The sequence below is a fragment of the Scaptodrosophila lebanonensis genome, unplaced genomic scaffold, assembly GCF_003285725.1.
Source record: "Scaptodrosophila lebanonensis strain 11010-0011.00,11010-0021.00 unplaced genomic scaffold, SlebRS2 tig00000131-arrow-arrow-pilon, whole genome shotgun sequence".
Taxonomy (NCBI): Eukaryota; Metazoa; Arthropoda; class Insecta; order Diptera; family Drosophilidae; genus Scaptodrosophila; species Scaptodrosophila lebanonensis.
Genome location: NW_022060584.1, coordinates 1,157,589 through 1,218,536, shown reverse-complemented (window position 1 = coordinate 1,218,536; position 60,948 = coordinate 1,157,589). Strand labels below are relative to the sequence as shown.

General features: G+C 38.7%; 7 protein-coding genes and 1 non-coding gene across 9 annotated transcripts; 3 read left to right on the top strand and 5 right to left on the bottom strand.

Moving 5' to 3' along the window:
• Positions 1-3,299: 3,299 nt before the first annotated feature.
• LOC115629044 (essential MCU regulator, mitochondrial-like) lies at positions 3,300-3,854 on the top strand. The gene has a single exon (XM_030525346.1). It carries the CDS (start codon positions 3,333-3,335, stop codon positions 3,597-3,599), a length of 267 nt encoding a protein of 88 aa, XP_030381206.1. The 5' UTR covers positions 3,300-3,332; the 3' UTR covers positions 3,600-3,854.
• A 419-nt stretch (positions 3,855-4,273) lies between these two features.
• LOC115629045 (nuclear transcription factor Y subunit beta) lies at positions 4,274-4,989 on the top strand. The gene is made up of 3 exons (XM_030525347.1): positions 4,274-4,424; positions 4,489-4,799; positions 4,866-4,989. The coding sequence occupies exons 1-3, from the start codon at positions 4,355-4,357 to the stop codon at positions 4,947-4,949; spliced, it is 465 nt and encodes a 154-aa protein (XP_030381207.1). The 5' UTR covers positions 4,274-4,354; the 3' UTR covers positions 4,950-4,989.
• An 857-nt stretch (positions 4,990-5,846) lies between these two features.
• On the bottom strand, positions 5,847-27,168 carry LOC115629073. The gene is made up of 7 exons (XM_030525389.1): positions 26,069-27,168; positions 21,167-21,324; positions 20,745-21,095; positions 20,389-20,683; positions 17,886-18,953; positions 8,463-17,639; positions 5,847-6,739 (listed from the first exon to the last, which is right to left on the bottom strand). The coding sequence occupies exons 1-7, from the start codon at positions 26,856-26,858 to the stop codon at positions 6,303-6,305; spliced, it is 12,276 nt and encodes a 4,091-aa protein (XP_030381249.1). The 5' UTR covers positions 26,859-27,168; the 3' UTR covers positions 5,847-6,302.
• Positions 27,169-27,406: 238 nt separating this feature from the next.
• Positions 27,407-28,749, bottom strand: LOC115629021 (GTP-binding protein 10 homolog). Its single transcript, XM_030525317.1, has 3 exons — positions 28,688-28,749; positions 28,115-28,637; positions 27,407-28,054 (listed from the first exon to the last, which is right to left on the bottom strand). The coding sequence occupies exons 1-3, from the start codon at positions 28,727-28,729 to the stop codon at positions 27,468-27,470; spliced, it is 1,152 nt and encodes a 383-aa protein (XP_030381177.1). The 5' UTR covers positions 28,730-28,749; the 3' UTR covers positions 27,407-27,467.
• A 57-nt stretch (positions 28,750-28,806) lies between these two features.
• Positions 28,807-30,866, top strand: LOC115628977 (tRNA-dihydrouridine(47) synthase [NAD(P)(+)]-like). Its single transcript, XM_030525256.1, has 4 exons — positions 28,807-28,902; positions 28,967-29,108; positions 29,167-29,467; positions 29,526-30,866. The coding sequence occupies exons 1-4, from the start codon at positions 28,871-28,873 to the stop codon at positions 30,752-30,754; spliced, it is 1,704 nt and encodes a 567-aa protein (XP_030381116.1). The 5' UTR covers positions 28,807-28,870; the 3' UTR covers positions 30,755-30,866.
• Positions 30,849-34,529, bottom strand: LOC115628978 (fructose-1,6-bisphosphatase 1). 2 transcript variants are annotated; one of them, XM_030525257.1, is made up of 4 exons: positions 34,455-34,529; positions 33,711-33,761; positions 31,659-31,999; positions 30,849-31,599 (listed from the first exon to the last, which is right to left on the bottom strand). In XM_030525257.1, exons 2-4 carry the CDS (start codon positions 33,730-33,732, stop codon positions 30,931-30,933), a joined length of 1,032 nt encoding a protein of 343 aa, XP_030381117.1. In that variant the 5' UTR covers positions 33,733-33,761; positions 34,455-34,529; the 3' UTR covers positions 30,849-30,930. The 2 variants fall into 2 exon arrangements, with proteins under 2 accessions (XP_030381117.1, XP_030381118.1); XM_030525258.1 differs by lacking the exon at positions 33,711-33,761 and having other exon boundaries at positions 34,455-34,514.
• Positions 34,530-35,546: 1,017 nt separating this feature from the next.
• On the bottom strand, positions 35,547-35,665 carry LOC115629080. The gene has a single exon (XR_003995865.1). It is a non-coding gene; the product is annotated as a 5S ribosomal RNA (ribosomal RNA).
• A 7,103-nt stretch (positions 35,666-42,768) lies between these two features.
• Positions 42,769-46,719, bottom strand: LOC115629072 (brain-specific homeobox protein). The gene is made up of 4 exons (XM_030525388.1): positions 46,415-46,719; positions 43,727-43,989; positions 43,314-43,616; positions 42,769-43,154 (listed from the first exon to the last, which is right to left on the bottom strand). The coding sequence occupies exons 1-4, from the start codon at positions 46,717-46,719 to the stop codon at positions 42,769-42,771; spliced, it is 1,257 nt and encodes a 418-aa protein (XP_030381248.1).
• Positions 46,720-60,948: the final 14,229 nt, after the last annotated feature.

The following is a 60,948-nucleotide window of genomic DNA, read 5'->3' as shown; positions in this document are numbered from 1 at the left end:
CGGAAGCAGCTCTCTACTTATAGTCGCCTTTTATTGTGGCACTGCCACAACGAAAGACTTAGACAACGAACTTGTTTACCCATCTATGCAAAAAAAACGCGCGCAAATAGCTTTTAGGGTCGTTCTATTGTGTAACTGAAGGCACGCGAAAAGGGTTCAAAAGGAAGTATATAAGTGATTGTTGATATGAAAAATATAAGGGTTTGGTACCTGTAAAAGGATTCGAAGTAGGGTCAGTATGTATGTTTCTGTATGTACGTGTTGTATAATTCCCTCTGCAATGAAACGAAATGAATAAATATATAGTATTATTATTTTCTTAAGGAGAGTTGATTAAAGTATGTAAGTACTTATGGAAGTTGCAAGTTTTCTGTCATTTATTATGATTACAAAAAATTGTTAGAATTACTATTACTTTTCATTAGTGATATTTAATGGCCTGCATTTGATAAGAAACCCAATATTGGAATACATTGAACTTGTTCTTATCCAGATGACATCCTGCCAGAGCTGCTCTCATTCCTTATTGATTAGATCGTCAATTGACTTAGCTTTAAGCGCGTTAATTACTTTGGTAATACTATCTACCCCTTTATACCAACATTGCAAATCGTTTTCTCAAAATTGGTATTGTAGGGACAATCAGCTAGTGTTAAAAATATCAATAATATAGCCCCAGCACAAACGTTAAATCTGCAAGCTACTAAGTGAAATCTGAAACGCAAAAATTATTATTTTGGGAATACAAGGTGTTCTATGCCTAGCATCTGGCATCTAGCTGAGAACTTTCTAAAAATCCCTTCGTAATTATTCTAGACATAATTATACACTAGCTCAAAGTAAAAAATGTTACAAAATAAAAATATAAAAGCCGATCCTTTTCGAATTGGTTAAGAAGCTGCAAACATATAACACCCAACTTAGATATCCCCATTGAGCCCAATCGAATGCTATTCTACCTTTTTTACATCAGACATTTTTACAATTGCAATTTCCTATTCAACATCCAACTATTTAAATGAATTTTTAAATTAGCCTAAAAAAGTCATATATTTGTGCTGCAGCATCTTTCCAAAAATTCTGTTTTAAAAGCTTCCACAGGGGCAGTGTGTTTTTTATTAACTCAATCAAAAAATGTTTATCATTGTCGAGTCACAGCGCTTTTATTCACTTTGTGGCAAATAGACTTAAAAACAATTTTTCTGCAAATGAACCCAACAGCTATTTGCGATTCAAATGCAATACATTTTCAATTATAAATCTTTCAAATGCTGCTGTCCTTTTTGTCTGCTCTTTATCAGTAAATATTCTGAATTATTCGTATATATGTTTGTAACTGTATTGGCTGCGTTCTCCCCACTTTCTAGTTGTTGACCAGCTGTTTTTGTTATGAAGTGGTGGACTTTAAAGCTAGTGGTGACAGTTCGATAAGTAATCGGAAACAGAATATCGAAATTTAAACTTAACTCTTCAGGAAATGCGCACAAATGCTTTAAATACTTAAAGGATGCTAATATTTGTTTTTATATATTATTAGGTGTTGTTTGATAATATAAGTTATTAAGTTTTTATAAATTTCATTAAATTTTTTATTTTTAAAAGGTCCTATGATTTTAAAATCTACATGCGATATATATTAGATTTAATCTATTATTATTAGATATCATAAAATATTATATTATGTATTATGATTGGATAATATTAGATATTTTGAAATGTTATTCGGTATTAATGGATATTATTAGACATTGTTCCAGATCTTATTAGACATTAGTAATGAGTAGGTAATTCTAGATATTATTGAATATGTATTATTAGATTTTTTTTATTTTTTGATAATATAAAATATCAGTAGGTTTATTAAATTTCTTTAAATAATATTATATGTATGCGTGTTTACTCATAAGATTTCGTTTTATTGCGTTTGCTTACATCGACCTCCTTTTTTAGTCTTAAATTAAATTAATGAAGATCTAAAATGGAACTGAAAAAAAAGTACCAAAGCATATAGTACGAGTAAATCAATATCAACTTTAAAATACAATCAAACATTGCATTGAATGAATTAAAAGAATATATGCGAAATCACAGATTAAAAGTGCAGTGTAAATAATTTTATTGTGATCATTTATGGAAAGGAATTAAATACATTTTATTGTCAGGGGTGAGGGCAAATTGTGTTAGGCCTCATGAAATTTATCTGTGGAAATATTTGAATGCAGTAAAGATCAGAGTCCTAAGAATGTTTTGTTGTTTCTTCTGGTGCTTGAAAAGAGGAGAAATTTGGCTTAATATCATACGCAGTCAGACTTATAAGAATTAATTCATAAATTTAAACGTGTTTCGTTTTCATAATTTGCAACTGCTATTGTGGTGGAAAAGTTCTAGTTTTCGAGAAGCTCTGCATTTGAAATGGTTTGGTTTGTTAATCGTATTTAAATGCTGCAGAATGGTTTGCAACACAAAGTCACTCTAGCAAGTTACTGTATTTGTGATTTGATCTTCTCCTTGTTTCCTGCTATACTAACAAATTCATAAATATATGCTAACATCCCTGACTATCTTGTAGAGTCGTGATGGGAATTACTTTGCATTACTGGAATAAATAATTTCACTTCTTTGACACTATAGATGCTCTAAAAGCTCTGATTTTCTTGAAGTTGAAAGTTATTCCAAGCTAAGATCTAGGTGCTTTGGCAGACAATAATTTCTGTACGATTCGCTTCGTTTAATATTTTTCAATTACTCCTTAATGTTTCAAAATAAAACAAACAAATGCAATGGGAAAATGTGTGAAGATGCGACGATTTAGATGGACATTAATACGGGTAATTACCCAAAGGGGGGTTGCTGCTGTCGAAAAACTGACCGTCACCTTTTACGCCTGGCCGACCACACGAAGTGTTTCCGAAAGTGCAGCGTAAATAGATAGATAAATATAATTAACAAAACAACAACTGAAAGACAGGCGGTATCAGTGAGAGGGGGACAACGAAATGGCTGTCCCTCGCACGGAATGAATAATTGAAATGCCTGTTGACGACATCTTTGTGGCCAAATGGCCCGCATAAGTCGACTTAGAACGGAAGTGGCTTGAAAAGCACGTTCCAGACCCGCTATTCGTATGCAGCCAAAAAGTTCTGACACACAATCCGTTTTGGTCGTAGAAAGTTTTGCTTTTTTAATCAAAAGCATTGGAACATCAAACGAAATATAAAAACACACACACATACATATGTACTTAGCTTGAAATAGCATTCTTTGCTTAAAGCTGTTACATGCAGCATTAAAATGCACAACCAATCAAAATTCTAAGCCTTATTCTAACTGGAATGATCAAATACATAACTAAATATATCAATTTGTATAGAAATAGGACATATCAATTGCCAAGGCATTTGAAGGGCTCCTATAAGCGCATAGGCCCGTTGAAGAAGAAACCGTCCCGAGATGAGAATAGTACGTTAGGACTTTTCGTCACAGTAGTACCGGGCATGATACTGGGTGGCTATTTGGCCAAAGCACTAGCCTATTTATTGGAACTAAGTGAAATCTTCCAGCCCGAGGATCCGGATGATTTCGATGATGATGACAATTAGTTGGAGACAAATCAGAAACAAATCTGCCGGCTGGACAACATTCTAGCCAACAACTTAGAACGCTTGCACATATCTAGGCCGCTTATATAATCGACAAACAAGTTGTAGTCAATAATGTGGGTCAGCAGGAAAGCCAATAAGCCAGCCATGAGGAAAACCAGCGGCGCACAAATGCAAGATCATGCCAATAAATGTTTAAGTAACTTTTTGCTTTAGTAGACAAAGGCATAAATTTAAAAATATTGTTTAATACTTCTACATCAGCTTCTTATTAAGAACATGACATACTTATGTGTGGGTTTTTGGCTATGGCGGCCACCATACACGCACGCGCAAAGACTACCAAAGTGAATAAGCATAATTAAGCAGCAATTGCTTATTAGTTGGTGTGTACGAGTATAGTTAGTGTGCCATGCGGTTGGTTGGTTCGCCATTCATACACGAGTTCTAACTGGGTTGGATATTAGAAAGCTATACATAGCTGGATAGATTTCAGTTACATTTTAATTGCAGTTCTACACATTGATGTTGGCGTCAAAAAAGTAAACTTATTAACTGAAACCAATAGACGCATTCAAAATTGTACTTATCGGCCAGTGCTACCCATCGCTCGACGCACAAATCTCATCGAGTTGGCAGCTCTACAACAGGGCTGCACACAAAGCCACGGCAGACACAGCCAATTTATTGAAACAATTTGTGTAAATTGTAAATAAAAAGTGGTCTGCCAGATTTTAAGCACATCAACGAAAACCATGAGCAACAGCGAGGACTCACAACAGTATATGGATTTAATTGTTAAAGAGGAGGAGGAAATGTCGGGAGGTGATTATTTAGTAGTCGCTTTGTTTTTGTTGTACGTAGCATAAACAAAAGACTCCTTTTGCAGATGAATCGGATAAACAGGATGGCCATGGCAGTATGCTGCGCGAACAGGATCGCTTTCTACCCATATGCAACATCATAAAAATTATGAAGGTGCCTGTGCCACAGAACGGCAAGATTGCCAAGGACGCGCGCGAATGCATACAGGAGTGCGTGTCGGAGTTCATATCCTTTATCAGCAGCGAGGCGATTGAACGCAGTGTGGCGGAGAACCGCAAAACAGTTAACGGAGATGATCTGCTTGTCGCCTTTTCCAACTTGGGCTTCGACAACTACGTGGAACCTTTGTCCATTTATTTGCAAAAATACCGCGAAGTGAGTGCCCGCCCTAATTGTTGTAGAAGTTTTGAGGACTTATAACTTATCGCGTATTATTTGCAGTCAAACAAATCGGATCGAAATTTATTTATGGACTCTAATTACGCACAGAACGAGGATGGCGCTACAAATGAGGCAATGAAATAGTTATTTATAGGCGGGCATTTAAGTTTAATGTGGGGAACAATTTAATTCAAGTTTCTGTTTAATCTGAGATCGGGATGGGCACGGGGCGAGAGGAGCTGTCGATAGAAGCCTAAGAAGAATTCGATTGGAAAACAGGGCTCCATTGGTGGCAAATACATACGCTTGATGACTTTCGGTTTCTTTTCACCTTCGGGTATAACAAATGATTTCGCGGAGATATCACTAGCAATTGTATTGAATACTTCCTGGGGCGATGCAAAAGTTTATAGAATATTCATATTTTTGAATAGTCAAAAAAAAAAAAACCAAGCATTCGTAATATTTTCACACTATAAATACTAGACGTTTTGCTTGATTGTGAAAAAATACGTCATCATCAGATCAGCTAACGCCAGAAATCCTTTTTTTTATTGCCAGACTTTTAATTCAACCGAAGCTCGGTCGTGAAATAGAGGCAACCCCATCATAAGTACAATTAGCCAAAAGCAGCAGCTGTTTTATAACTGCTAGGACTTAGAATTTAGCCATGAATTTTAGTTACTTGTCTAGTGTCATGTGGAATCATGTTTAAGCTTTTCAGCTTGGTTCCTCATGACCCTAGACTAGTAAAGTACAGATAGTACACCTACAAGTAATTCTGTTTTTACACGGTCTTTTTTACATGATTCCATTTAGCATGATTCAAAATAACATGGTCAATGTCTTTTTTACACGGTGTTTTTTTACACGCCTTTTTCTGGAACCAATTTACCGTGTAAAAACAGAATTAGTTGTACATTCTTTCGAAATTTGTATCTATTAGCTAAGCATTTAGCTTAGTTGCAGAATCTCTGCCCGTGCCCATCTCTAGTCAAAGTCAAGTCTTACTTGATTTTCATTAGCGTAATATATATTTAGATTCATTTATTTTCTCAGAAAACACACCAAGTATGGTGTGATCTGTATGTGATGTTTTTGGGTATTCTACATAGATCTACATATAGGTATATATATGTATGTATGTATATGCTCAATAGGTATTACATGCTTAAAACAAACGGAGAGTTTTTTTCACACTTTTTTCAATAAACAAAGTCACATAAGGAACATTTGTGTGCATGGTTTTTTGCAGTTTCATTATTTTTGCTCGATTCCATATTTATAATCATTGATCAGTAAACTAACATATTAAAATCACTGGCTGGTTATTATATATGCAAATTAGCATATTATGTTTCTAATAATTGTACACTATAACTTAAAGAAGACTTCTTGTGGCTGCCACACATTGGGTCATAACATGGCAACATGGTACAATGTGTAAAAAACTGATACTCTAGAACTAATGTTAAAATTAATTGTTGTTAATTGGTGCTACAGAAGCAGCGTCTCATCACTGTCCATGGGCTCATCCTTAATGCGCATCATATTGGTGGTGTCTGTTTTTCCTCTCCTCAACTGCTCATTGTGGAATATGTCCTGATCGCTGTGCTTCAGATGCAAGGTGGGCGTCGCTTCCGGCAGCAATCCGCCCATCGGGGAAAAGCAATAGTCCTCGAAGTGCTTCGAGCATATGTGATGTGTATTATCCCATTTGGCGACGGGTCCGATTTTCAAATTGTAGCACCACTTGGTGCGCAAATTGCGGTTCTCCGGGAAATCAAGAAGCGGCAGCTTCACATTGTCCACCCCGCAGACAACGCAGCTCTGAGCCCGGGCCGGCAAGTGACCTGCACATATAAATTTGCCCCGATATCGTGGCACATCCGACAGCTTTAGGGCTTCGCACCACTGACGCAGCATCGTGGAATCTACGGAATGTACAATAATACGATTATTATCAGAATGATTATTATCTGAAAAAATGTAAAGGTTTAAAAGTTAAATTCGCCGACCCAAAGTCAATATCGAAAGGACTTCATTTAGTTAATTATTAGAGAAATCTTATTTGGCATTGGTTCTTATTAAATTGATTGGGTTAATAATAATCTAAAGTATACTTAATATTGCGATCTTTGTTATTGACTTTCAGCTGAAAATCTATGAAAGGATATATTTTTAAGGTGCCGATATGAGATATCCCATTTCCTCTTTTTAATTCTATACGAAAAGCTATAGAAAACGGAAGATATATTGTAACAATACGACACATTTCTAAGACGCGATTCGTGATTTATGGTAATGGCAGATATTTTTTGCAAAAAACTCTAGAAAAACTATGAATTATAATAAAATATTGTGTGAGAAAAAAAAACGTAACCAGAGGGTTGTCTGAATTATTTTTCTTCAAAATGTGAATATTAGAAACAAGTAGAAAATATGTAACTGGTACGATAAGAGCTATTCTTTCCGATTTGTTAATCGCAAAGCTAGAGATTATTGTGTGTTAGGAATGCTTAAATCTATCTAGATTCCATTTGAGCAATCGTAGAGACTAGGAAATTCAAACGATAGCTATCCTGGTCCTTCCTACATAAGCCGAACCGTAAAATATTTAAACTCAGCAAACGAAAAAAACATCTGCAATTATAATAATAACCGTTCCACGATATCTTAAAAGATCAGAGTCGAATCAGTATAGGGAATGGATAAATTGAACAAGTCTTGTTTATAATAATAACTAATTGACTGTAAATTTAATGATCTGATTCAAAGAAGTGCAGGATATGAGGAGAGGGAGTTATATTATTTGTAAATTCCTAGACTAGCTGTTTCCGCTACCTTTTTTGCCAATGGTGTACTAGTTTTTAATTGATTATCAAATTCGTCATTTATAGTCCATTTTTGTATACCCTGTATACCCTGTAGGGTAAAAAGGGTATGCAGTGAAACACCTCTTTTATCCGGACACTCTCTTCCGCGGACACTTTCTAAAAACATTCGATCGGACAAAAATTGGCCGACCGTGAGCGTCCGGCCAAGAGAGTTTTCACTGTATTAGGTTTGTGCAAAGTATATAACAAGCAGAAGGAAGCATCTCCGACCCCATAAAGTATATATATTCTTAATCAGCATGTCTAGACGAATTGATCTAGACATGTCCGTCCTTCCGTCCGTCCGTCTGGATGAACGCAAGGATCTTAAAAACTATAGAAGCTGGAATAACCGAAGTTGGTATCCAGATTCTTCTAAGTCCGAGAAAGGACGAGTTTATTTTCTTCTTCTTTTTTCTTCTACTAGGGACGTATATAACTCAGTGCCGGAAGTTTGTCTGGGTACAGCATATTTCACTGTCCGAGCAAGCCAGAATGTTTAGGTCAAGAAAATATTGAATAATTGAATATCTGAAATAATCGATAAGCATTTCCATGCTTCCTCTACCTATCTGGTAGAAGAAATCAATTCTTCCCATAAAAGTATCTCCAAAGATTTTCTTTAAACACACTTCAAGCTAACCTTAACTGCGTAACTACAAGTAGACCAGCCATACCATGTGGCTACAGAGCCTTATCTGCACTGTATTGTGGCATCTATTATCTAAGTTTAAACTTGCATTTGGTAATATTGCTAATTGGTAAACAAAATGAAACTTACCCTGGGGAAATTTATACAATCTGACATGCGGGCCCTGCCTGCAGTCGGCCATGCAACATCTGGGTTTAATTTTGTTCGCCTCGGCATTTATCATTTGATGCTCACGCCGATTTTGCTCCGACTGCGTCGATGTACTTTGTTGCTTCCCCGATCCCGGTCCCAGATGTAGAGTCGGAATGGCGCCGCGCGCCAGTCGTCGCACTCCGATTAATTCCGGCTCGAAGTGCCGACTGCAGATGAGTTTCGTATTGCGCTGCGACTCCTTGAACTTCATGCCCGTTGCCTGCTCCCATTTGCGCATGGTGGCACTGTTGACTGGCAGTCGGAAGAGTTTAAGGCCGTCGCCGCGGGGTGTACGACAATAGGGGAGACAGCACATCTTGATTTTGTAGGGTGGCAGTTTGCTGATGTTCTGGCCAATGGAAGGCAGCTCCATTGGATCGCGGCTATCGTTTAGCTGCTGAGCCGACTGCTCCTCCAGTTTCTTCATCACTGATTTCTGTGTCTCCTTCACATCCTCCTGATCATCCTGATCGCTGTTATCCTCCGTGCCGCTGGAGGGCGTACTCATGTCCTGACACTGTTCATTGGTAAATAGATCGTCCGGCACGTTCGAGCCACGATTCAGAGTGGGCACAGCCCACTTCCTAAGCTTGCGCAGGCGAATGCATTGGGGCTCGAAGTGCTCACTGCATACTAAGTATTTCCAGGGACGTTGCTCGTCGAAGCGAATCCGCAAATTATGCTCCCAGCGCTGTTGCTGCTGCTTGGACTTGGGGAACTTGTAGATGTGCACACCATGTTGCGAGCGTTGCTTCTGGCAGTGGATAAGTGAGCATTTGTCGTAGCCGGATTTGATTTCGTTATAAATTATGCCTGTCCGTGGCTGATCGGACTGCGATTCATGTTTGATTTTCATACTAGAAGTCTGTGGTTTCTGTTGTCTTGACTTCCAGTGGTGGTCGTCGTTGTGGCTCTCGCTGTTCGCCGACTTGCCATTGTTAATCTCATTGTTTTCCATTACATGAAGCTGCAACTCCGGTACCAACAACTGCATATCATCGTCATCATCCTCTTCCTCAAGTTCCTCAATATCATCATCGTCCTCATCGTAGTCCATTTCCATATTATTGTGATCGAGTGTCTGCCTATTCTGCATCAGTCGTTTTTCTTTATCTGAACGCGCATTGTAGGACTGTCGGCTGTTATCGTAGAACTCCTCATTATCATCGTATTCCATTTCCTGGTCATCGAAAGATGTCTGCCTAACCCACTCGTGTGCCGGTTGCCTTTTCTGCATCAATCGTTTCTCCTTCTCTTGACGCATGTTGAGGGTTTGTAGGGTATTATCATAGAGATTGGCGGGAGCATTGGGGCCCAGATTCAGGGTCGGCACACTGCCGTGCAACACCCGTGAGTTCATCAGGCAAAACGATGGGAAGTGTGCGCTGCAAATGCGATGACGCCATGGATGCTCGGAGTCGAAAGCCACCTGTGTATTGTGCATCCAACGGTGTCGCAGTTCCCGGGAGGTGGGAAATTTGTGAAGGGTGATGTTTTCACTGGTCAAATGGTTGTAGCAACCCTCAACCTGGCAGTACTTGCTGGACTTTCGTGGTGGATACGCAGCTGCCACAGAGGAAGAGGCCTCCGGCTCACTCTCGTAGTCCAAATTAGTGTCCAACTGTTGTTCCTGCTCGAGCAGCTCCTGCTCTAACAGCACGGATGAGTTGCCCTTTACCGACCTCGTGATGCCGAAGTCATTCTGGAATATGTTTGGAGGTCTATGCGGACCCAAATGCAATGTCGGCATCGTGCCCAATCGAAAACGATAGCCATTAAAGCATTCGGGCTCGAAGTGGTAGCTACATATGCGATAGCGCCAGGAGTATTTCGTATTTACTCGCACCTGAGTGTTGTACATCCATTTACGCAACAGGTCCTGCGATTGGGGGAATTTGTGTAGCTTCACCTCGGTGTCGCGCACGGTGATGTCGCAGCCATGCACACAACAGCGACGAGCATTGTAGGTATTATTGCTACTTCTAGCATAGAGCTGCGGCTCTGGGTAGTGGTGGGGGCGATCAACGGCCAATGTGTGTTCGCTCATATGGGTGGTTGAGTGAGCTCCATTGTCCAACTGCTCATAGCTGGTACATTTCTCGACATGGCCCACCTCGAGTAGCACTTCCAACGCTTGCATTTCCATGGGCTGTGAGTTTGTGTCATCTTCCAAGCCTTGCCTACCCTGATTTGTCTCATAGCTGTTGCTGTTCAAATCCCCGCCAGAAGCGCTCATATGACTGGAATGTTCGTAATCGTGGGGCAGCAAATGCTCATTATCGCTCATTTGCGTCGAATCATTGTATTCATATGACAGCATGTTCGAGTTATCGGCATCGTGGGGCAAGACGTCTTCCCCATCGCTCATTTGACTTGAGTTTTCCGGTTCGTATGGCTGGTAGGGATCGGTGTCCTCCCACGGGAAATGGCAGTCCTCGTCCTGTCTATCCAACTTCTCCAGCTTTACTTCTAATGCATTGTCTTCTGTTTCCGATTCGTTCATGTGCTCCATTACGACAACGGGTTCCATTCTGGCATTATCTTTGGTGTCGCTGTAATGCTCTTCCGGAGAAAAGCTATTGCTTTCATCATCGTGACTTAAATGATCATCGTCCGTATTTATATCATCATCGTATTGCTCTTGAATGTTATTGGCACCGTCGAACTGGTCCCCTTCTTCAGTACTTTTCGATTGAATTTCCTTGGACTCTTGTTCTTTCTCGGGGGGATTGTCATAATTGTTTACACCTTCCGCTTGTGGGGGCAAATTTAGCGTAGGTATAGCCCAGGGGTGTAGGGAAGCAAATCTTCCTGCATTTATGAGGCAAAATGGCTCAAAATGTTTCTCGCACACGCTTACCAAGTAACGTTCATATACCGGGCAATCGATTTGTGTATTGTGAAGCCATTTATCCACCTCGCTGCCATCAGGCAATGGAAATAGATTACAACAGTCTCGCTGGCGTATTGCTTTGCAAGTGAATACTGAGCACTGAGACATTCGCAAGATCACATGATTTTGCGCCTTTTCGTAGATGGTCTTAAGTATTCCCAATTGTTCTTCATCGCACTTGCTCAGCTCTTCCTTAAATTCCAACTCGCTCTTCTCATAAAGCAGCACAAAATGCAATGGACATAACCTGAGTTTCTCCAATTGATCCTCAGCCGCATTCAATTCCAATTCCTTGCACCATGCTTCGCGCAATTCCGGCGCCGCTGGAAGTGAATAAGTTGCACAGTTTCCACATTTTTTCAAGCAACATGCACGTATTTGGATCGTCTCGGGGCCAAAAATCATATGCGAAGTCCATCGCTGTCTTAATTGGAAGAACTTTACCTTTTGCTTGCGCCCGAACTGTGGCAAGCTGGACTGATATATGTCGTGCATGGACTCATATCCCAAACTCAGCGTGGGTATGGCTCCCTTGATTAAAACTCCGTTCTTAAAACAATTCGTGTGAAAATGTTCACTGCAAACTCTGGCGGCGGACAGCTGCTCTGGTTGAAGGGCCATCTGCAAATTATGCAACCAAAATTTGCCATAAAAGGTCTGAGGAATCGGAGTTAGAATCACGTTATCCTTCGCTTCCGTTTTGCCACAGCCTGTCACACAACACGCCGGAGAATGTTCCGCGTTTAGTGAGTCGGATGCATGGATATTGTCGGGATTGAGCAATAAGTTTGATGGCTCATTGTGTTCCAGCTTTAGGGTTGGCAGTGATCCTTTAAATAGATATCGTCTGTCATCAAAGCAGCGCTTCTCAAAGTGTCGCTCACACAAATGCAGAAATTGGTCCTTAACTAGTCCAAGCGGCAAATTGAGATTACGGCACCAATCACCTAAAGTTTGCACGTCACTTGGGAATTTATAATAACGCCGCACCCCGAAGCCTCGAGTCTCCACACAGGAGCTTATAGCACACCTCACTTGCGGATTGTTTGATTGTTTGTCCTCCAATTCCAGTCTCAACGTCGGCACCGAACCCTCCACCAGTTTACCAGGCTTTATGATACAATCTTTCTCAAAATGCTTGCCACACACACCAAATCCTTGTAGAATGGCTTTCCTACTATTATGTTTACAATTTCGGGCCCACTTAATGGCTACCTCCAGTTCTGTGGGATAGCAATATCGATTCCCTCGAAAACGTTGCAGGCATGTCAACACCGAGCAATAGTTAGCACGAATGTAGGCCAGGTCTATTTTCTCACCCTGCTCATCATGCGTACCGCTGGGGATATGAGAGTGATGTCCAAGATTTAAAGTCGGCAATGCGTCTGCCCGCAAATAGCCTTCAGAGTTTAATGCTTGTGGCTCAAAGTGTTCATCGCACACAAACAGTTTCTGCACATCATGACCGCCTAGTCGTGTGTTTATGAGCCATTTTAGACGCAGAAGCTCATCTTCTGGGAAGGGATACGTTGATCTGCTGCGGCTTTCGCGCTGAATGCAGTTGGGTAGGCTGCATACACGGCGCACATTCCCTGCCACCGCAGTTGTTGATATTGCTTTTGGTCTTGCTTTGAAGTCCAGCTTCGCGGCCACTGCTGTCGGTGGTCTCTCATTCATAAATATCACATCTTCGTGGTTCAAGTTCAGTGTTGGCAATGGCCATGGCTTGAGAGACCCACCATTCAGAAATTGTGGATCGAAGTGCGCTTCGCAAATGCGATATAGAGACTCTCTCTCGGGCACAAATGGAATCTTGGTGTTATGCAGCCATTTGGCGCGTGTCTTCTCACAAATGGGCAGGCGATACAAGTGCCTTTGTTCGGTGTATTTACAGCCGGGAACAGCACAGCGCAACTTTTGTGCGATTTCAAGGGATAATATGCGGTCATAGGACTTCTTTAGCTCACTCTGTACACTCTCCGGTATTTTGTCGGACAATTTGATTTGTTCATATAACTGTACGAAATGACTGAAGCAAATGTGCACCTTTTCTTCTCCCACGGGCCTATGCTGAAGTTTCTGCAGCCAAGCGGTTCGTACGGTGGCATCAGTTGGCAACTGAAGAAGTTCGTCCTCGTGCTCTGCCCAATGACAGTTTGGAGCCAAGCAACAAATGTGCGGCTGTAGCAAATTATTATTTAAATAGAGCGTATGACTGGTATGGCCCAAGTTGAGGGTAGGTAACGCATTTGGTAGCAACGTTTGTTTATCATCGCTCCAGCACTTCGCCTCAAAATGCTCTTCGCATACACGAAACTCAGGGGAAAAGTCTTGGCCAATTAATTCTAGATTATGCAACCATTTATATCTGAGGGTTCCAGACTCTGGGAAACGCAGCAAACGCACGCCATCGACGTCGCCAGTCTTTTGGCATTCACTCACACAACACGTATTGCTGTTGACCTCACTCTCCTTGCGTTTGCGTCGATGTTTCAGGCTCCAAAGCCGAAAAACCGAAGGTTGCGTTAGCCGCAAATCTTCGCCAGTATGAGTATAGGGCAGGGGAGAATCGTGACCAACATTCAGCGTGGGTACGGCATTTCTTTTTAACTTACGACTGCCCATTACTTCGGGGTCGAAGTGATCCATGCATACGCGTCCGACGCAATCTTTGGGTTTCAGTTTCAAATTGGCACACCACTTGAGTAGAACGTCCCTTTGCGTGGGGAATCTGTAGGTACTAATGAGATGCTGGGCCGTGCGCTCCTTGCGACAGTGTTGGAGACAACAAATGGGTGTGACATTATTCACGCGCTTCATTGGTGTAGTATGTATGGCTCTACCAATGTCGTGATCAACATCAGCATCATCTTCCTCAAAGTCATGCTCCGGAAATCTGTTAGGCATATTGTTGACGATCGCCTCAACATTATCGTCGGGTAGGACATGTTCTGACTCCGATTCACTGCTGCGCTCTTCGGCATAGGTTTCCACCAGTTGCATGGGATCGTAGAAGTCGTGATCATAGTCTTCTTCCTTCTCGCTTTGTTGCTGCTCTTCCACATCCTCCAATTCCCTTTTGACGTGCCCCTCTCCCATGCCATACCAGCTCTCCTCTGCCTCAGGATCGATTTCGCCTGTATTTTCCATGGCCCTTATGATGGCCTCATTATCGTAGACCACCCCAAAGTCATGTCCCAATTTCAGTGTTGGCACTGCGCCCGTTTTCAGCTTCAGTTTGCCACGTACCAGCGGCTCAAAGTGATCCACACATATGCGTCCACGACATTCTGCTGGATCCAGTCTTAGATTGGCACACCATTTCTCTAGGAGTTCCTCATTTCTGGGATAGCGATAGGTTCGCAAAGCGTTGTCGATACTCCGGCGCTTGCGACAATGCACCAAAGCACAAGTTGGCGTAAAGAACCCTGGTATATTTTTGGGATTCTCGTAGATGGGTTGCTCGCGCTCGACTTCATCTAGGTGCAATGTGGGCATAGCCCAGCCACGCAGATTTTTGCCTTCGAAACAACGCTTATTGAAGTGTATATGACAAACACGTGTCCTTCGGTCCACCTCCTCTTCATCCAGCGATAAATTGTTTAACCATTTCATTCTCTGTTGTTTACTCATGGGTAATGGATATAAACGCGCTCCATGCTCCAAACGACTGCGACCGCAACTCTGCACACAACATTTAAGCTCGCCAAGCGATTTTTTGATCTTCACTTGGGTGGTGTTCAAATCAGTCGCCTCGGACATGGTCACTGCGTCGGCATCGATTGGTTCTTGTTTTATTTTCGGCAACGAGTGGGACGATGTGGGATCCAGCAGTCTTCGTTGCCTACCAAAGAGATTGCTCTGCAGCTCCTCGGGATTAACCTGATAGAGATCCTCTGTTTCGTCATGACCCAAGTTTAATGTGGGTATGGATCCAATGTTGAGACGCGTCTTCCCTATACATATATCCTCGAAATGGGCATTGCATATTTTATAGCGTTCGCGTTCCTTAAAATTGAGATGTTCCAGACGCAAATTGTGCCGCCAGCGCTCAAAGAGCGCCTCATCTTTGGGAAAGCTATTCATTTGCACTTCGTCGAACTTGCGCGTTTTGCCACAGGTGGGAACACAACACTTGAATATGGGATCTACATAACGGTCTTCGGGTTTCGGGTTGGGTATTAGCTCTATTTGCGCATCATCATGTCCCAGTTCCAATGTGGGTATGGCCCATTTGAACAGATGCTTGGGTCCAAAGCAATCGACCTCGAAATGCTTATTACAAATGCGAACACCGACACAATCCACTGGGTTCATTTTAAGATTGTTGCACCATTTCCACAATAGATCCTCATCTTCGGTGGGGAAACGGAACAGTCGAACTTCGGGTTGTTCCTTAGATGCATTGCAGCCTTCGACCGCACAGTGTTCCTCGACAAAGGACTGTGCTTCATTGGGAAAGATGTCCTCATCGTTATGCCCCAGCTCCAGCGTAGGAATAGCGCCAGCACTCAGCCGCTTGCCATTAAACGAATGCGATTCGAAGTGCATGGAGCAAATTCGCAATTGGGCACGCAATTGAGCACCCTTCGGTCTTTGCTTGATGTTGTGAAGCCATTTACGGACCTGCGTGTAACTGTGCGGAAAGCGAAAGAGCTGAACTCCATGAGCCCGCTGACGCCGACAGCTCTCCACAATACAAACACGCTGCAGACACAGTTTATTGGCCTTCAATTTGGCCGGGTTCTGATATATTTTATACCCGGGTGGTGTGTTCAAGTCCAACGTAGGCACAGCCAGTGGTATGGGACACTTTTTACTAAGCACATGCGGCTCAAAATGCGATGAGCAGAGACGTCTCTGAGCACTGCCGAGGGGCGGCACTTGCAAATTATGCGCCCATTTAGCCAACGTAGAACGGTTGAACTTGGGGAAGCGATATAGTTGCACATTGTGGATCGCACGCACTTTACGGCAGTGCGGCAAACAGCAACGAGGCACCCAGGTGGGCTTGCTGGCATTTCCCGCCGTAACGTCAGAGTGCGGGCGTCTTCCCTTCCGCTTATAAAGTAAAGTATGTTCTGGATTCTCGTAGAGATTCTCAATATTGCTTGCCAGATTCAATGTAGGTATGGCCCAGGGACGCATGCGTTTGCCAATGCAGTGCGACTCAAAGTGCAGATTGCAAATGCGCAGATTAGGCAGCTGCTCCACATCTATTTGCAAATTGTGCGCCCACTTGGCCAGCAGGTCTGCTTCCTCGGGTGGTCTATAGAGCTTGATGTCATCCACATTGGGATTACGCTTGCAAGTTTCCACACAACATTCGCCCTCCTCATCGCCTGTATTCGGCGCACTCGGCCGTGCAAAGAACTCGGCAACTTCCGCTTCCGTCGGCAGCTTATAGGGTATATCATCATGACCCAAGACCAAAGTAGGCACAGCCCATTTCTCTAAGCGCTTGTTGCGCAAACAGCGGTCCTCAAAATGCACTTCGCAGATGGCATCATTGAAGAGTTTTGTGCCATCCGGCACTGGTTTATGCAAATTGGCGCACCATTTAGTCAGCAACGCCACATTGGAGGGAAAACGATGTAAATTGGCATGATCGCGATCACGATTGCGTTTACAGACTTGCACACAACACGTCTCTCGGATATTGAGCTTCTTAATCACATCCGGATTACGATGTATGTCCTCGTCATCGTGCCCCAAATGCAGGGTGGGCACAGCGAAGGGACGCATACAGCCGCCAATGCAATAGGGCTCGAAATGAAGACTACAAATTCGCATTCCCTTGTGCATTTTGTGCTCGGGTATCTTGAGATTGTGGCACCACTTTCGCATTTGCTCCGGTCGGCGCGGTATGGTGTGGAATGTGATGTCTTCGTTGTTATGCCGTTTGCTCTCACAATGGGGCACACAACACACATCCATGCATTCGGTAACATTGAGTGAGGAAGACGAGCCGGCACCGCCGGCAGACATACTCATAAAGGAAGCATTCAGATCTGGATCAACATACATGGAAGTGGAACTGGCCGAGGACGAGGTGGAGGCAGCGGAATGGCGCTGATAGCTCTTAGATAAATGATGCGGATGAGAATGTAGATTTTGATGATGGTGGTTGACGGGCGTTGTCGGTGTAGGCGGAGGCCACAACTCATTCTCGTAAATGTTGAAGGTGTCATTGTGACCCAAATGCAGTGTCGGCACAGCACCTGTGGATTATAGTTGAGAGTTAAGCTCTGATGGATTGAATAGGCAATCACACAACCGTAAAAATAACGAATTCGGACTTAAGGGACTACAAAAAAAGGGCATAATGAAATATAACTTGACTTGACTGCCTTGGATAACTTAAAAGTTGAATCTATTAGATATTAAAGCGACTACGGGCAACCCAACGTGATTCCAAATAAAATTATGTTGTGATTTCCTGCACAAAACTGCTTCATAAAACTTACCTGGAGACAGTTTTCGTAGACCCAATGCCTCCTTAATGAAGTGTGCACTGCATATTTTGTGATTCTTTCCTCGATATACGCTTGGATCTAGCCGCAGATTATAGCACCAGCGCCGCAGTAGCACCTCATCGCGTGGAAAACGATAGAGGGACATGTTAAAGTCTGAAGAGCGACTGCGGCGACAAAAGTTTAGACAGCAGCGTTTCTCCTCCGTATACAGATTTTTGGGATTGTCGTGAATCTTTCCATACTGAGTTCCCAAATGCAATGTGGGCACAGCCCAGGGCTTTAACCGAAACTTTCCAATACAACGCTCTTCAAAATGGCGACTGCAGAAGTGTCGCGGCTCCTTGGCCTGCACAGGCAGGCGCGCATTCTGGCACCACTTGATCAGGCTCTTGATGTCCTTGGGAAAATTGTAGAACTTCAAATTGCTTTCACCGCGCTGACTGTTGCAATTAGGCATGCTGCAACGTGCCACTTCGCCCGATGTAAAGGTGTTTGTCAGCTCCCGATTCTGATACAAATTGGCGACATCGTCATGGCCAAGATTAAATGTGGGCACCGCCCAATAGCACAGCGAATAGCGATTGATGCATCGCTTCGGAAAATGCATACTGCATATTCGATAGGTGAGATACGTGGCGGCTGGAATGTGAAACATCTTCAGATTGTGCAGCCACTGATGCAGATACTTCTCGTCCTTCGGAAACGTGAAGAACTGCAGTGTCGGGCTGGTGCTCTTTCGCACGCCACAAAGCGGTACACAGCACAGTGCATCCTCCGATTCATCAAGAGTGGACGAGTGGGCCGATTGGGTTTGTGGAGCAATGTTATTGCCATGCAACGATGTGTCACTTCCAAAGGCATTGTTATAGTTGCTATCGTGAAGACTGAAGGATGACTCGCTGGTGGAATTGCTGTAACTACGTTCCAGCTTTATATCTGTTTTCATTGTGGAAGCGAAGAGCGCTGCGCTGTCTGCGTTAACCTGACGCTGTTGCAGCAAGGAATTGAGCGCCGCTGTTGCGGGCAGAGCACTGCTGGACTTCTGATGCGATGTGGGCACTGAAAGGAGATAATATAATCGATCGATTACTAAATGGAACTAACTTAGGTAGATATAAATTATGGCAGTTTTGAGTTCTAAGTTAAGCCACAGCTTGCATAAAGTACTTCTTTGAAAGATTATAGACCGTGGGGCTTACTTTATAACTGGCTTTTAAGCAATTCTGGTTTATTTTCTTTACATTTTTAAGTTCTAGTGGGACAGAATACTTTAGGATGTGAACGCGCGTCTATTTTTATGATCACTACTAGTATATTTTAATCTCATTTGGAACATCGTTAGATATTACGTTCACTTTTGAAAAAAATTGTATTTACTGTTGATCTATTTCTCTTTCTTGATCAATTTCTATATATTATGTCAAGAATGAATGTCAAGACAATATAGTAGTGCTTAGATTAAGTTTAATTCCGTTTACAAAAATGGTTAAAGTAGCCATTTCTTTGGCCCAGATTATAAACTCTAAAATAAAGCTGAGCTGCTTTAACGCTTTAATAATAAACATACCGAGCTTAAACAATTTGGTTTTAGAATTGTTTATATCAAACGGACAGACAGGCAAATGTACAGATTGGATTCAGACGGCAAGTCATACCAAGTCTTAATATCTGTAACTCTAATCTTTTAATAGCTTGACAATATAAATATTTTACTTAACGATTTACGATTTAGAATAAAGGCTATATTAATGCTGATTTTAAATGTTGTAGTTATATTAAAATATAAAATTTATGCACTCAGTCTGTACATATTTAATTATTATGTAATATTTCGAATTATTTGGGATGACCTAAAATAAACTTGCAATGCCTAGACGTTATAGTAATCCGCACAACAAATTGTTAACTATTTTTAGTGTGTAATATCTAAGATCAAAGCGGTCATACATACAGACAGATGGAGAAATAAGTATTTAATCTAATTAAATACATTAAACAAAATTGTAAGCTTGATTTTCATATGATAAATTTTAGTATTTAGTATTTTAGCAAATAGACTTTCAACGTAAAAAAGTTAATAATAACTTCTTAAAAATAGTAGTTGCTAAAAAGGTTGCTAGTCCCCGACTCACAACGCACGACAACGATAACAAAAGTATAAACAATATTAATCACATAGTCAACTAATAGGTAAATACATAAGGTCTTTGACCTATTTGTTAATATCAAACGATAAAGCTCACACGAAAACGACAATGGAAGCATTGTTAATTGTGCAAAGCCGGTAATCTTTTTAAACAGATTTTTATTGGTGCTTCAAGTGGCTTTGCTTAACTGAGAATCGCGGAGAAGGGCTATATTTCGAATTGATATCGTTATAAATATACAAATGAGACTAGCTGCCTAATAGCATTCTACCGAATTAGTGGAAATAATGGAAACAGCTAAGAAGACGAAATTCAATCCGACATTTACTTTTCAGAATGAAACTCACTTTCAATGGTGCCCATATGACAGTCCTGGAGCTTATAGTTTGGCTGTTGTTGTTGCTGCTGTTGTGGCTGTTGTGGCTGCTGTTGCTGCTGCTGAGTAGTGGCGGCACTCGTACTATTCCCCAATCCGGCATAATATTTGCCACAGAAATAAGGGGAGGCCAGACGATGCTCATGCAGCTCCATTGGTGTTTGGTACCACAAACGACAAACTGGGCAATCGAAGCGCGGCTGGAATTTGTGTTGTGGCAGGTGTGCGTAGAGCTGCTCGCGTGTAGCAAAAGTGCCAGAGCACATCTGAAAGGGAAGCAAGTGTTGCAATTAAACCGCAAGTTGTGGAATATGGACGGGCACTCACATTGCAAAGAAAGCTTTCGTACTCATGCTGCATGTACTCGTGCGACTCGCACTCGGCTATTGTGTCGTAATGCTTGCCGCAATATTTGTGACAGAAGAACTTGTCTGTGCGATGCAATTGCTTGTGTTTCTGCAGCTCCTCGGCACTCATGAAGGACATGGGGCACATATCACATTTGAAGTCATACTCGTGTATGCTGCAACTGCTTTCGGCCACATGTCGTATATAGGTTTGCTTCTTGAAGAACACCTCCTTGCAGCGTTGGCAAATGGGCAGACTGTCCGAGCGCTCCACTTGCATTTTTCGACGTGGAAAGTTGAGCGCCTGCTGCTGCTGCTGCTGCAGCTGCATCTGAATAAAACATATAAATATATATATTAGAAAACTTTAAATCTCAAAATCAAAATAGCAGTTTAGCTTACCTTTTGACTGGCACCGCCAAATGAGTCATCCTTTACCGTCAGCTCCACCTTGGGGCTCAACATGTCCTGATTGAATTCAGGAAACTTGCTGAAATCAGCAAAGGGCGCATTATCATCTATATAGTTGGACTTGTAGGCATGTTCGTCAACGGGTTCCGCTGAAAGATACGATAAGAAATATTCAAATGAAGACAATATCGAAAAACAAATAAAAGTGAGGAAGCGATTTGTTTTAGAACAGGGCGACATCGACTAGGGGATAATATCTTATCTATATGTATAATGATTAAGAGAATGTCTTTTTAGAGCATTGCTAAACTGCAACAACAACCACAATAAAAACTCACTTTAACAATTCGAAAAATTAAAAACTTCACTGGAATTTAAATTGATTCCAATTACCAACCTACTTTACTCATAATTAATAAAATTAATAAAAATAAAAAATAAAATTAATTACAGTAGTACAAAAAATAAATGATACTGCATCATCAGGCCACAAAAAAATACGTATCTTCAAATATTTGCTGTATATAAGAGTAGTATGTACATAAATGTAATTTTGGGGTTTGTCAGTCATCGAAAAATTCGTAACGTTCTGCACCGATTGAGCTCAAATTTTAACACATTATAACACTCGGTACCATTATTGTTTTAGGCCACTCACGGAATTCAACACGATTATGAATCTGGTGCAGATCTCCTTCATTTCTCTGAGAACGAAGCAATTGTTTTGCTCTATAACGCAACTGCCGTGCTCGTAATCGTGCATAAGCAAGCCTGGCTGCTCGTTTATCTGGTGGTTCCTTGGCCAGCATCTGAGCCTGCCTTATCCTGGCTTTTTCTCGCCTGGATACCTGCATTTCATCAGTCAGATTCGAAAGGTAATTCCTTCTTGCAACTGCGGCACGAGTACGACGAGCTAAATTCGATTTTTTGGGAGGCATTATCTCGGTTTTTACTGCGAGAAAAATTTTTTATTTTGACTTGGCATGCAAGGTGTGCTAAGATTAGAGATACCAGCTGGCCGTAAAGTAACGTATGTTTCTGATACGATGATATGATTTGAACAACCCTGGAACCCAATTTGCAAATGTGTTAACATTTGAGCTCAATCGCTGCTGAGCTTTTCGATTCGACATACCATTCTCGAATTCAATATTTCCCTGCACAATTGTATTTGAGAGCAGCATCTACCATTTGCTAATACTCTTTGCTCTTGGCTGTCTACAGATGCAGCTCTAATTCGTAAACGCTGTGACCTTCGTGACGCGTTTTCTTATGCTCGCTGTTTTATTTTTATACCCTGTACCCAAAGAGTACAAGGTCTCCACTCTACCGACATTAGGAATTTTCCATAACTCCCACAATTTTTGGAATTTTCAACTCAAATTTAGAAATTACATCCGGTTAATGTTAGCTAGATCTTTTTTTATACCCTGTACCCGTAGGGTGAAAATGGTATATTTGGTTTGTGCAAAGTATGTAACATGCAGAAGGAAGCATCTCCGACCCCATAAAGTATATATATTCAGCATCAAGTTCGCTCTTCTTTTTCCTTTTGCTTCTGCTAGATGCGCATATGCCCCAGTGTCGGAAGCTTACCTGGGTACATTGTCGGGCTTTCTGGACTGTAGCGCTCTCTCTTGTTTTATTTTGCGTTCTTCGATGTGTTGCCAATCGAACGTTAACAAATATTAGAACGTCTTGGCATGATCTATTGAAAATATGTTGTTTATCTATATTTTCGTCTGTATCAATGATCAGAAATGGGCTAAATTAATGCTGGCAAAATCGCAATGTTTTCATACCCTGTACCCGAAGGTTAAAAAGGATATATGTATTAGATTTGTGCAAACTATGGAACAAGTCGAAGGAATTATCTCCGATCCCATAAAGTACATACATATATTCTGAATCAGCATGACGAGATAAATCGATCTAGATGAACGCCCAGATTTCGGAGATAGAGATACATCGACCAAACTCTTTAATACAGTCCACAATTACGGAGCTGCTTAACTAAAATTTGCCTACGTCTATTAAATGTAAGTCTTTTCCTTTGTTTTACATTTCGATCATTTCTGAACAATGTTATTAACGTGGGTTTACTCTTTTTAATACATTGTCGGGCCTAATCGTCTGTAATATTTTATCATTCTTGCAACAGAAATCACATAAAATTTCACGAATCAAAATCACGAAATATTTTTCCCAGATCCAAATGATAAAAGTACAAAACCAACTAGGTATGTTGCGTGGGGGGAGTGGGATTTGGGCAGGGTAGTATTCACATTTTTCACTCCATCCCCGGTTCTATCAACCGGATAACATGCCAGAAAAATTTATTGAAATCGCTCTAATATTCTAATTCTGAAACATTGAAAATTCAGCACGTCCGGAACTAATTCTTTTTTAAAAGTTATAAAACATATAATTCCTTTCCAAACAAACATTCGATATTTCTAAAAAACTGCTAGTTGCACAGATGATGAACTGCAGATGAACCCGACATATAAATTGTCTAAAAATAAACAATATCGGAGCCATATTTTTCCTTTACGTATAATGATTGCAGAACTATTTTGCTGCTTTAATATTAAATGTTTTTTCCAAAAATACATTTGATATTTATAAATTCCGAAAGAAAGAAAAAAAAACTGACGCAATGCGCAAAACTGAATAGGAATAAACAGGTATATATAGATGTATTTTGTTTTTTGTATCAATAGTCTATAAAAATCTCATGCACTTACAAATTGGATCAGCCTTTTTTTATGCTGCTCTCTCCATTAATAGGAACTTTGTATAAAAGTTGGATATATAGAAGTGGCAGTACAGCTAAACCTGAACTGCTCAGAGAGCAAGAGAAATGCTTGCTGATAAACAATGTGACGGCATTTATACGGACGGGGGCACGCCTAAGTTTGCCGAGCCTTCAATGCTAATCGATTTTGTACAAGATTTTCGGATTTTCAGAGCAGAATATAGAAACGGATCGCTGAGATGAAGATTGAAAATCAAATTTTTATAGAATGGAAAGAAACTATTGAAAACGTATAAAATGTTTAAGGAGGTATGCAGATAGGACAATTAATATATTTTTTAAAATGTTAAAGAAAAATGTATTCGTTATAAATAAAAAGAAATTAAGAGATTATATAAAAGGAGAAATAAAAAGAGCTTCAAGCTGCAACTCAGCTACAAAGCTTGGGTAATCGTATTGATTTCGAGGTGAAGCAGAAATGTCCTTACAGAATGAAAGTGTAAGAAAATGGAAAGAAAAGTGTACATACATCGATTATGCAAAGGAGTTGAAGAAGAAAATGTGAAGGATTTTGAGTGAAGCGAATGGAATGCTGCTGGTGGAGCATGAAGATAAAAGCGTTAAGATTAACTGAGGGCCCATTCTGGGCCCATTTTACAGAAGCCATAAAATAAGACAAATAAAAACAAGAGAAAAGTTATCAGCAGGGTGTGCTGCTGCCGCTGCTCCTGCTTTGGCTCGATAATGCGCCGGTGCACACGAACTATGCTGCGAGGGCTGCCATGAATGTTAAACCACCACCCTAAACAACCGGAATTATAATTTATTTCCAAAAATAAAATGCAAAAGCCCCTGGCGGCAAACATTATACCAAACAGCAAGGTGGTTAAATCAGAACTCTCAACATTTTTCTATGAATAGCGGGGAGATTTTTGGGATTATGTTGAATTTGAATGATGAATTAAAATGTGCGTAGCTGCACAATTTCACGTACATACCTGCTCTTATTTCTTAAAGTGTATGCACATTACACAATATAATAAAATGTCAAATGAAAATCGATTTCACGGCAAGTATCGTGCAAAGTAAATAACCATTAAACAGAAACAAAACAAAACAAGTAGAGTTAAATAAAAATTTCTCTATTCGTTGCCATGACAGCTGCAAATAAATTAGATTTCTCGACCTCGGAGCTGTGCCTGCGTTCGATAAGCAAGCACAATAGATAACAGGTCGGTCGCCTATGTAAACCAAAACTCACAATGTATCTGTAGTTTTTCTTCGGTTTTTTCCGTTCCCGAATAGAACTGCTGTTATCTTCAAATTGTTATAAATAGAATTAGTTCTACTATTTTTCTTTGTTTTTCTTCCATCCCAACTCCAAATATGGGAAACTGTTAACGAGCAATTTCAATTCCATTTCTGTCATCAATTGAAATACGAAAGAAAAATGTATTTGCGCAGTAATGCGTGAATTTAATTTGACTCCAACAACCCCCCGGGGCCCGGCGACCCTACTTTCTAGGTTAGTTCGGCGTATAGAGTATGTTACATAAGATTCGACTTGAAAATGGCAATCAAAATGCTACGAGGCACATACACAACCAGGCCCTATATAATAAACATTATAGTACTTCGGTAATATGAAGCAACTGAGTGCACACACACACACACTTACAATAGATACACACACACACAATCACGCACACACAGACACTGAGAAAGACAGACACTAGCATACACACTTACAAAACGCATGTAAACAAACACATGCACACAGACAGAGACGTAGAGAGCCAGAGATACAGATACAGACTGAAACCGAAAACCAACCGAACAAGCGAACACACAAGCGAAAAACCTCAGCGAAACTCAGCAAACGTTTTATTGATTCGACGCCAAAACCGAGCCACAAAAGTATAAAATTCGGTTTCATTGGGACAAGTGACCCCAAGTATCTGTATGCTCATACATATATAATATATATCTGCATATGTATATACATATATAAATGACCAATTGGATGACATGAGAGTGTTCATCAGAGTATTGCAGGCACAACCCAATCATTTTTCTTTTTTGTTATATTTTTATTTTGTTTTTTTTTTATATTTTATTTTACACCCCATACTTACATTTTATTATCAATTCATTGCTACTGGCATCCAAGCGATTGATGGGCGCTGGCGCTGGTGCTGGTGGCGGCGCCATCGGATTCGGGGGCTGGAAATGTTGTTGTTGTTGTTGCTGCTGCTGGTGTTGTTGTTGTTGGCGTTGTCTTTCATCGGACAATTCCATGGGTTCGCTTTTGATATAGGGATATGGAGCTGGTCCATGCATAAGACCGTGCGGCATATAGGCGCGTTGACTATGCTGTTGTTGTTGTTGCTGCTGTTGAGGCTGCTGTAACTGTTGTTGTTGTTGCTGCTGCTGTTGTTGTTGTTGTTGATATTGTAGCAGTTGATTGTGTGCATAGGCAACGGAATTTGCAGAATTCGCCTCAAGGTTATAGGGCATACCAGCATTGACATTGACGCCCATGCCACCGACAACCCCACCTGCCCCACCCCCCACGGGGCCATAATACGGGTGACTGGCCGCAGCTGCGGCCGCGCCGTATGTGCTCATGTTCATGTTGCTCTTACAGGGCGCCGAAAAGGCAGCTGCGTGCGGCGGCGGGGGCGGCTGGTAGGAAGCAACATGTGAATACCAATTCTGCATTTGTTTATGTTGCTGCTGCTGCTGCTGCTGCTGTTGTTGTTGCTGGTGGTGATGCTGCTGCTGTTGCTGTAATTTGTGATGGTTTTGCTGATGCGCAAGGTGTTCATGTTGCTGATGATGTTGTTGTTGCTGTTGTTGGTGTAACTGCTGCTGCTGCTGTTGCTGATAGTGAAGATGATGATGATGAGGGTGTTGTTGTGACATCACGAAACACGAATTTGTTTTGTAAATATATTTTTGCCGGCGCAAGGAAATAAATAATAAACGCAAACGTACGGCAAGTGTTTGATTCTCGGTCTAGTTATAGGAACTAGAAAAGACACCGCACTACGGGCGCGCAGCAGGCTCTCTCTTTTTTACGCTCTGTCTTGTTCATTGGCGTCTTTTATATACCAGTTTTTCAATTCCTTTTACGAGTATGTATGTATGTATGTTGCAACGAAATGTCATTATTTTCATTTGACTGCAAGCGTTCAAAAACTGCATTGCACACAACGCGAATATGGCCTACATCTTAAACAATTTGTTTATGCATTATTGGAATTTGTTTAATAACGCGCGACCTATAAATTTTAATTATTTTCGTTGTTTTTAACGACACACAACAAACGGCGTTCCGTACTAGAGATGTGCAAGGTGCATTGTTGCTGCCGATAAGCTGCACATCGATAACAAGTGCCCTTCTAACGGGCGATACAACGGCAGGTGTGGCGATACCGATATGCGCACCGATATAAAACCGATTGCTTCCGTTAAAAGTTTTATAAAACAATTTTATTTATTCACTACAACTACAACTAAGTACTTGATTCTTTAGGTTATTTTAGGACCCCGCACTCCCACCCGCTGCTGAAGTTCCTCCCTTAGGTGCTCGCCATCGGCCACAAAATGCTGTTCTGCTAGCTTGTCGAGTGTTTCTCGCAATTGGGATTTTACTTTCGCTACGCGCCCCAAATTCTTCGCCGAAATGGGCAATATGCGTTCGAATTTTATGACTTGTGTTGGACGCAGCTCCTCGGGGCACTGCGCCAATTGGCTTTCCAAGTGGTTCAGGCACGGCTTCAAATTAGTCCAGATATCCTGAGCACCCTCCTGGTCCATTTTGTTCACCAGCAACACGCAGGGTTTCTCCAATAAACTGGCATCGTATAGCTCCAGCTCCTTATTCAGCGCATAAATATTAGTTAGACAATCACGGTGTGGGTGCTGCTGACTCAGTTGAAATCCAAAAATGTCGACCATGAAGAGCAGCAGGCGAGTGCGCTCGATGTGCTTAAGGAATTTGTGACCCATGCCAAAATTTGCATGTGCGCCTTCAATAAGGCCGGGAAGATCAGCGACGCTAATGCAACGCAGATCGCTGTACTCAATGGTGCCAATTTGTGGGCGAATTGTGGTAACTAAAATAGAAGAATCTTCCATCGATCTCTGCGTAAGGTACAACTATTGATTTGACTTACAGGGATACGCAGCAATCTTCGGCTTCGCATTGGAAATGGCCTTTAGCAACGTGCTCTTACCAGCATTTGGAAATCCAACCAGACCCACATCCGCTATCAGCTTGAGATCCAGATTCACGGTACGACTGTCGCCGGGCCGCCCTATAAAATTGTTACCTACACAGCCGCCTACTCCGCCACCGGCTGCAATGCATGTGGCATCCGGTTCGTTCAAATCGCCCAGCAATTTGTGCTGCTCGTCGTACACTTGTACGCCGATGGGTACTTCTAAGCGCTGATCGACGCCGCGACGTCCAAATATGCACACCTTGCTGCTGTCCTCTCCACCCGAAGCTACCACTCGTTTGTCCTTAACACTCTGCGCCAGTTTACGCAACGTCACACCCTCCTTGGCCACAAAGTAGACGCAACCGCCTTGACCACCCACTCCACCATATTTCGGCAATCCGTTGCCGCCATGTCCACCGCGTACCGTCAGCCGTAATGTGTCCAGAAAGCTGGGTCGAAAGTGTGCACGCGGTGGCTGAAAACGCAGGAATTAGTTTTACATTTTGGAAGAAATTTTCAACTTACTCCCTTGGTGGATTTTAGCAGGAACTTGAATATTTGCACCATTACCGCACAATGTATGTAAATGCAGCCAGGGCTGCGCACTCAACAGCTGTTTCGCGGTATAAAAAAGAAGAAGAAGAATTGCGTCCACGTGCCATTTGTTTGTGGTTCTAAAATTGTTTGTTTTTAGTACATGCTGTTGCAATGGAGCCGGGAATCTGCTATATAAAACCAGAGTGGGTGCAATTAATTAACAATAAATGATTATTATTTATCTGCTGCATACCTTCAAAAATTCAGATTTTTGGTTGCTGAGGCAAATGGCAGTAGCACAGCAGCGCCAGAGCTGGAAACAAATAAAAGAAAACGCGACGCCGATAATGCGGCGGAGGGAAAGCCACAATTCCTGAGCAAAAAGGAGCGGAAACGTGGCCAGAACAAAGTAGGATGTAGCTTGTTTTTATATGTATTATAATAACAATATCTCATACTGCCTACAGAACCGACCCATCTTCAAGGATGATCGCACACAGCATTTGTGCAATTCGCTCATTGATGGCCCCGGTGGCGCCCCATGTGCGTTATCAAACTGCCGATATGTGCACGATCTGCCTGCATATTTGGCTGGCAAGGGCGAGGATTTGGGCGATATTTGCGTCGTCTATCAGACCAAAGGATATTGCGGTCGTGGCGTCACCTGCCGTTTTGCCAAGGCCCACATAGATGCGGATGGCAGAAATATGAAAGCATCGCATTACAATGAGCAGGCAGCGCAGACCACCTGTAATGGCATTAGCTCCGGTATAATTTTAGCAGCTGTGGCGAAAGTATATCCCATTAATGCTCTTTTTGTATGCAGAATTGCAGGTGCGCTTGCGCAAGCACGATTACGACTTCAGTCGCACCAAGTTGTTGATTGCACAAAGTGAAAAACTGCGCGATGAACGCAAAGCAAAGGCCGCCGAACCCCAACTAGGTGCTGCTATTGATGAGTCCACCGTGGGACGCGATGCACCGCTAAAGCCTGCTGTTGATTTTCGTGACAAACTGGTGCTCTCGCCGTTGACCACAGTAGGAAATTTGCCCTTTCGACGCATCTGCAAGGAATTTGGCGCTGATATCACCTGCGGGGAAATGGCCTGTGCTGTGCCGTTGCTCAAAGGTTTGACGCAGGAGTGGGCGCTGACCAAGCGCCACCAGAGTGAGGATATCTTTGGCGTACAAGTGTGCGGCAATAATCCAAATGTGATTACACAAGCCACTCAACTGTTACATGAGACGGCCAATGTAGATTATGTGGACTTGAATATTGGTTGTCCCATCGATTTGATTTATCAGCAAGGTGGCGGCAGCGCCTTGATGCGACGCACCAACATCCTCGAGCTCGCAGTACGCAGCTGTGCCCAATTGTCGCCGCAGCTGCCCTTCACTGTCAAAATGCGCACCGGCGTTTATGCGGACAAGAGTGTGGCGCACGAATTGCTGCCGCTGGTGGAGCAGTGGGGAGCCGCTGCCGTTACGCTGCATGGACGGTCGCGAGAGCAGCGTTATACGAAGCACGCGAATTGGCAGTATATTGAGGAGTGTGCCGCGAAGGCGCAAAATATGCCCGTCATTGGCAATGGCGACATACTCAGCTATGAGGATTATAAAGAACGTCGTGCGCTTGCGCCGCATGTTTCTTCCGTTATGATAGGCCGTGGTGCTTTAATTAAGCCGTGGATATTTCAGGAAATCAAGGAGCAGAAATCCTGGACACCCACATCCGCACAACGTTTCGATATTTTGACCAAGTACTGTAACTATGGTCTGGAACATTGGGGCTCTGATACAAAGGGTGTCGAAAACACACGCCGCTTTCTGCTAGAATGGATCTCCTTTCTATATCGCTACATACCGGAAGAGCTGCTGGTGGCACCACCACAGAAAATTAATGCCAGACCACAAAAGTATCGTGGACGCGATGAAATGGAAACGCTTATGAGCTCAAACAACTCGGCAGATTGGGTAAAATTGAGCGAAATGCTGCTGGGTCGAGTGCCCGAGGGCTTCAGTTTTATGCCCAAACACAAAGCAAATGCATATTAGGCAGGAAATGTAGACACCGATGAAGATTAAGAGTAATTGTAGACTTAAAGTTAATAACATAACCCACGTTTTGTTTAAAAAAACTAGACGTAACTAGCTCTTTCTATTCTTAAGTTTTTGAGATTAAGTTTTTATTGTTGTCATTAAAAAGGCTTACAGAAAAAATTGTACACTTCTCATTTCGATATGTAGGACAGCGCTTCCTCCACATCTGACTTAGATCCCAATACAATGGGACTGCGTTCGTGTATTTTCTGTGGCACAATGTCTAATATGTTGATCTTTCCGTTGCTTGCCAAACCACCGGCCAGCACAATCAGAAAAGCCATAGGATTACATTCGTAAAGCAGACGAAGCTTGCCGTTGGGCGCCGACTTGGTCGCGGGATAGATGAAGATTCCGCCATACTTGATCGTACGATGCACATCGGCGACCATGGAGCCCACATAACGTGCGCCATAGGGCTTGCCCTTCGCAGGATCCTTCTTGGCAGCAATATAGTTGAAGACGCCCTCTTCCCAGTCGGCAGCATAACCCTCGTTGATCGAATAAATTTTGCCCTTCTCAGGAACCCGCATATTTGGGTCAGTCAGTATGAATTCACCAATCGCTGGATCGTAGGTGAAACCATTTACCCCCGAGCCCAAGCCTAAGACAATGGCAGTTGCTGAGCCGTATAGGGCATAGCCGGCGGAAACCAATTGGTTGCCCGGCTGCAGTGCGTCCTGCACGGTGGGAGCGCCCTCGCTCACCTTGCGATAAATGGCAAAAATTGAGCCTATGGAGACGAGGCAGTCAATGTTCGAGGAGCCATCCAACGGATCAAAGCAGACAATGTATTTGCCCTAAAAATGTTTTATTATTAAAAAGTCGGAAAAGCTTGGGAGCTGCTGCGTTTACTCACCTGACGCTCCGTTTCCACTTCAATTACATTCTCATTCTCCTCGGATACCATCAGGCAGGTGGTGTAGGAGGATTTCAGCATATTGATGAACAGCTCATTGGACAGCACGTCCAGTTTCTTCACCTCCTCGCCCTGCACATTCACATCCCCCGCAATGCCATGCAACTTGGCAATGCCAGCCTTCCGCACAGCCGAGGCAGTCGCCTTGATGGCCGTCTGTATGCAATTCAGGAGCTGGGACAGATCGCCCGTGGCATTCTTAAACTTACGCTGCTCCTGAAGCACAAAACGCGTCAGCGTCATGGCATTGGAGTCAAAGGCGGGTCCCTGTTGCATTTTAGCTGTTCGAATCGAAGGATGGAGATTGTCAGAAAGGTGGCAAGTAAGCATAGAGCTTGGCCAAATTGAAACTTTTAAGAGATGGACTTGTGACTAGCGAGATTCCATATGCAATTCAAAATTATTTACAACTCCATTTGTAACCTAACATTACATTTAAGATTGATAAATTTCTGATTTAACAATCACTATTTAGATGCTTCTACTTATAGTTTAAGTCTATTCGAAGGAGATTTATTCAAATAAAATTTTGGATCTAACTGGATTTACAATATCTAAATCCACATACATTTTAATTTTCACTTTAATTTATGGTTTTATTTGAAATCTTAAATTGTTAAAACTATATGTGTTTTCAGGATTCTAATAATAAGTATATCATTTATGTGATTAGTTTTCTTAGCTTTTTTGCCTCTACTTGTAGTTTAAGTCTATTCGAAGGAGATTTATTCAAATACGATTTTGGATCAAATTGGATTTACAATATCTAAATCCACATAAATTTTAATTTTCACTTTAATGTATGGTTTTATTTGTAATATCTAGGTTTTTAAAACTATCTGTGTTGTCATCATATAGAATGATAATATGTATAAAATAATATGTATATAATTTACAGGGTGCGCCATCTTTTATGTCGGTATGTAAACATTGAATATCTTTGAAAATAAGAACCGATTTTCAAGTATGAGATATTTGTATTTAATTTGGTTCTGTACAATTTCTTGAATTGAGGTTTTCAACACTGGTCTACTCAAATCAATCGGTTCACTAATGACAAAGTTATTCAATATTTACATACCGACATAAAAGATGGCGCACCCTGTATGTAATCTGTTTTATTGCTCCAAGATCCGCCTAATCAGCCTCTCATGCCTCTTTTACTCTCTCTCTCTCTCTCTCTTACCCGTATGTCATCCGACAATTATTGGATAGAGGATTCTTGTCAGGATATTGTTGTCACACATTTACATAAACTATCAGTCTAGTAAGTTCATTATAGTCGAGGCAGTTAAGTTATTAATATATTCTTCTGCTGCTGCTTTATAACCAAATATGTACATATGTCAATTGATAAAATTGGCTAAATCTATCTTTATCTGTGATGCCTGCTTCATTATTTAATTCTATATCATCACCTTACTATATATTACCTAACAAAGCGAAAAAATTATGTGTAGTATTCAAAACTCTGTTTTTGCATAAGAAGTATCTTCAGACATTATTTCTTTATTATTAAAGTTTATTGTAATACCTTAGTTTGCACTGAAATATCTTATTAATTGGATATATAGTCATAAGTCCATGTATAGTTGTAGTTACATATGTATTATACATATATAAGAACATTTAGTTAGTACTCGTAATTTAATTAGTGCTAGAAGAACTGAAAAGTTGTGAATTGTATTTTACATCTCTTTTATTTAAGAGTTTTGGGTTTTAGTTACAAGTTCTGTAAACAATTTTAGTTACATGGTACATAAATCTAAAAAAATAATTGGTGGGCGTAAATGGGTTAAAGGGTACGGTTCAAGGCTAGCTAAGGTTAACAAAAAAAGGAAAGCAATTGCAGGCATAAAACTTGTCGGTTAAGTTTACTCAGCAGCTGAGCAAGGCAGGCAGCAGGAAAGGGTAGCAGGAAAGGCTGGGATGCACACAGAGAAACTACTATATACGAGTAGTATAAGTATATATAGAAACGAGTTGACTTACAATCACCATTAGCGGTCGCCATTTTGAGAAAGGCTGCGGTTCCTGTGGCTCCTTGAAAAGCAAGCAAAACACAACCACATACATTTTAAAACAATTTTATAATGGACAGCAACAGTGTTGCAGTTTTGTTGCTTTTGTTTTTGAAGATAGTGTGAAGGTCAAATAAATGTCTAGTGCTCTAGAGAGATACGGTGCGGCGTTTGGGCACAGTATTATCAAAAATTTCAAAACAGACTGTGTACATATGTAAATACAAATACATATGTACATATAGTATGTACATAATGTGTGCTGTGGTTTTTGACATTTCAGCTAGCTGATAACCTGTTTATTCAAAACATTGGACCCTCTATATATTATATGTACATATAATATTTGGTAAAATTGTGGAAAAAAACTAAAACCGGAAAAACAACAACAAGCTCAACATTTTGCCAATTCGCTCATTAGCCTACACACGTGTGGCCAAATTTATTTTAAGAACTGCTCGAGAAACACATGACTTGTTTTTTTAGATATAAAACTATATCTCAATACACACATATTTATAGTATGTGTGTGGGGTTATCTATAAGTTAGGACGCCTTTGTGTATGTACGTATACGTCACTTATGCGTAAACCTGGGCTTATATGTGTATACTGAGCCGGCACAACATTTTTGCAGCTTCGGTGTGCATTTGTTTTTGTATTTAATTTTGTTTTGTATATAAATATGTATTCTCTTTACCAATACTTTCACTTACAACAACGCACGAAGAATTCACGAATCAAAACAGACACTGAACAGCGCACCGCAATCGACGGTTGCACTGAAGAGACTGAGGAGGGAGACCAGAGATTGGCAAGCCAAAGCAAAACAGTCAACGACGACGACACCAACTTGTTTGTTTGCGCTCACGAGAATGTACACACACACAAAACAACTGCATGTATAGCAGTTGATGTGTTTTTGGGGGGCTCGCATAATGAGTGAGAGGGAGAGTGCAGACACAGCATAAAGAGAGAGCAGGCGCCCGCATGCTGATTAAAAATTGAATTTGTTGGAGCAGTGACCCCCACGCATAACTATACGTATAAGTATATACATAAATACATGAACATACGTACATATGTACGTATGTATGTTTGTAAAATACGCGTAACTTACATGAACAGCTGCTTTGGTGTTTGGTTGAGGAGGGCGTGTATTTGTATTTGTTGGCTTCGGTGCAAGTGCAAGTAAACAAAGTTGTGGGAAGTTGGAGTAATAAGCAGCGCATGTTTGGAATTTTGAGCAGAAACTTTGAGCAGAACTGCAAGCAATTGGAGCGAGAGTGAAATTCGGTGGAGATTTAATAAATGTTTATATGTATATGTACATACATATGTATGTATTCATATGCAACAATATAGTAAATGACAAATATTTCAGAGTTTCGTTTACTTTTGCATGCAGGATTTACTGAAAAATATTTTTTTTAATGAATTGAAATTTAAAAATAAATAAAAAATAATTGTCTAACTTAGGACAGATTTCAAATAAAGAATAATACTTAAAAAATATAGATTTAAGAATAAACAAATATATGGAATGAATTTTGAAAACAATAATCGCTATTTGTTATACATTTTTTCATAACTTTTGATAAAAAACAAAATATTGAAACATGTAAAAAATCCACAGAGCAAGAAGATGCACCTTATTAATTCTATAGTCAACAGAATTTAATAAATCATCGCCAGTGGAATTCGAAAATGCAAAGATTAGCTGTCCGTCCATAAGCCGTATTAACACTCGATTGTTACTGAATTCAATTGACCAGTGGCAGCAAAAAGTTTGTTCATCGGGCTGATGATGCCAACAACACGCGGTGTTCCCAAGCGGTCCCCCATCTAAGTACTAACCGCGCCCGACGCTGCTTAATTTCGGTGATCAGACGAGAACCGATGTATTCAGCGTGGTATGGTCGTTGGCGAATGCTGAGTGTTGGAAACTGTGTTTTATGCTGACATTCCATTGCCACTGGATTCAAAACAAAAGTATCTTTGAGATATGCTGAGTAGTGTTTCAACATCAACGTTTTTTCTATGTTGTGGGCACTTTCCCAAGTTAAGTTTCATCAAGATGGATCAATTTATGAATTTATTTATTTATGAATGTTATCTTCCCTTAAGTTCTGTCTGCAGCTGTTGTTGTTGCTGCTTTGTCACATCTAAAGGACTTTGTTTCAATCAACAAAACCTATGTTGAGATAAGAGTGGGTAATTTAATGTTTGAAAAGCTAATCGATTAACCCTAAGATTACGCTCTGATTCTCTTTCTACACCGCTACTCTTCAACTCGCTGTCATTGCGACGACATTGAGTTGTATTTCAGTGATATGGTCAGCCCGATTTTTAAGAACTACATATATTTTGATCAAAACACGTCTATCGTCTAGAACATACAAAAAATACACATATTCAAATATATTATATGAATAAAAACAGTAGTACAAGAACAATATTATAGCTAATCCAATATATGTATACTTCCGTTGGTAGCAGCATAATGCCAAGATGTACTTTGTACCCGGCAAATGACGTCAAAAAAAAATATAGAAAGTAAAAATATATAACGTAGCAATATGTATAAAGAACAAATTGCACACTACGGTTGTATCACAATTCATATAGTGGCGTTAAGTGTCTTTCACAACTATAGAGGATCAAAGCAAAACTAATGAAGTACTCGTTTGTGTATAAACAAAACAGAAATGCTAGAGTTGACCCAACTCTTAAATACCGAGTACTACAAACATAAGAAAGACAAGTTTCCAAAATTATTTAAATATTTATAATTTAATGTTGTTATTCCCTGTGGCACACCCCACAAAGTATATACATACTATATTCTTGATCAGGATGACAAGACGAGTCGATATAGCCATGCCCGTCTGTCCGTCCGTCTGTATGAACGCAAGGATCTCAGAAAGTATAAGAGCTAGGATAACCAAATTTGGTACATATCTAGATTCTGCTAAGTCCGAGATAGTCAGTAATTTTTTGAATTTCTAACTAAAATTTGGTAACTACATCCCGTTAGTGATTATGTGTCTGTATGCCAAGTTCCATGATAGCTCAACTATGAAGAAAGTTATAGCCATAAATATAATCTCTGCCGAAGCTCTGCCCGCAGCTGTGGTTGTTGTTGCTGCTGTGGTCCAACTTTGTGCTGCATACATACACGCATATAAACACGCAGAGACACGATTCTGTATGTGTGTTGAATATTTTTTATTTAATTAAATTTATTAAACTTTTTAAAATAATTTTCCTTTTTGTGGAGAGTACAGGGTATTTTACTGTCGGGCTTGCTCGACTGTAGCGTTCTATCTTGTATTGATAAAAGTGGTGGGATGGCTTTCCAGATGTATGCAATAGTTCTTATAACAAATCGTATGCCCATGTAGTTGAGAGGCATCGTAAGTTGATTTTGTATTCATTTCAATTCCTTTAATAACATCAATAATTGGATTTTTGGTGAAGCTACAATGATGATCAAGCCAAAAATGAATGTTGAATAATCATCTTATACTGAATGGAAATGAATATTTGTTAAGAGCAAGCGGCAGAAGCAATCGAAAATGTGTTGACATTTTGGAATAATCTTTTATTGGAATTTGAAAATGCGATGACGTCGGGACCGGATGTCTCTCCAACCTTTTTGGAAGATCTGCCACATGTTGCTGTGCTGTTGAACTGAAAGTGTACCGACCATTATGCATGTCTGTGCTATTCTGAAACCAACCACTTCTAATCCAATTATTTGAACTCAATATCACTTCATACATATATAGGAGTACACATTTTAATTATTTAATGTTACTGAAACGAATCCGGATAACGTTACTATTTATACAAACTAGAAAATAAAGTCAAATTAATTTCTACAAGTTTGAAATTGAAATTGAAATTATGTTCAATGTATAAAATCAATTTACTCATAAATAGTATTACGAAATTTTACATTTTATAGTCTGTACATGAAATGTACAAGAGTATATTAGGTTTGCGGGAGCTGAAAAATGTAACAGGCAGAAGGAGGCGTGGCAGACCCCACAAAGTATATATATTCTTGATCAGCATGACGAGACGAGTCGATCTAGCCCTGTCTGTCTGTCTGTCTGTCCGTCTGTCCGTCCGTATGAACACCTGGATCTCAGAGACTATAAGAGATAGAGACACCAAATTTTGCACAAAGATGCGTTATGTGTGTATTCTATACGAGTTTGTTTTATTTTTTTGATTTTCCCCCCCACTTCCCCCCTATGGGGGTTTTCCCGATTTTCCATTCGTATAATCGCCTATATCTCGGAGACTATAAGACCTAGGAACACCAAATTTTAGTCCCAGATGCCTTATGTGAATACGCAGAAAATGTATATTTTGGAATTCCCCTCCCTCCCCCCTCTACCCCGCAAATCGTAACTCCCGCAATTCTTGGAATTTCGAATTAAACAAGAAGTTATAGCCATAAATATATTTGCTGATGCAGCGCTGCTGCAGCGCTGCTCAAGCGCTGCCCGCGGCTGTTGTTGATGTTGCTATTTGGTTGACTGCGAAAATGCTTACACAGACACGAATAGATGCGCATAGGCATACATACACTCACACAGACGCAATTGCTATGTAAATGTGCAATTATACACCCTTTACGTGAGTTCGAATACCGAGAGAGGTAAAATCGATCCAATTTTTTTTTATTTTCTTAATTATTTTATTTTCTATAATTATTGTAAACATATGTACAGAGTATTTCAAAGTCGGGACACCCGACTTTAGCTTTTTTACTTGTTGTTTATGAAATAGCTTTAAAGTCAGTGTTCTCAGATGTTTCCGAAATCCAAGCGTTCATCCAGGCGGACACACGGAAGAACATACGGACGGACTTGTTTAGATCAAATTCTCTCGTTATGCTGACTAAAAATATATTTACTTTATGGGGTCGCCGATGTTCCCTTCTGCCTGTTACATATTTCCATTTGTTGTTAAAAATATTTAAATATCTTATCTTTATTGTAATTGTTAAAAAACATTAATTTTTAACGCATTCTTAAAATAAATGCTGTAATAGTTAGTTTTCAATAATTTTTAAATTTTTCATTTCAATTAAAAAAGCATAAAAATAAGTTTGTTTTTCATTTGAATATTATTTCCGATATTTATTGTATAGAGAGGAAATCTATGGGGGTGAAGAATCTGCCAACTATTTACATAAAATGCCAACTAATTTAATTTGTGCGAAAACTTAAAACGCAGTGCCGGCCACAAGTTTTCAGGGTAAGTGGCCAAAGGCAAGTCTTTGAAAACTTCTTGAAGACATGCCCATAACCCTCCCAGGGGATACCACTTACCATTTGTATTGTCGCATCGCCTCAGCTGCTTTTGTGAAACCACGTCTTGACCTGCGTCTCGCTCAGACCCAACGCTGTGGGTAAGTATACCCGCCTGGGCGGTCAGAGATAGCGTTCGGCTTCGAAACGTTTCTCCAGTCCCGGTAGCTGGGGGTCACTAAACACTAAATGGCGCAATGCAGTCACATCCATGCCCAGACCCAAAGTCCATTCGGGCACACAGGACGAACTTCCACACAGATTGTCATGGAAAAAGCCAATAATTACATTATAGTTTTCATAATTGACTTGTTGCCTGTTTAGTTGGTCAGTACAGCCCGTACACTTTTGGTGTCACTAATGACCTTCTGCCCACCTTTATTGCAGAAAAAGGTAGGGACTTGTATGCGCCAACGTGAAAGCATCCATAGTTGGTAAAAAATGTGATAGGAGCAACGCAATAGCTTTGGGCTCTTGTTGTGGCAGCAATTATTTGTATTCTGGTAATAGAATTAATAGTTTTAAAGGCACTTTTTAAAAACTGTGCAATTTTATATCTTTGTGCTCAGCCTGCTGCTCGCCTTCATTGCTTTGGCTATAAATTAACGAAGCAATTCGGATTAATTCTAAGTTAGAACAATGTAAATAAATAAAGAAATATCTTTGTGCTATTATTATTTAATTTAAAATGAAGCGACTAAATATATTAAAATTAGTTTCATGCTGAGACTATTGTTTAGGTTGAGTTGAAATGGCTGAAGCCATTTGTAAAGAGATCCATTGAGATGCGATGTAACAATCTTGGTCTTATGATTTTATTGGCTTCCTTGGTATACCTATAGATCATTTAGGAAGGACTTACCTAGGCAATGACAAAAAAGTTGCTCTACAGTACAGCTTTTTCGATCGTTTATAATTTTAGGAGTGTTTAAGGTCTCTTGGTGTGTGATTCGTACCGATTTCAAAAATGGTTTGTCAAAATTAACGTACTTGTATTTAATTTCGGAAATCATACAGGAAATCTTTGTCGGGTATACTCGTATAAAAACACAAATTACAATTCTATTTTTTTTTATAAAAAATAAAAACTTTGAAGTAGACCATGGAACACAGCAAAAAAAAAAGAAAGAAATAGAAAGAAATTTTAAAAATCTATTGAAATAAAAAGTATTACAAAATTCAAAATAGAATCCAATGCGATTATCAATTATTTCGCGTTCTAAAAATACGTTTATAGGACTTTTACTTAAAGCCAGAGAAGCCAGAAATGTACATATACGAGGCAATTACAAAGACTAAAAAAACGAATGGGCTCAGTAACTTCAAGAACTTCAAGAACAAGGTATAGTTCCCATCGTATCCAACCAAGCGGTTCTGCCTACAAAAATACCAAAAAAGTACTGAAAGGATATCAGCGATAAAGACAATATTGGAGCGGTTATAGGCAGGAGATTTCTTTGTTGATTCATTATAGAGCGCACATGAATTTTATTGTTCAATAAACGTACGTATTAATCTGAACAGTTGCGTATTATATCTGGATTTATGAGATGGTTGATGGTTTTTTTAGAGGAATGCGGGTAATTTAAATGTTTCTAAGTTTAATGCTCACTACATTTGTAATTAATTTTAAGAAGGTTCATTTTTCTCCCAAATATACATCATTTAAATGATTGTATATGTTTTTTAAATCAAGCCGCAATTCTATGTTAAATTTGTTTTAATTTATAAAAAAAGAAGTATTCAAAGATGAGTTTTTAAGAGTTTTTAAGAGTTTTCAAGCTGAGTGTACTTTAAACACTTATTTGTATCGACTAATTAAAAATTGTAGATTTTTTCTTTTTGATTCGTTACCTTATTTTCAGCTTTCATGTCAGCATTTTTGTGTACGTTTCGTCCTTCAGAGAAAAACAAAGTTTCACACTAAATGGCTGGGCTGTAAACCCTTAATTATTCAGTCATTGTTGCGAGCGCAGCCGCTACTCAGTATACTTTGTAAACACCCACTTATCCTTTTCATCCTGTCGGGGCGTGGCATGGTGGTGTTGGGCCACCCGTTCAACCCTACACAATGAGCGTCGTTTAACCTTATTAGTGCCCACTTTTTTGTTGTTGTTGGGACACTCAATTAGATTTGATTGCATGCTGTACTCGTACAGTCGTAGTCGCATTTTTCGGGAACGAAACAATCCAGTCATTGATTTTCGCACCAATATTCAAAGTGAAGTGGAGAGAGTGAATGACATATATATATTTCTTAAAATGGAAGTACTCGAATACAATCACTATATTTAAATCTTAACTACTACTAGGGACCTAAAATAACAATTTCTTGTACAATTCGTAACTAAAAATACTTAACAAATAAGAGTTTGTTAATGTTTTTCGATATTTTCAGGCATTTTTCATTCAATTCAGTTCAAAATATCCATGGGCTGCCTTGAAGAAATCTCTATCGGAGCTTCAATTATAGAATCCTTTATAGAAACCGAGTTTATAAAACAGATCTGTCAATCGATAAAATACAACAAAGCATATTTTTAATTTTCAAGGCATGTTTTCAATTTTCACGCATTTTATGATACTGATTCTGTGTGTTTTACGGCTCTTGGTTTAAATATTGCATTTTAATTTAAATAATAATATGCAGTTGTTGGTTTCCTACTTTGAGTTACATGGAAATCAGCAGTACTACTAAATCTAATTTGTAGAAGCTTTAATATTTTGGCGGCACAGTTAAAACTTTTAATAATTTATTTGGAACGTTTTCAAATCACTTTAAATGCAAAGGAATGTTTAGAAAATTTAATTTTTTGATAATAAATTGAAATAAATATTTTTTAATACTCAAATGGATGAATAATATTATTAAATATTTTTGAATAATTAGAATTTAAATAAATATTTATAATATGAAAAATGTACATAAATATTTAGAACTTCCTTTTATTACATTTTATAATTTAAATTGTTTTTTGTAGTATTTATTAAAATTATTACAAATGGAATCCAAATGACCTTTTTATAATTTGTAATATATTTCATTTTATTTATCAATTTATTAAAAAAATACCGCCAAATAAATGTTTTCAATTATTTAAAATATCATTAAATATTTTTATAGATTTAAAATGAAATTCAATGTTTTAAAATATTTCAACATTAAAGAAATACGTATTTGAAATATTTGAAATTGTTCATAAATATTTGGTTTATTAGAATTGTTCTTAAATATATTATAATTGTTAAATATACGTTTTTAGAGATTTTAAAATATCCGTTTCAGAACTACTAAATAATTAAGAATTTAAATTAAATATTTCTAAGCAGATTGAAAACAAATTAAATTTAAAATAAATATTCTACATATTTTAAATGGTGAATAATTAACATAAAATTTTAAATTCAATAAAAAAATTGTCTTTGCTTATTTATAAACATTTAAGAACCACTTGTTTATTCATCTATTATATTATTTAGCAAAACCGCTTCTAAATTATAGCTTCTGAATGCTTAAGACATCAAACAACATACCTTTTATCAGATAGTTATGCAAGTTGTGTTTGGTGTTTGAGAACTAAAATATTTTAAACAATACGGTCCCCCATCCCTAAATGCTAATTATAATGCATAACTGTGACTAGATTGACGCTCATCCATAACTTGATGGTTTTATGTACAGACTTATGTTGCTGGTGCTGATCTAGGTCAGCTGATATAGCTTTGCATCGCCCACTATATCCACATCACTCGAGTTGTCCTCGTCCTCGCTGTCCGCCTCCAGGTCCGAATAGTCGTCCGTGGAATAGCCGTGCTGGAGAAAACACATTCCGTCGGCGTTCATATTGCTGCGCAGCATTTGAAGCTGTTGCGGATTGTGGGGGGACTGTTGGGCGCCAACAGCCGCCCCAGCACCTGTGCCCCCGCCCGCTCCTGATGCAGCTGCAGCCGCAGCTGCCTTATAGGCCGCCATCTTGCATTGCTTGGCATCTGAGGACATGCCACTTTCCGAGCGCTGCTTGCTGCTGTTACTATTGTTGTTGTTGCTGCTGCTGCTGCCCAACTCTGTGCGTGAGAAGTCAACGGGCTCTGCGGGAAATTGCCAAAAATTGTACAACTAATTTAATTTGTGCGAAAACTTAAAACGCAGCGCCGGCCACAAGTTTTCAAGCTAATTGGCCAAAGGCAAAAGTCTTTGAAAAACTTCTTGAAGACATGCCCATAACCCTCCCAGGGGATACCACTTACCATTTGTATTGTCGCGTCGCCTCAGCTGCTTTTTGTGTTTCATGCGGCGATTCTGAAACCACGTCTTGACCTGCGTCTCGCTCAGACCCAACGCGGTGGCCAACTCGACCCGCTCGGGCGTTGAGAGATAGCGTTGGGCCTCAAAGCGTTTCTCCAGTCCCGCCAGCTGGGGGTCACTAAACACAGTGCGTGCCTTGCGACGTCGACAATGGCGCAATGCATTCACACCCATGCCCAGGCCCAAAGCCAATTCGGGCACACAGCCGGGTGCTCCGAAAAAGGGTGAGCTCCCAAACAGCCTGGCTGCCAATTTCGATGGAAATAATATATAATTGCATTATAGTTTTCATAATTGACTTGTTGCATGGTTGGGCAAACTTTTGGTGTCACTAATGGCCAAAGCTCCCACCTACCTTGGGACAGAAAGTACGGATCCACTGACTTGTATGTGCCCGACGAGGGAGACAAGTAGCCGAGGGTCATTTGCAAGAATCCATGATCACTATACGCGGCACTCGGATAAAGCACACCTGGTGGCGGTCCACCGGGAGTGGGTCCTGGTGGCGGCCCCACCGAACCTGGCGACATTTGTTGAGCCGTTGAAATTGGATCTTGTCCCGGACCAGGCGGCAAATTGGTGTAATGTGTGGCAGCGGCGACGCGTTGCTGATGCGCACTGAATATATGAATGAATAATATATAGAACACCATTTGAAAAGCACATTTTAGATACAATTTGTATTATCATTGCTAAGTACAACATCTTAATAGATTGATGTACACATTATTCCAATGACTAAATTTGTGTTCCCATGCCGATTGAAGCATCGCCTTACATTTGCACATTGTAGAGACCAGAATCTCACCCCATTCCTCCAAGTACCTTCCCACGCCAACTGAAGGCAATTGCAAGAAACCTCTGCCACTGTCCAACACTGGTAATATACACATAACGTGCACATGCTTGTCTCTCTGTTTTTTCCCTGTTTTTAATACACCGTAAGATGCCAATGGATTAGTAACTCCAATTACCAGCCTGTACTAGAGACCTTCTCCGGCCATGTGGAACTGCCAACGCTGATCCACCAACGTAAACAAACCTAACCTATTTATGTTCCAATGAGCTAGCTATACCTTTCTTAGACACTAAGTAGCATGATTTTATGTACGACCGTGAAGAACTTTTGGTAACTCCGTCACATTCTGTATGAATCCTATTGTGAAAAACAAATGTTTCACCTTTGGCGAATTTGAAAAAGTAAAAGCTTAGATTTGATTGGAAAGTCAATTTCAGCAGCGCACAAAATTGGAAAGTCTTAAACATCCAAAGACAGGGACAACTTGTGAATATTGGAGCTTAACTGTCTAGCTTTTGATTAGGTCAAAAGTTATGTTATTTTGATTAATAAATTCTTAATTGGTGTCTAACGTAAGGAAATTGCTTTCTAGTGTTATGAAATCATAGTTCCGATCTCTCTATAAATAAACAAGTTTTTGTTAGAAGAACTTGTTTAAATTTTATCGTTTCTATGACAACTGTATAGAGTACTAACATGGTCGGTATTGATAAATGATTTGTGTCCGCCAAAAAGATGAAATGTTTTGCAAACCAAAAACATAAACCGCTATTCTTTTCAGTGAAGGATGTAAAATTAGCAACAATAAAAGTTCCTTAAACGAGATTATTAATTTATTAGTTTTCATTATTCATTATAATACCGGATCTGTATTAATCTTGGGTGGCCACGAAATATTTTTTAATTAAACCTTCAACTTTACTTCATCTGTTCAGAGACCTTAACTTGGGAGCATAGGTTTGATATTATAAAATTTATTCAATATATTTTTCTCTAACGCTTTGACGGCATTTTCATTTCACTTTCCTAGACATAAATTAAATATTAAATGTATATAATCAAATTTTGCATTAATCTACCAATGTTTATCTTCGAGAATTGTAGAATTTTGGCCTCAGCTTCTAATACTCCTTTAATAATATTTTCACTCTATCTTCCTGTCATCTTGAGTTAAATTAACTAATCAGTTACCCAGCTCTCAATATGTTAGTTTTAAAATACTCACCAATTGTGAATTTAAAAGCTCCTCTTAATATAGATGATTAATGAGAATTTATGATTTCATTTCCACTAAAGCTAATAAATTAATCCACTGTCTCTAATACTGCTTTAATACTATATCTTTCTATCTTTCTGTTTAGTTGATCAATAAAGATTAAGTTTAATTTTAAAGTTCGATTATCAGTGTACCAGACCTGGTCTTCTCCAGTTAATATTTGAAGAGTTCTCTTAATCTTCGCAATGTGAATTAATGAATGAATTTGCAAAGTAAATTTGACCCATAAACGATAAAAAATCAGACCTATTTATGAAAATTAAGAACTAAATTTCCAATAAAGAAGAATTTCCAATTAATAAGTTTTCTAGCGTGGTAGGAAAGCTTGAACTAAACAATACTCTTTTTTTATCGTTCCAAATGGCATCAGATGAGATTATATTGTAAAATGATAAAATTATTGGATTTAATTTTGATATAATTTAATAGATAAAGGAACTGGACAGGGACAACTAATATGAGTTTTTTTTACAATAACACAGAATTTTTGTAAAACAATGCCACAAAACAAATTGCATTTTGAAACAAACATACACTGGGATATTGCAAGGTATTAAATATATATGGCAATCAGTAATCAAATCAGATGACATTAAATTGTTATATTAGCTGTTAAACATAGGAATAGTTGAAAAACCCGAATAGTCCCAGCCAGTATGACTGCTAATTAGACTTTTCTTATAGCACTCAACACAAAAGCTAAGTATTCGATTCATCAGCTGTTGTTACACTTTATCTTTTGAATATGAAATATATTTAATCTTGAAGTCTTACACTTCTTCTTTTGAACATAGACTATATGCATATAGAATGATCTTTAAGTTTCTAATATTCACCCACTAACACACCTATTGGTATCACTATCTACACTATTTACACTTATTTGTATTTACAATATTTGTACATATGTATATATAATTAAAATTAAATTGATGTTTCTAATTTCCACTTAAGCTAACAAAACGCACCGTTGACTGTTGAAGGACTTGGCATATTCGTCACTGGCATAGACCATATGATTGGGACTATGGTTGGGCCTTATGTTGGGCCCCGTTGCCGTACCTTCCGTGCTGGCTGTGGTTGTTGTGGTGGTTGTGTTTGGGTGATGGTTTAAATTTCTATTATTATCATAAGCGCTCGGTCTAGCACTGTTTTTTACTAATTGCTTGGCACCTTTTTGTTGATTATTGTTATTACTGTTATTGTTATTGTTGTTATTTAAATTTTGAAATAGTATGTGTTCGATGGAGAATGGCGTTTTAGTGGCAAGCATTGTGGCAGTCGTTGCCGCGCCTTTGGCATTGCCAGTTGCCGTCGGTGTGGCTGCCGCCGCTGCCACTGACGATGCGGAGGCGGTTGCCGTCGCTAGTTCTGCACTGGCACTGTTCTCATTAAGTGTTGACATGTCCATGCGTGTCGTTAGCGTTATGCGTGTTACGTCGCGTCGCGTCGGTCGCGTCGTATTGCGCGCTTATGTTGTTTACTCGTTGACGGTTGCGTTGAGTTTGTGGCAATCACCGCACATCAACCAGCAAATCGTTCTAAACGAGCTGAGCTGCTACGGCTAGGATGCTATTCCTGGTGCTGCTGCTGCTGCTACTGCTTCTTCTTCTTCTACTACTGCTCAGGTCCTTGCCCATTCTACAGTTAGCTGAGTGCAACCCCTGTTGCCTTTATTGCAGTTTGTTGCCATTGCGGTGCCCAAAAACTTAGATGCCACACCAACAGGCACACACATGCGATCCTTTTGAGAAAACACACCCCCATTTGCATGGCGTTAATATAGTCGTCTCGCTCGCACAACTCGCTCTCTCGCTAACTGTCGAGCTGACTAAATTACTGTCTGATTGTCTGTCCGTCTGTCTGTTCGTCCGTTTGCCTGCAATTTAGCCATTTGCACCATTTGCTGGCAAATAACGTTGGCATCTCTACCAACTGGGCCTACACACACACACACACACACACACACACTCACTCACACACATACATACATATATGTGTGTGTGCATGCTTGTTTAAATACTCCTGAGCTTAGTTCTAATTGACAGGCAGTCAGCTCTTGTGCCCGCATGTTAACCACAAATAAGTTGCCTCATAACCAAAACTATGCCACTCAACAATCAGTTACCTGCAGAGTCGGAGCGCAACAAAAACAACAACATCAACAACAACAACGACAAATACAATACATCGCCATTTTGCCCATAATTAACGCTTCATGGCCGCCATTGTATTCCCAGCCTATGTCTCTCAGTCCAACTGTCTGTCTGTCTTTCTGTCTGCCAGGCCATCTGTGTGTCTCTCTGTCCGTTCATCATCGTGCGTTGATGTGCATGCATTAAGTTCATTAAATGCCACAATTATTATAATTAATTTATTGATTGATGGCTCACGGACTGACTGACAACCCACCTGCTTTTCCTGCATTTCAGCAGCAAACTACAACAACAACAACGACAAAGACAAAAGAAAAAGCACGACAAGCGACAACGATGCGTATGCGTAACGGCCACTTAGTAAGCAGCTTTATTCTGCATACACAACTGTACTAAGATACGCTTTAAATACTCACCCATACAGTAGCTATCGGTTGCGAGAAATATTTAAGTCCATTTTTAATTAAACCTGCATTTATGATTAACCCCAAAACTCCCCCAGTTCTATAAATTATTCTTCCTCTTTTATACCAAAAGTATGCAACTAATTTAAAAGCTTATAAAGTTAATTCAAAATATACGTATTTGTACAATAATATTTAACATTATTTAATATTTATGGAAAAGCGAACTTAAGACAATGAAAATGCTAGCATTTATAAAAAGGACCAAAAGATTGACCAGAAAATATCGAATTTGGTCAAAAAAATCCAGTTTTTGTGGCATAGAACAATGTATTTGAAAGCGTTTGTGACCGGCAATTTCGTGTCACAGACAAGCTCTATTAATTTGTTATGAGCTTTATAAAGTTTGTAATGCAACAGCAGTTGCAGAAGGAACAATCAATCGACAATATCCTTGTACAGCTGTCATAGGAAAATTTGTTTTAGTTGAAACGCAGAAGTGAGGAAAAGAGTGATTACAGCATTGAATGTACTGTATGTGAATGTTCCATTCTTTTCAGACATTATTAACACTAATAAATGCATCAATTTTGGGACTTTTTTTGCTTCACAAACTTGTAGAAAATAGTCTCTAACCTTTAATCGAAAAAGTACATTTATTCTAAGAAAAAAAACACCCATTTTATGTAATTGCATAGAAATGTTAAGATTTAATTAAACATTTAGAAAAATATAAAACCAACTAAATATTCAATTTTAGTCAAAAATTATTTCAATTCATCAATTTTTGCTTTTGTGGTTAATTGGGTTCGATTCGATCCAGAACCGACATTTTCTAGCACTTTGCTTAAAAATAACACTTCACGCTATTAGGAAAAACTCTTATATTTGGGAAACAATATGGCTTGCTCTTTATTCTTTTAATACTTATTTATTTATTTTTTTTTACAAAATCAAAACGCTTTTAGTTACTGATACATTATGTTAAGTTTTGTATCGAAAGCTGAATTTTTAATTCCGTTTCTTAAACTTTTTTTTAAAAGAACGTCATGACCACCAATAGGAATTACACCATTCAACCTATTTTAAATTCTTTTATAATATTTAGTAATTTTACTAGCATCAGTAGTAACTGGAGCATAAATGAAAAAAATATTAATTTAAAGTAATCAGCCACAAGTTCTATTATTTACAGTCACTGTATGAATCTATTCACGATTCTTCCAACCCGTGCTACAAAGATTTAAATAATGTAATAACAATATCGAAAAGAAATTGGAATAATAATACAAGTATAATAATGTGATATATGAAGTTTTTTCTGAACTAGAAAATAAATAATAAATAATAATAAAGAGTAAATAAAATAAATTTGCAAATCTATTGTAATTATTCCTCTTTCTGTTTCTAAATTTAATGTCTGTCAAATGAATATTGAAGTTGTCGGGAGTGTCCATTTTTCTGTTCTTTTAGTTAGTCTTATCCTCGGTCTTGTCCTTGCAGAAAAACGAGAAATTATCTTCCTCTTATTTTGAATATACTTATGAACAACTGACGATGGCTAATAAATCCTAACCCACCGGGTCAGAGATTCCCTATTTTGTATTTTTATTTCATTTGTATATTATTTAATTTAATTTTTCTTAAAACTGAGCGAAAGCCATCACAAATTCGCGAGTTCTTTAAATTCTCGGTTATTCTCAGTGATTTTTACAGTACACGTTTTCATTGACAATTTCATAATGAGAAAGAAAACATGCTCTTAATGAGGCCTCGCTGGAAATTCAGCAGGAAAGGAGCTGAAAAGGAATACGATATGAAAAATATTCCACATTGCCAGCTCATACAAATAGGCAACGTACGCGCGTAATTTTAGCCAAATACTTGGCAGTAATTCAATTTAAGAAGCCAGGCAACAGTCAGGAAGTCAGCACTCAGCAGTCGGGTTGTCCGGGCAATTGGCATAACGGTACACAGCCCCCAATTCCAGCTGCGAGCAGAGCGCCAACCGCACGCGCTTCTACCACAACAGAGAGGGTGTGTCCTTTTTCCAACCAATCAGCGTTCACGTAGCTCTGGGTATGGCCATTAGAGCAGCTAGTTGTCCTTTTCGCAAGCTCGCCCAGATATTGAAAACAAGCAAGATGGTGGCAGGGGTGTCGTGGGAGTGAGCGAGTGAGGGAGTGAGGGAGGGAGCTGAGAAGGGTGCACTTGGATGCTGGCGCTGTGAAAAACAATAATGGCAACAACGATGCCCGGATAGCGACCAAAAAGCAAGACAAATTTGCTCGTTTTATTAATAAAATAAGTCACGCAAAGTAAGTCGAACATCATTATTAGGTTAAAGCCCCAAAGCGGGCGCATTAGGCTTGGCGAAGGAGTAGGCTTGTAGCGGTAATAGAAGGGGGAGAACAAGAGTGCTTGGTTAGTTACACTGCACTAAAATATCTTTTAATGATTCCAATATACTCGTACGTATGAAGAACAAAACTGTTACTAATTAGGCAGAACATTCTAGTTTTGCGACCTCTTTCCCATCTTAAAAGTTATTTATTCAGATATATGTATATAAGAAAGGAGGTTAAAATATCTAAAGCTAATACGTTCTCCTTTTATTGTTTAGATTAATCTGCGTAAATAAATACTTATAATCTAATTATCTTACTTTTTAACCTTTTCTTTTTTGATCAATCTACCTCCCGATTTAACATTATTTATCTATTATCCTATACACTCCTAGCCATTTAAGATAACATTTTTTTTTATTCTTGTAATAAAGCCAAAGTGAAGATTAAACCTGAAAACAATCAGCAGCGAAACGCACTTTAGAGTTAAGATTCAAGTACACTTGCAAAACATTAACTAAATTGACGTTACCAAAAATCATAACATTATTAGTTTAGTAGCAAAAATAGATTAAATATAAAACTGAAACAATTCTAATAAATACATATAATTATAAAGAATAAAAAGAATTATAAAAATGTTCAATGGTAAAACTAAAATTAATATTAAGTATGAATACAACTTAATAAGCTTGATATAATTAAAAATGTAATGACTAGCGTAATAAGTTAAAAGTAACCTGATAAGGTTAATAAATAAAGAAATAAATAAATTCAAAAGCTACATATAAGTACAAAAAAATATTTTTAATTTTAAAACGGCGACATGCGATTAAAACAAAAATGTAGGATTTTTAATGATTTTTAAACACAAACATAACTTTAAGTTGATTGGAGTATTTAAAATTACAAAAAAAAAAAAACCCGGAATAGTGTATTGAGCCACCTATCTACTCCGAAATTTCAAACATTCGACAACGAACTGATAAAATCTAATATGGGAACGATTTTCATCGTTTATTGTTATTAGATATGGTTTATTATATTAGTAAGTATTGCCTTAAAAAGTGTAAATAAATATCGACTTAAATTTACTTTTATGCAAACTATTATTTTCGATTTTAGCTCGACATTGTTTTCTTCGATGTTTCAATGTAAGCCCAATGATTTGGATCTACTCCACACATCGGTCCTTCGAACATCCCGCCTAAAGATTTAAGAGACTTATCAAAAACTTCAAAATTATAATAAGTATAGGTAGCTAAAGCATTAGTTGTTGAAGTCAAACAAATTTACCTTAATATACATTATTCCATTATTATGGAATACATAATTATATATAATTAAATAAAGTGAAAAACAAGTTCTTTGACATTTATATTCTTATATAGGACTTTATCGGAAAGAACCAATTGTGTAAAACTTCTAATTTTGTTTGAAAAGTCGATGCATCGATGTCAACATTTTAGGATCTTCATGGCATACATTTTAGCCTTAGCGATGTTTGTTTTCGATACATAAAACAATTTTCCTTTTGGAACTACTAGTAGTACGACTCAACCACTACTTAGTTAAGTCAAAATAAAAAGGGTATACAGAATGCGACCCCTTACCACAAAGGACTTTAATGGATAATTTAATACGATTAGATTTGCGAATCTTGGAGCCACTGGTACTCCATAATTTCTTGAACTGTATGACGAATATGCAATTAAGTCGCTTTAGCTGGAATCCTTCTGACATCATCATTTTTGGACGCAGGTTGCCTTTCAAGAGACTGAGTGTGTGTGTGTGTGTGTGTGTCAGCGTCCGTCCCCAAATGATGACGAGTCGACTCAACTGCCGTCTAGTCTGTGCCCAACTGACGGGTCCTTTGTAAGTGCCAGCACCTCGCTTGGCACCCTCATCTTCGTCCAGGAACAAGCTCTTGCCTCTTGGCCATTGTTCGGCATTTGACGTGAACGTGCGGAAGAGCGTTAAATTTTTTTAAATGCCTCTCGAACCTGCGCTCGATGTACATTGTGTTTAGCCCATTGTTGATTTCAATTTGGAAAGAAAATATGTCATAGGTTAGGCGGAGGTTATGTTTCGGGGGCGCTTAGTGCTCTTAATTTCTGTCCATTTGCCATTGCACGTGCGCATCAGACAAGCTAAGCCTAATTTTTATAATAATAAAAATGTAGCCTGGCATCATATTGCACACAGCACTTTGCGGTTAGTTAGGCAGTTTATGGGGGTGTCCTTACTGTTCCTCCTCCTCCCCCTCCTTCTGCTGCTGCTCCTTTCTAGTAATTACAACATTTTGTGTCAGTTTGCATGGCAAATCCGTGAGTTGCGGCGACGGCATTCGTTCCTTTTTTTATTCAAAACATAATTCCCTGAAATCAAAGCTGAAGTGTGTCAACGATCGAGTTACAGAACGACGGCGGCTTTTTAGAACCATCTTCCATCCGTTCTTCGAGCTTGATTCTCGGTAAATTAACTTTCCCAAACGAGCTGTGTAAACTAACCCGCCTGGGGGTTGTCTGTTGTTGTGCCAAAGATACTTAACACAAGTGGGCACATCCTTGTATTGGGTTCAACGGCGGCACATCCTTTGTTAAGGTACAAAAAATAAACAACATTTAATTCCTTAGATCAAACATGCTTCTTATGTAGGGTATAATAAATATATACAAGTATGTGTATAGAAGTTAGAGGAGCTGCGTGAATGAAAAATAAATATATTCAGCTTTAACATGTAATTTCTTCAAGTCCTAGCTCTACTTTAAATAAATCAATGATGAAATATTTGTAGTTTTAATGGCCTACAAGGCTAGGAGTAAATTCTGCAACAAAAGTTTTATTATTTGAAATGTACGCCAATTATAAAAAGATAGAAATTTGAATATTACAATTGAAAGGTTGAAGCTATTAATTTCATGGAGATTGATTGAAGAATTGTATTATATTAGGGTTAATTCTATTATATTTAGCGTTAATGAAAACTGAATAAATTAAAATGTATTATTATAAGCCGTTTAATATGATACTCTTAAATGAAAAGTAAAGATGAAATGGAATTGTATTAACAATTGAATTTGATCCAGTTGGGTTTTGAGACGCAATTCGTTGAATAAATAATATATGTAATATTGTTATTGTTAAAATATTGAATGACAAAGTATCATTAAATCTATAGGACATCTAAGAACGTATTTTCAAAGATTTTCAAAGTGTTCATGTTTCGAAATATTAAATTATTGTAGAATTTTAAAAGGTTATAGAATTATGAGCGTGTTCAGCACTGCACAAACCGCAAAGGTTTGGACTTCTAAGCTGAACTAAGCTGGGGTTTTGCGATCCGCAGGTGGGGTAAAAAGAGGGAAATGCCATGTTTTCACTCAATCAGCTTCGAAACTTGACTTGTGGTTTCTGTATAAAAAATTTCAAATTGTTTAAATCAGTGTTTTTATGAGTTTTTTTTTTTTTGCTGAGTGTAAAAGGTTCTTCTACAAAAATTGCTCTGCAGTTATAAAAGCAATTATTGTTACAAATGGTATTTCTATTAAACATATAGCTATGATTTTGTAATTATAGGTGCTACTCTAACATACGTATTTATGAACCGAACTTATCTTTTTTATTATGCCTGTAATCTGAAAATTTTGAGCGCGTCAACTCGTGCCATTTTGCAGTTTAACAATTCGGGGAATGCTTATTAAAAGTCTCTTGTTGTTATCGTGAACGGAGAGTAACCTTTCTGCCTCTGACCGACCGACCGACCGACAGACCGACTGCTTGGGTTCGGTTCGTCCATCCAAACAATTAGAGCACTAACAAATGCAATTACCAGTTGCCGGCAACCCCCAGCGCTGGCTGAGGACCCAACACAATTGCTCTCATTGGTAACAATTGAGGCGGTTGAGGCGGAGTGAGGGGCAAGGGGCAAGGGGCGCGGGAAAAAAAAGTTCACCAAACGCGTGCCACATATTAAATTACATCGAAATATGTACACACGATTTTCGCAGGGCAGTTTGTAATTTGCTGGCATTTTTCCGATTTTATCTGCGCGCATAGCCGTCGATGTTGATATTTTGATACATTTGTTTGATTTCGCAGCGTAGTGTGTTATTTAATTTAATTTGCAGCGCGTAATTGTCATAAAATTTGATTTGGGATAGGAGCAGGGTAGTAGCTGGCTGAGTAATGAAGGGATTGCTCTGTGGATGGCTTTCAGCTTCGAGTGGCGTTTAAAGTGCATTGGGTATAGTGGGCGGTAACTCGCCAATTTTCAACATATTTCATATTTAAATGTAGCTGATGAGCCATTTTCGGCAGCCGAGGGGGTTGTGCACAAATAAAGTGGAACTGTGGGGGTGTTGGTTTAGGGATGTTGCTTTACGAGATATTTCGAATTAGAACGAATATCGCAATAAACATAATTGAGTGAATAGTTAATAAAACAAAAGTGTATTATAAAAGCGTGCTATCTGAACCAATCATGAGGGACAATGTATAAGTACTTGTAAAGAGTGTTGATTAGAGTGATGGCTTCACATAATTTCTTAAAATATCCTATTATTCAAATATGACCCGGAATTTGGTTATACAAAAGATAATAGGCAGACTATAGTTGCAGTATGAAGTGCATTATTATGGCGCCTATTTCGCCTTCAAATGGAACTGAGTTCGATTTGTTGACATTTTTCTATTGATCATATGCCTAACTTATTATTTTAACGCATCGTGCAGTATTTAATCAAAATTTTAATTAAGCTGCCACCGCCCTTGTTTATACCTTTCCAAATTCATATTTTTTATAACAATTTATTTTATTGCCTTTAAAGTAATGCCCGCCAGAAGCAATGCACATACATATGTCAACGATTTTTTCAATCCTCGAAGCGGTCCGGAAATCCTTTTGTTAATGGCCTTGACAAGCTTCTTCGATTCGGCTTGAATCTCCTCAATCGTGTCGAAACCGCATCAATTTAAAAAATAATTTATTAAATTGCCAGAACTCACACGAAGCCTAAGAGATTTCATTTACGAGGCAGAAAAGTTCTGTTGAAATGGGGCTAGAAATGCCAATTTGCTAAACGTGCTGGTCACCAGCGGATGTTTTTCGGTAGTTTTGGATGTCGTTTGTAATTCGACTCTTATGCTTACTCTATCCTTTTTGATCCTTTTTCGTATACTTGTGCAACTTTCTAAACATTCTGGTTACAGAATTTTTAGACATTCCGACTGAAAAGTAAAAAGTTTGTTGCTATCGAAATACCTGATCGACTTAACTACAAATTTCCGAACATTATTTTTACAGGTATGCATCGTAGGTATATACAGTAGCTAGTATAGCTAGTATAGCTAGTATATACAGTAGCTTTAAACATATTCTCAACAGTAAGTAAATTAAATGATCTTAAATTTGTTCACTGTATTCTTTATTTGTATAGAAAAAATTAATCATAAATCAAACGGATCATTTTAGGTATGTTTTATTTTATTTTTATAGCCTGTACCCAAAGGGTGAAAGGCTATACTAGTTTTGTGCGCATGTATGTAACACACAGAAGGAGGCGTGGCAGACCCCACAAAGTATATATATTCTTGATCAGGATGAGAAGCCGAGTCGATATAGCCTTGTCCGTCCGTCCGTCTGTCCGTCTGTCCGTCTGTCTGTCCGTCTGTCCGTATGAACGCAAGGATCTCAGAAAGTATAAGAGCTAGAATAACCAAACTTGGTTTCCATATTCTCCTAAGACCGAGAAAGTACGAGTTTGAGTTTTTTTTCGATGCACCCCCCCACTCCCCCGCAATTCGTGTTTTTTCTTATAACTTCCGTAATTCTCGGAATTTTGAAATCAATTTTGGTACGTACATCCAGTTAGTACTAATGTGTCCGTGTGCCAAATTTCATCATGATAGGTCAATTCTGAAGAAAGTTATAGCCATAAGTAAAATCGCTGCTCATGCGCTGCCTCTGTCGGCAGCGCTGCCCGCAGCTGTTGTTGTTGTTGCTGCTTTGGTTCAACTTTGTGCTGCATACATACACGCATATAAACACGCATAGGTACGTGATGTAAATGTATGCTGTTAAAACTAAACATAAACATATATTCTAATTTAATTTAATTAATTAATTCATTAATTTTTTTTAATAATTTAATTTTTTTTTTAATTTTTTTTTTTTTAATTTTTCTTTTTTTGTGGAAAGTACAGGCTATTTTACTGTCGGGCTTGCTCGACTGTAGCGTTCTATCTTGTTTTATTTTATTTATAAATTTTATTTAAAAAATATATTTAAAATGTAGTCCAAAGACTTTTACGCATACTTCCTACTAGTTTTTCATTAAGTTTTCCATCTGAACTCGCAACAAAAAATCCTCCAAGCTCTTCATACCATGCCAGTGGTATTGTGTTTAGTAGAACCCACCAATTTTTGTTAGAGCATAGATATGGGAATTGAACCATGCCACTGCAGTCGTAAATCAAAACCGTGTAAAAAAACACCGTGTATAAACAGAATTGGGTGTATATTCTATATTATAATGCACTTTTTTCATTATTCCAGCGATTTTGAGCAACGAACCCAAATTCCACCAAAAAGATGTTTTTCGAAAATATGTTTTTAATTGCTCCAGCGAACTTAAGCACTGGCCCGTCCTTCCTTAATGACCAAATGCTCCATTTTAATTGTTCCAGCAATTGCTGAAAATTGTGAGCAATGGACTGACTCGTCTTTTTCCTATGAAGATAATTCCTCACTCCAGTATTCCTGACTTGACTGATATCAGTTTATTTTGGCCTCGTCTGGCCATATCAGTTTCTTCGTTTCCTCGCTCCAATTTTTGTGTTATTTGCCAAATTTAGGACATGCTGCAACATTTTTCTCTGATAGTGCTGGTTTCTTGCTCTTTGACTGCTGCTGTTAGGCCGATTCTGTGCAAAGCTCTTTAATAGATTCACATATAGGGTTTGCAGCAGCAGCATCTAATGGATGGTCATGAGGTGCTCCAAACATCAAGCATTAATATCAGTTAGCAGTCATGTTAGATTTTTTTATATGATCAGCATGACGAAACTAATCCAAATTACCTTTGACATACCCGATGGTGTTTCCGCATTCTTGAAATGCAAAAGGTGAGCGAATTGCTGATCAAATGCCAAGTAAAATAATTTACAATTTTAGTAAAATAGTATGCAAACATGCAGGAATGACATAGTATAGTATAGTTCCGTCAACAAATTAAAAGAAGCAATTGTAGCAAGATGGGCCAAGCTGGACGGGTCACTCTATGAAAAGTTGGTCACATATTGAAAGTAAATAATAATACTAGTGGAAGACATATCTAAAAATGTAGTGCTCAAAATTAAATGAAACGAAATCTCACTCCAGCTCAAGTCTATCGGAGAAATATTGTTAAACCAATATCAGTTTAAAGAAAAATTGCAATACAATTTAGAAATATCAAGTATTTTTTTTCAATTGATCAATTTTTGATTATTAAAAGTAAATAATAATAGTAGTGGAAGACATATCTAAAAATTTAGTGCTCAAAATTAAATGAAACGAAATCTCACTCCAGCTCAAGTCTGTCGGAGGAATATTTTTAAAATAATATCAGTTTAAAGAAAAATTACAATAAAATTTAGAAATATCAAAGTTTTTTTTAATCTAGGGAAAATATGTTAATAAGGTGACACTTTTGCAGTCATTATTATTTATTTTATTTATGTATTTAATTGATAAAGACGCAGACTACTTTCTAACATGGTTAAAATGATATTGGTCTTATCAATGGGGAACAGCGAAGTTTTGTGATTGCGATATTGCGTATTATCTACCTGTTCCCTTTCATTTATTTTAATAACAACACCTTGACAATTCAAAGAATTAAGAATTAATCAATTAAGAAAGTTGTAGCTAACTTGCAATGTAGATTTAGAAATGGTTAAGTTTTATTGATAGATAGATAGTTATTTAGGGCATGTCTAAAGAGTTTAGTTTCTTCAGTCTTCTGCTCGAAATAATTTATGGACGGTTTATTTCCATGGTCAGGGAGCTGCTTCGTATATCCTGTGCTGAGTACTTTTTTTTGTCTATACTGAAATAGCAAGTTCCTTATTAGTGATGAAAGGATGAGCTCTGGTGATCGCCAGCACCAGAACTGAATGTCATAAGTATTGCCAGGTAGGCTTTAAGATACTCTTGTATAGTAAAAACTTGTTTCTTAGTTTTAGCATAAAGATCTTGCCAATACCAAACTTATCGTTATTATACTGTCCATATCACGGCCTTATTTTTGTGCTTAGATATAGCCTTTGTAGATGATTGCGGTTTCAAAAATGTTTGAAAATTTTAGTTGTAGTTAGAGTTTTATCTTCTGAATTCCTCTTGGGAGCAACATGCTAGTTCCTCTCTCTCAATTCATTTGAAATATCTGTTCATTCATTTAAATATTATATCATAAATAATTGCCAATTAGAAAGTTGTTCTTCCTTGAACAAAAATTTGTAAATACAAGTAGAGTTTCGTTTTCTGAATTCCTCCATTTCTTAAATGGTGTTGAAGAATCTGTTTATTCATTCTAGTCATAATTTTATGAGGTAACTATAAAGTTAATTTCCGTTCAGCGTTCAGCTTTCTTCAACAACAAATGAGTGCACAAATTTTGGACAAAGGAACCTCATAGCTTCGCAATCGTGCACAGCTAGAAGTCATCTGATTTATCCACAAAACATAGAATGCTGCATAAATAATAAAAAAACACTTTTCATGTTTATTCTAAAATAATTGCCAACACGTGCCCTATCAGCGTCAATCAAGGCAAACAACAAGCAGCGGGCTGGCAGGCAGGCTGGAGGCTGGAGGGCAGGACCAAAACGTTTTCACACTTATGCACATCATTTAGTGCATTCAGCGCTGCTGGGACTGCCCGCATAAAGGACCTGTCATCGCTGCTCCTGCTGCTGCTGCTGCTGGGGGTTGCAGTTGTCCTCAGCCCTCAGCCACATCGGCGTTATTGTCGTTAAGTAGCCGGCTAGCGGCCCTAACAACAGCTGATTATGCGGATAAGCAAGTCCTTTGTTCCGGCGGCTGCTTCAAGTCAGCTCTGTAGTCCTGCTGCGCGTTTCTGTGGCAATATAATCAAATTAATTTTCTCACGTGTGTTGTCCTTTTTCGCCACCCCCCCTCCCCTCCCCCACTCGCCGCCCAGCAGGTAGCCAACATTTTGATGAGTTAATAAAATGTCAGAAAAGGCATAATAGTCGCTGGCACATACATATGCTCGACCCCCGGCCCGACCCCGAACAAAAGATCAAACCCTTTTCATGTTGTGATTTAATTTTTCATATACGCGTTAAATTAGTTTGTTTTATTATTACTCTGTTTGTTATTATTGTTATTGTTTGTTTGTTTTATGCTGCTTATAAAAAATGTTTATGCAAAAAGTTGATGTACTATATGTACTATATTATGTAGATAAATCGGAATCTGAAGGCTTTATCCGCGATTCGCCTAAAGCTGTTTACACTGTTCCAAGTTTTCCAAGTTTGTCTTTTTGATTGTAGCCTGTCCCTCGAATTGTTGTGACGTAAACTTTGCTTTCTCTCTCTCTCTCTCTCTCTTTCTCTAGATATATATATATGTATATATAAATATGTATGTCCTTTTTTAGTTTTTATATATATTTAATACGTATGTATAATAAATATATATGTATGTATATGCAAAAATTGTTTTAAATCATTTTGTAAGCCATCGTCAGTTTTTGTTTGTTTGTTTTACTTTTTTTTAGCGATTGCTCAGTCATTATACAATAGAATTGTTTATAACTAAGTTGTGGTTCATTCTTGCCATTAGTTTCCATTTTATCAAAATATATCAAATGCTAACTTATGTTTAAAGCTTTCTATTTAGTTATTGTTTGCATTACAATTCTGTTTGTTATCATCCCATTGCGTTTATTTAACAATTTTCTTAATGCTTTCAATAAAATTTGGCAGCTGCTCTGAGAGTAAATTAGAAATGTTATATAAATGGCTTTATGTTGAATTTGTTTAACATGAATTTATCTAGTAGTATAATAGCTTAAACACTAACCACAATTGAAATTCCATTTTTGTTTAGTAAGTAGTTTTTTTAGTTGTTAGTGTGCTGCATTGGTCTTTAGTATAATTATTTATAGCAAAAGTTTTTAGCGTTGCGTAGATTGCTTAACAAACCGATTCTTGAAATACAAGTATGCTTAAATATATTATAGAATTTTTCAAACATATCCGTATATTCATTAAAAATAGTTCTCATCTCTCGTACACATAATTTTCTAGCAATTTTGTATTGGCAACTACGGTGCTTTAGTTAATGTAGTCTTTAGAATTATAAATAATGTTTTTGTATATAGTATATGTGTTATTTAGTTTAATTGAAGACTTTACACGTAAATGCAGAAATTTCATTAACACAGGAAGCAGTTGAAACCCCTATATTACTTTGAATCAACTTTTAGTTTGAAAAAGTCTACATATACTCGTACATATATTTCTTGGCGATATTGGACTTTTATTTTAATATAGAGTCTTACCATGAATATGGTGCTTTATCAGGAAA

Bases quoted from the DNA above. Each gene is read 5' to 3' on its own strand.
- LOC115629044 (XM_030525346.1), top strand. From the start codon at position 3,333: ATGATCAAATACATAACTAAATATATCAATTTGTATAGAAATAGGACA.
- LOC115629045 (XM_030525347.1), top strand. From the start codon at position 4,355: ATGAGCAACAGCGAGGACTCACAACAGTATATGGATTTAATTGTTAAA. The intron at 4,425-4,488 runs GTGATTATTTAG...CTCCTTTTGCAG, and splicing joins GGAGGAGGAAATGTCGGGAG to ATGAATCGGATAAACAGGAT. The intron at 4,800-4,865 runs GTGAGTGCCCGC...TATTATTTGCAG, and splicing joins ATTTGCAAAAATACCGCGAA to TCAAACAAATCGGATCGAAA.
- LOC115629073 (XM_030525389.1), bottom strand. From the start codon at position 26,858: ATGTCACAACAACACCCTCATCATCATCATCTTCACTATCAGCAACAG. The intron at 21,325-26,068 runs GTAAGTATGGGG...CGTATCTTTCAG, and splicing joins CAATGAATTGATAATAAAAT to CGGAACCCGTTGACGAACAT. The intron at 17,640-17,885 runs GTAAGTTTTATG...TATAATCCACAG, and splicing joins TCTACGAAAACTGTCTCCAG to GTGCTGTGCCGACACTGCAT.
- LOC115629021 (XM_030525317.1), bottom strand. From the start codon at position 28,729: ATGGTGCAAATATTCAAGTTCCTGCTAAAATCCACCAAGGGA. The intron at 28,638-28,687 runs GTAAGTTGAAAA...CTGCGTTTTCAG, and splicing joins TGCTAAAATCCACCAAGGGA to CCACCGCGTGCACACTTTCG. The intron at 28,055-28,114 runs GTAAGTCAAATC...CTTCTATTTTAG, and splicing joins GAAGATTGCTGCGTATCCCT to TTACCACAATTCGCCCACAA.
- LOC115628977 (XM_030525256.1), top strand. From the start codon at position 28,871: ATGGAGCCGGGAATCTGCTATATAAAACCAGA. The intron at 28,903-28,966 runs GTGGGTGCAATT...TCAAAAATTCAG, and splicing joins ATCTGCTATATAAAACCAGA to ATTTTTGGTTGCTGAGGCAA. The intron at 29,109-29,166 runs GTAGGATGTAGC...TACTGCCTACAG, and splicing joins GGAAACGTGGCCAGAACAAA to AACCGACCCATCTTCAAGGA.
- LOC115628978 (XM_030525257.1), bottom strand. From the start codon at position 33,732: ATGGCGACCGCTAATGGTGATT. The intron at 32,000-33,710 runs GTAAGTCAACTC...CGATTCGAACAG, and splicing joins GGCGACCGCTAATGGTGATT to CTAAAATGCAACAGGGACCC. The intron at 31,600-31,658 runs GTGAGTAAACGC...AAACATTTTTAG, and splicing joins AAGTGGAAACGGAGCGTCAG to GGCAAATACATTGTCTGCTT.
- LOC115629072 (XM_030525388.1), bottom strand. From the start codon at position 46,719: ATGCTTGCCACTAAAACGCCATTCTCCATCGAACACATACTATTTCAA. The intron at 43,617-43,726 runs GTAGGTGGGAGC...CGAAATTGGCAG, and splicing joins TCCGTACTTTCTGTCCCAAG to CCAGGCTGTTTGGGAGCTCA. The intron at 43,155-43,313 runs GTAAGTGGTATC...AATTTCCCGCAG, and splicing joins GCGACGCGACAATACAAATG to AGCCCGTTGACTTCTCACGC.